We start from the raw sequence: 52468 nt of genomic DNA on the forward strand, positions 1-52468 counted from the left end.
AGAGAGAGGGTGGGAGAGGGGAGGGCAACTAAAATGATCAGGGATTTGGAACAGGTCCCATATGAAGAGAGGCTAAAGAGACTGGGACTTTTCAGCTTAGAAAATCCACGAGGTGGAACGAGGTGTACCGGTAGTTCAGAATAGGAAGCCTAGTCCGAGCTACCTAGTTCGAGTCGCGTGTAGCCGCGGGCACGGAGTCCGAACTAGCGGACATTTACAAATGGCGGCGCCCAGCAATATGCAAATGAATCCCGGGAAATTCAAATCCCGGGCTTCATTTGCAACTCCGGTGGCCTACATTAACCACCCTAGTTAGAACTAGGGTGGTAGTGTAGACATACCCTAATAGATTAGTAAGACAGGATTTCCCTTCACAGAAACCATGCTGACTTTTGTCCAACAAATTATGTTCTTCTACATGCCTCACAATTTTATTCTTTACTATTGTTTCGACTAATTTGCCTGGTACTGAAGTTAGACTTACCAGTCTGTAATTGCCAGTATCGCCTCTAGAGGCCTTTTTAAATATTGGTGTCACGTTAGCTACCTTCCAGTCATTAGGTACGGAAGCCGATTTAAGGAATAGGTTACAAACCACAGATAATAGTTCAGCAATTTCCCATTTGAGTTCTTTTAGAACCCTTGGATGAATACCATCTGGTCCTGGAGATTTGTTGACATTTAGTTTTTCTATTTCTTCCAAAACCTCCTCTAATGACACTTCAATCCAGGACAGTTGCTCAGGTTCATCACCCACAAAGGACGGTACAGATTTGGGAATCTCCCCAACGTCCTCAGCCGTGAAGACTGAAGCAAAGAAATCATTTAGTTTCTCCCATCGGGCTGCCCAGTTTATTAATAGGAAAGGCTACTTCTCGATGGTGCTGCAGGTCCTGGTCGACCACCGGGGACAATTTACAGACTTTTGTGTTGGGAGGTTGGGCCGCACACATGATGCCCACATATTTAAGAACTCTTGCTGCAGGCTGGAACATTCTTCTCACAGCGGGACTTTGCTCTTGAGGACCTGCAGATGCTGACTTGCATCATGGGCAACGCAGCCTACCCACTGATGCCATGACTCATGAAGCCCTACAATGGCCACCTGGACCCGAGCAAGGAACAATTTAATGCACACCTAAACTTCGGGCATCTGAAGGGGAGGTTCAGGTGCCTACTGACCCACCTCAACATGGGGGAGTGCAACATCCTCGCGGTGGTGGCATGCATGCTCCACAACTTGGTGGAGAGCAAAGAGGAGACCTTCCTCCCAGGGCGGGGGACAGAGGCTGGTGGCAAGGGGAGGCTGTTTGATCAGCCCTGAACAGCTGCCATCCGCCAGGCCCAACCAGTGGGGGTGCACATCCGGGAGGCCCTGAGGAAAAGGTTCTTTGAAGGAGCCCAGTAACTCTCCCAGGGCCTCCCCAATGGGGGCTTGTGTCTTGCCCCCCCAGTTCCCAACATAACCCTAACCCTAACCCTTTCTCCAGTCCCTGGAAAATCAAAACAGACACTGTTTTGGAGTTGAAAATAACTTTTCTTATAACTTGAAAATAACCGTTGTTGTAACTTTGTTTAAAATGTGTTTTAACTTTTTACAAAACTTATTACAAAACTGGGGTGGAGGGGGGGGTTCAAAACCTGGAGGGGGGAAGCAGGAGGGAAGGGAGGGGTCAGAACCTGGAGGGAGGCAGGGAACTAAGAGGGGAGCTCAAGACTGGGAGCGCCTGCACCTGCCGCCTCGGGTCCAGGGTCCTCTACATGCTTGAGGTTGGGTGGAGCCTGAGAGAACAGGGAGCTGTGCAGGAGGGGGGGGGCTGCAGTTGACTCAGGGATGACAGGGAGGACAGGGGAGGAAGGGGGAACAGGGGGAGCCCTGGGGGCAGGAGCAGCGGGAACTGTGGGGGCAGGAGCAGGATAGGCCATGACCTCCCGAATCAGGCACAGATGTTATCTCCCTGCTGTACTATCTCTCCCAGCATGCGCTCGCACCACTCCGCCTCCTCACAGAACTTCTGGGCAAGGGTTTGCTGCATATCCTGCATAACAGAGATGTGCTGGTGCATGAGTTCCTGGTGGGTCCGCCAGTGCCTGCGCTCCCTCAGCTTCAGCTGGCTGTCTGGGTTGGTGTGGCTCGCCCCTCATCAACGGCTGTTGCAGCTGTGGAGGACAAGAGGGAGAGGTGGTCAGTCCCCCTAAACACACTGCCTTGGTAGAGGGGACGCTGATGTCCCAAGACCCAGGCCCTGTGTGGCCTGCCCAGCAGCCTCAGACTCACAGGGGCTCTGAGGTGCCCAGGGGTCCATCCTGCATGCCTCCCCCCTGCCATGGACAAACAGGCCAGGGAAGTGTCTGTCCAGAGTGGGTTCCCAGGTGTGGGAGAGGGTCCTGGAGTGGCCTGGCCATCCCTGCCCCCCCCCACACACACACAAGCACAGTCCAGGACTGGCTCCTGAGACCACGTCGCTCACTGACGCTTCACATGCTTGAACATGCACGGCCAGCTGCACGCTGTCCAGGCCGAGCATTTCAAGTGATGATTGTGCCCCATCCCCTGTGAACCAGCCTCCCCCACCCTGTCCATGTGCCAACCTCACAGTGCTCACCTGATGTTCCATCCCCAGCGTCAGATGATGCCTGAGAGGTGTCCTGGCCCTGAGGAATCGGATCTAGGCTGAGGATGATGGTGTCTTTCTCCTCTTGGACTGGCTGGTTATCCTCATCCCCCTGGTGCCCTGGCTGGGTGACCATAGGCGTCTCCGTTCCTGACTCCATGAGGTTCCTCAGAGACTGGGCATCCCCACCTCCCATGATCTGGTGGAGCTCTCTGAAGTATGGGCTGGATGCTGGAGCTGCCCCGGAGCGAGAGCTGGCATCACGGGCCCAAGCATACCCTTGCCGCAGCTCTTTGATCTTTACCTGTACTTGGTCGAGGGTGGTGGCCTCTCTGTGCCAGTGCAGTGGCCATCCTGCCATATATGTCGGCGTTCCTTCACCGCGATTGAAGGACTGGAGTGTCTCCTCCTTAGTCCAGAGCTCCAGCAGGGGCTGGATCTCAGCCCCTGACCATGCAGGTGTCTGGCGTTTGTTCCCCCTGGGTGGATCCTGGGACCCCAGGGCAGCTCCTTGGAAGGGCCAGGGGGTCCACGGGAGCCTTTGGCTGTGCCATTTCTGCTACCTGTTGTGGCAGGGTGAGCTGTGCAGTCAGTGTGCGCTCCTGAAGCCAGCTTCCTGCCACAGTGGCTTTCCTGGGTGCCTGTGCCTTTAAGTCCTGGCTGGAGACAGGAATTATAGAGTTGTGATTAGTGTAGAAAAATTACCCACCACAGTTTTTCCTGGAGGCCTCTTTTTTCGATAAAACTGGCTCACCCATGTCCACACATGCCTTTTTATGAAAGAGATATTTCGAAAAAGGCATTATTCCTTGTAAAAAGAGGTTTACCACTGTCAAAAAACCTGCTGCGTTCTTTCGATTTAATTTAGAAAGAACACAACGGCAATCTAGATGCAGGTAAAAATTTTTGCAAAAAAAGGTCAGGTTTTTTTTCGAAAAAACCTATGTAGTCTAGCTATGCCCTCAGAGCTTGGAGACTGTGAATCAGTTTTTGCATCTTTGGCAAGTTGCTTCTCAAATTGCAACAATACAATTTTCTAAAAATACAACAGAAGCAGGAAACCGGTGAAACAGGCATATTACAAAGAGATGGTAAGATGAGGGGCAGTCCTTTTCCAAGAAGTAAATGAAGAACCCAATAGTGTATATGAACCAGACACTCTTTGCCCATGAGCAAGTATATTCAGTGATAGAAAAAGAGTGTTTGGCTGCTAAATGAGCAAAAGCGAGTCTGCAGTAACAGCTCCTAGGAAAAAGGTTTATGCTAGTTACTGATCGTGCACCTGAGCTGGCCAAATGGGATAAAAGAGACATACCCAAAGATCATGAGATGGTAGCTGTTGCCACAACTGTACGCCTTTCAGATACAACACTGGACAGAAATTTATATTGCATGTTTGCAGATTTTCTGTCCAGTGTATTGGCCAGCCAAGGCTGAGCCTTGCGGGGGAAGCTATGTAACCCCCATAATGAGCACAGACAGGAGGGGAAGGAGAGACGCTCCTGTTTACAAGCAAGCAGCTTGACCAGAGCTGTCAGTCATAAAGGCAGGCTCCCACAGGATCCTGGTGGTGTCCGTGGGCATATACAGAGTACGCAGCTGCATAGAACACCATTAAACATGGGACTGAGTATGCCTAGTGGTGGCCATGTGCGATGCTGACTCCAGCAGCTTCAATCCCCTCTACCACCTCCCCCACCCCCGCTCCACTTCCTGGCCCCAGTGGCCCAATCCTCCAACCCCCTGGTCCCTCCTTTGCCACCTAGGCACAGTTGGCCCAATCCCCTGACCCTCTGCCCCCTGCTCTGCCTCCCGACCCTGACAGTCAAATCCCGAGGGCCCCTAACCTCCTAGCTCCAGAAGCTTCAAGCCCTTGACTCCCAACCCCTGTTTTGCCTCCCAGCCCTGGCAGCCCCAATCCACCAGGCCCCCACCCTTTTCCCCCACACTCTTTACTTTGCATCCCAGCCCTGGCAGCCCCAATCTTCTAATTACCCACACCCTACTCTGCCCTCTAGCCTGCAGCTCTGGTGGGCTGCAACACTCCTCCTTCCACCTGCTCCCCTGCCAGCCTCCCTGTCCTTTTCCTGCGCACACCCCGCCCTCCACCAGCTCCTGCCCCTGCAGCCCTCAGCACAGTCTTCCCTAGGGTTGCCAGATGGTTTCAACAAAAATACCGGACACACTGGACATAATATCACAATCTACATGACATCTTATTTAGAAAATACCAAACATTTACATTTTCTCATTTATATTTTCTCAATTTGTTTCTGGAACAGAAAGCTCAAATACTGGACTGTTTGGTTCAGAACTGGACACCTGGCAACCCTAGTTCTTCCCCATGGAGCTTCCCGTCCCCCCTGCCCTTGTGGAGAATGTGGGGGCAGGTGCTCAGGCAGCATGGGTCACCAGAATTAGTAAGGATAGCCCTGCACAAGAACCAGTGACACCAACACAGAACAGTATGGTGATTCAAAACTAAGGCTGTCTTCATTTGAAAGAAGTGTTTTCAGTTATAATCACATCCTGTGTATGTGGGTAACCATTTGTCTGCTTCATAAAGCCACAGTGAGGTGCAGAGAACTATTCTCTGCCATTTCAAGTGGCCTGAGAAAAGAATAAACTGTAATTGGATGTTGGTTATGTTCTTAACAGGAAAAACTGCAAAAGTTGCATCAGAATGGCCTTGATAAACCTCACTGAAGTCAGCATTTATGGTATGGGAGGTTCTATTAGGGAATACATCATGTTGGAAAACACATCAGCTAATACTTTTCAAAGAAACTATTTTATTTTACATATACATTAACTTTCCATACCATTATTAAGAAATCTTATTTATAGCTTGTATGAATGTTACTCATTTGTGTTTAGTCAACCTCTTATCTGTGCATTTATTTTGTACAATTTCCAAAAATGATAAACATGTTTATAAAAATATACTTAATTCTGATGTCTCATTTTTAACACTGAAAGAATTTTCCATACTTAATTTCTCAGTGTCACTCGTGTTGGAGGATCTGTCACTTGAACACACTCACAAACAAAATGAGCTATTATACAACTGGCTGTGACTAGTAATTATCCAAGGGTCTTTCCCGTGGTTAATAACCACATTTGGATTGCAATCTACGATCAGTTCTGTGAATAACTGTGACGGGGGTCCCAGGGAGCCAACTGAGGTTGCTCAGTTAGGGCCGAACTGCAAAGAATGGGCAGGAACACACACACGCACACACCAACTGGTGGTTATTCCAATACTTAGATTTACAAAGCCAGCGCAAAACAGCTTCTAAGATACCTTACTGCTCATCCAGAAGCCAACAGCACAGTTCCTTAAAGCAGTGGTTCTTAAACTTTTTGGCCCACAACCCACACTGCTCAACGCAAACCTTTCCACGGGCCACCAGACAATCACACATGATAACACTATTGCCTTTGCTTATCTCTACATACCTTAAATACTAAATTATTCGTATTAGGCTGCTGGGACATAAAAACATGATTATGCAGCTATAACATAAGGGGGTGCATATAACCGATAAGAAAGGAAATATTATTAATCAAAATCATTTAAAAGACTAAGTGCTTTAACTTTATCATGTTAACTTTAGGGATGTAAAATCCTGGTTGATCAGTTAACTGGTTAACCGGCTAAAGTGGAATTTGGGCTGGCGACTGCTCCAACCCAACTGGAGCATCTCCTTGCACTGGGGTTAGAGCTGCTGCTGGCTCCCAGTTCCCAGCCCCCTTGTGAGCAGCCCCTCTCCATGGTGGGCACAGACTCCCCATGGACAGAAGCTGCCCTGCCTGCAAGGCATCCAGGCTCCCCATGGACAGAGGCTGCTCCAGACAAGAGCCGCTCCTGTCTGTGGCAGGCCCCCTGCAGGGCAGGAGCAGCCTCCTGCGCATGGATGGAGGTGAGCTGCTCCAGCCCCCAACCCATTACTGGTTAATCCTTCACATCCCTAGTTAGTTTACCACACTTCATTTTCAATAAAGTAAAATATTAATTTATGTCCAAAACAAAAGGTTTCAACATTGTTTTTACTTATGGCAGGGGTGGAGAACTTTTTTGGGGGTGGGTTTCACTAACCCAGAGAAAAATCAGTTGGGGGGCCACACAAAAGTCAGACACAAAAAAAACCCAACATAAAAACCCAACCTTCACTGGATGTGGCCCCCAACTAAGATACCTCACTTCCCTCATGCTCCAGCCCTTATGGAGGGGGGGAGGCAGGGAGGTGAGGGAAGGGAGGACAGAGATTGAGGGCTTCCCACAAGCCAGATTAGCTCAGGACTAATAGATTTTGTGGGGGCCCCATAGGTTCTGGGGTTGTGGGGTTCAGTGTGCAGGAGGGGCTGTCAGGGAGCAGGATAGGGATGGGGGTGTAGGGTCTGAGTAGGAGGTGGGGGAAGCATGCCGACCAGTAGGCAAGGATGGGGGGAAATGCATGGCGACTCCTCTTGAGCCCTGCAAGAGAGGGGTATCCACTGACCCCCTAGGAGGATTTTAGGACTGGAACTGGCCCTAAGGTAAATTGAATTTCAGACCCCTGTTCTAGCCTATCTAGTACTGAATGATCCTAACTGCTATTTACATACTTTCCTAACAGGTTGATTCAAGGTCATTGAGGGTATATCTACACAGCAACATTATTTCAAAATAACTAGCGTCTGTATTTACACACAGGCAGTTATTTCAAAATAATGTTGAAATACTGTCAAGCTGGAGGACAGCTTACTCTGATTCCTGTAACCCTCAGGCTATGTCTATACTGCAGGCTTTTTGCACAAGAACAGCTGTTCTTGTGCAAAAACTTGTAGAGCGTCTACACTGCTCGTGCATTCTTAGGTAAGTAAATTTACAGAAAAGCGTTGGAAAACAGGGCTTATTGCACAAGAGTTATTCTTCTCCCCATGAGGAATAAGCCCTCTTGCGCAAGAGCTCTTCCACAAGAAGGCAGTGTAGACAGGCAACAGGGGTTTCTTGCACAAGAAAGCCCTAGGGCTAAAATGGCTATCAGAGCTTTCTTGTGCAAGAGGCATCCACACTGCCATGGACGCTCTTGCACAAAAGCACATGGAAGTGTGGACACACTCTTGTGAAAGACCTTTTGCACAAGAACACTTATGTAAAACAGTTCTTGTGCAAGAAGCCTGCAGTGTATATGTGGCCCCATTGCATGAGAAGTAAGGGAAGTTGGAGGAAGAATGCTGTATTTCGAAACAAGTAGGCTACATCTACACTGGCCCCTTTTCCGAAAGGGGCATGCTAATTTTCAACTTCAGAATAGGGAAATCCGCGGGGGATTTAAATATCTCCCGTGGGATTTAAATAAAGATGTCCGCCGCTTTTTTCCGGCTTGGGGAAAAGCCGGAAAAAAGCGTCTAGACTGGCACGATCCTCCGGAGGATCTCTTATTCCTACCCGAGCTACCGGTACACCTCGTTCCAGTTCAGCCTGTATAAATAGTGTAGTGTAGTGTTTTAAATATACCAGTCTAGTTTAAGTAATACAAGTCCCTACTTCCCAGTGTTGACTCAGTTTTGTCAATATACAGGTGCTTAGTTATACAAGTACAGCTATAACCCTATGGAAAAGTATCTTTATATCAATATCATTGAATCCAAACTAGGGATTGTATAATCATTTTGGTTAAAATCATGCCCTAACCAACAGTTCCAACAGTTATACCAGTTTAAAAAACAAAAAAAACAAAAACCTCTGGGTGTAGACCAGGCCTTTTGGCTTAAGCTGAGACAAATCCCTGTTTTAAGCATGCATGCATTGAAAAGAGAAATGAAGAATCAAACAGAACAGTACTTCCTCATCATGAACAAAGAAATATGCAAGGGCACTAGCTGAGCAAGTTAGGTTGCATGCACTGAGCTTTACTTTTATACTAAATATGTACAGTACACTGTGATTCTGAAAAACACACTGGCTGTGTCTAGACTGGAAAGTTTTTCCGCAAAAGTGTTTTTGCGGAAAAGCGTCCGTGCCAATCTAGACGCTCTTTTCCGCAAATGCTTTTAACGGAAAACTTTTCCGTTAAAAATATTTGCAGAAAATCATGCCAGTCTAGACGTAGCCACTAAGTACTGTTAGAAGCTTCGGGGGGTATCCGAGTTAGTCTGTACAGAAAAAAACAACAAATGGTCTGGTAGCACTTTATAGACTAACAAAACATATAGATGGTATCATGAGCTTTCCTCAGCACAGCCCAAAAACTCCAGTCATCTGAAGAAGTGGGCGTCCCCACAAAAGCTCATGATACCATCAAGGCCAGACTGAGCTATTCCAGCGCCCCGGGCAGACAGTTTAATTGTGCCCCAGGTTGGGGGAGGGCGCATGCGCGGCCCCGCCCCTTGTGCAGGCGCGTGGGGGAGGGCGCGCAGAGTTGGCGGTGGCAGGATGCATGTGCCTGGCCCGGCCCAGCCCAGCTCCCGTCACTGGTGCGCAACTCAGGGCCACCCGGGGCGGGCCAAGCCTGGCCGTGCAGGGCCCCGCGGCCCTGTGGGGAAGGGCGCTGCTGGCCAGCATTGCGGGGGTTAACGCGGCCCCTGCCCCGGGTGATTGCTGGAGGGTGGCTGCTCAGAGCTGCTGCAGCCCGCGATCCGGGAGCTGGACGCATGGTGTCTGATGGCAGCTATAAGGGGCGCTGTGCACTCCCTACAGCTGCCATTAGGCGCCCCTCCCCCCCCCAAGGTCGGCGTCCCAGGCAGCTGCCTGACTAGCCCATACCTTAATCCAGCCCTGGATGCCATCTACATGTTTCGTTAGTCTATAAAGTGCTACCAGACCATTTGTTGTTTTTTGAAGTATTGTTAGTGCAGCTGAGTTGCCTGTCTGTGTAAAAGGGGAGCAGAGCAAAGAGCACAGTGCAGTAGGAGAGGGGATCTGAGACTGGGCTGTGTGTGAGGGGGTGCTGAGTGATGGGGAGTATAGTGAAGAGTGTGCATGGAGGGGCTGTGTGGTGGGTGTGCAGGGGCTGTGTGGCAAGGGTTGGAGGATGAGAGGTGCATGGGGGGCTGTATGTGTCGGTGCAGATGGTATTATTGAGCAGGTTATGGTGTGTGGTCTGGGGATTGCAGGGGTGCTGGAGTTAGTTCGTACTGGGGCTGTAGGGCTGCAGTGGGGTCATGGCGTGTGCTGGGGGTGCTACTGGGCTGGTCAGAGGGTCTCTAGAGGGCGGCTGGGGTAGTGGTGGGTTGCCGGGGGCTGGGCTTGCTGGAGGTTGTGAGGGGGGCTGTAGTATTCACAGGGCTCCCCCCGGCTCACAGCCCAGCCGCTGCTCTCGCTCGTAGGGCCCCGGCCAGCGGGGCAAAGGCGGCGCAGCCCGGAGAGACTCGCCCCTGGCTGCCTGGCTGCGCAGCGCCCCGGAGCCCCCGCCCCGCCAGGCAGTCCCCGCCCCGGCGCTTTCGCTTTCGTGTCGCCTGGAGAAGCCACCGACCCGGGGAGCCGCTAGCGGGGCCGCGTCGCTGCCAGGTACCGGGGCGGGGGAGCGGACTCCCCGGCGCTGCTTCGCTTCGCCCCCCGCCCCAGCGCGGCTGCGGGCTCCCCTCCCGCCGGGGCGAGTGTTGCCGTCAGCGGCGCCCCCGGGCCTCCCCCGGGCCGCTGGCTGCGGCGGCGTTTGCGGAGCGGGGCGGGGGCGGCGCTGGGAAAGGAGGCTGCTGCTGCCGCCACAACCGCGGGAAAGGGGCTGGCCCGGCTCCTCCGGCTCGCGGGCCTCGGCACCAGCCTGCCAAGGGCGCGGGGGATAATCAGGGGTTTGCCGCTGCTCTGCTGCAGACGGGTCCGTAGCGCTTCCGGGGGCAGCGCTGTGTCGAGCGGGGGGGACTGAAGAGAGGAGCCGAGCGGGTCGCTTTACCTGCGCTCCTCGCTGCGGCTCTCCTGGGGTCTCTTGCAGGAGAAGCCCCTGCGAACATGCGCTACCCCCCCCCTCTTCCCGCCCACCCCCATGTCCCCGCAGCTTGTCTGCCCTCCAGGCCTCACTGAGGGTGGGTTTTTCACATACCCCCCTGAGCAACTTAGCAGGATGGATGAGCTACATTTCTTGAGTAACCCAGCCCTTAGGCCAGGGATGGGCAATCATTTTTGATGGGGAGCCACTCCAAGAATTTGGAAAGTGGTCCAGGGTAAGGATGTTAAATTGCGGTTAATTGACTAGTGGAGTAGTGGATGGAATTCCCATCCGCAGCTCCAATAGTCATAGGCACTTGGCCAGTGGGAGCTACGTGTTTCAATCACAGGCAGCCAGGAAGCACAAGGGCCTCAGTTATTCACAGAGCATATGGCTACATTTCAAAGGAATGCAGAACTCCAACTGCAACCTGGGGCCAGCGGGAAGTCCCGCTGACTCCAGACTGCTGACTCCAGACTGCATGCTGGTGCCTGCTTTGAAATATACAAGAGTTCCCAGCAGGGGCTTTTATGTATTTCATAGCCACAGTGCCCTCATGCAGCCTGGGTTCAGCCGGGGACTCAGAGGTGGTGTTTTAAAGGATGTCAGGAGTCCGGGGCTAAAGGTTGGGGAAGGGAGGGACTGGGGTGCCAGAGGCAGGTTCTGGCCAGAAGACTTACCAGCCAGCAGCCCATTCCTGAATCAGCCTCCCTGCCCCCACACAGGCTGTAACCATATGCTCTGTGAATAACTATGAGCCCCTTGTACTTCGTGGCTGCCCGTTATTCAAATATACAGCTCCAATTGGCCAGTTTATGTCCAGAAGTCAGCCAATTGGATTGTGCTGGGGGTGCAAGCAGTTCCTAAAGTTTTCCCCCTTCCCTCCAGGCTCGATTTTTTAAAGTGAAACTGGCCCGCAACCATGTTTCTGAGCGTCATGCAGATGGGGCGGGGAAAGCAGGGATCCTGCCTGGGGCTCCCTGCAGCATCCACAGGCTGTATCCGGTGGCTTGGTGGGCTGGATCTGGCCTGCAAGCCATATTTTGCCCCAGCCCTAGGGTTGCCAGGTGTCCAGTATTGAACCAGACAGCTCGGTATTTTGGGCCTTCCATTTGGTAAAAAAAATTAAGAAAATTCCGGACAGGGGAAATGTCCTAGTGTTTTTCCTGGCTCGGGCATCTACCAGAACACACACAGCTCAGGCTGGTTGGGGCAGACTTCAAAATGGCTGCCTTAAAAGGGCAATGCCTGTTCTGCTCTTAAAAGGGCAAATTTGGGTGGGTTGTTGTTGTTTTTTGGGGGGGGAGGGTCAACAACTTTTTCCTGAAGTACCGGCATCCTTTTTACACTGGTCCCGGGAATTAAAGGGACCATGACTGTTTTTCTGTCCCGGTCAGTTTTTTTTTGTTTTTTTTTTTGTGCTCAACAAGTTTTGCTGCTTTGTTCCCCCCTCCCCTGTTTTTTTTGGGGGAGGGAGCCAATATTTTTTGTTAAACCATTTGGCAACCCTACCTGGCCCTCACTGAGGCCACCTGAAGTTGCCCATGGTCCTTAATAAATATGATTAATGTTTGACTGTTTGCCAGGAGGCTGATGAGTTTGTGGGTCACTACAAGTAGTGAACTGGTGTGGGCAGGAGTGGTCAAGCAACTTATGGCTCATGGGAGTAGAGGGAATGATGAGCCTCTTACGGGCCTGAGGTGGTCCAAGCCTCATAAGGCTCACACAGATAGCGAGGTTATCAGGGGACTGAAGGGCTTAGATGTCTCCATGTACTGTGTTGCTGCAGTGCATCTATACTCAACTGTAGCATGTCTGGTGAAGATGCACTGTGTGGACAGGAGAGAATTCCCCCTTTAGCATAATAAAATCATGTCTGCAAATGGCAGAAGTTGCCAGCAAGAGAAGCTCTCCCACCTACACCAGCACTTAAGTTGTGTAAGTTATGTCTCTTGGGGGTTCATGCCATGAGGGCAGGGGACTGGACTCGATGACCTCTCAAGGTCCCTTCCAGTCCTAGCATTCTAGTATTCTATGATTCACTTATTCACGCCCCTGAGTGACATACCTTATGCCAACATAGGTTGTGTCTACACTACAAACCTAAATTTCAAGGGAGTCAGAAGCAAGAGGCAAGGGAACATTTACTTGCTGGAACCGCTTTCATGGAGCAACACAAGTTAACCTAATGGAATATGACAAGGGTTCAAGATTCTTCTCTTGGGAGATAGGCAGCAGAGTGTGGACAGAGATTTTTGCCTTGATTCTGCTGATCCTCCAAGCCTCTTGCTAGGCAAATACCCAGCTAACTTTCCCCTTATGCAAGAGAGCCCTAGTCCTGTAAACATTAGAGCAGCGGTCTCCAACCTTTTTACACCGAAGATCACTTTTTAAATCTCAGAACCCGCAAAGATCTACCGCCCCGCCCCTTCCTTGAAGCCCCGCCCTCTCTATTCTCCTCCTGTCCATCACTTGCTATCCCCAGCCCTTACTTACACACTCTGATAAACAGTATATTTTTAAATTATGCGATATATAAAATTAAAATCACGTGTTTATAGTTGTCGAAGCAAAAACACGCTCCTCTGTGTTTAGGCAACTAACAAACAGCTTTATTAATTAATAAAGCACAGCATGAGCCAAACGTGGTCACAGCAGAGCCAGGCCCAGTAAGGCTGCTAATACAATCAATCCTAGTATCTTTATAGCCTTAGCCAAACAGTCTGACGTCAGGGCATCCAATTACAGAAATCCTCAATTAAATTTGGAAAAACAAAGCCTTATCAACAAGATGGCGGACAGGTACGAGGGAGTACATACATCTCCTGTCCCAACCAGCCCAATTAACACATACCAATAGCCCATCCTGTAGGCCTCTTCTCACGGGGTGACAGAAAGTTCACTCTGGTCTACGTGCTTGAGAGAAAAGCTGAAATGGTTTCTGATATACAAGATGGCTTCTAGCTAAACATAAAATAGCTTCTACATAGTTATGAAATAAATGGTCTGTTTTTTATTCATGCTATTTAAATCTACAATAAAGCGTTTATAATTATACATTTTGTGGGGTCAGAGTTCTGCGGCTGGGGGCAGGGGAGAGGGAACAGGGTGCTGGGAGGGCAGAGGACAGGGTTCTGCAGCAGGGCACAGGGTGCCAGTGGGGACAGAGTTCAGGGAATGCGGACGGGAATGGAAACAGAGTTCTGTGGCTCGGGACAGGGAGTAGGGTCTGAGGAGTGGGGACAGGGTGCCAGTGGCAGCAGAGAGTCCCCTGCATCTGCCTCCTCCCAGGATTCTACCCCCCCCCCCCCCGAGGGAAGCCAGCACATGCCTCCTCCGGGCCCGACTCCCCTTCCCCCCCCCCACGGGGCAGGGAACCCCCCCATATGCCTGCCCCGGGGCCAACCTCCCCCTCCCACGGCGGGGCCAAACCCCTGCAGGAGCCTGCCCCGGGAACAACCCCCCCTCCCGTGGCGGAGCCAAACCCCCCTTCCACAGGGTGGCCCAGCCCATCTCCTCTCCTCCCGCAACGCGGGCAACCCCCGCGGGCACCTGCCCCGGGGCCACACCCTCCTCCCACGGCGTGGCCCGGCCCGGCCCAGGCCAGCCAACCCCCACTGGCCAACCACCTCCCTCCCCTCACGCAGCATGGCCAGCCTCCATGGGCGCCTGCCCCGGGGCCAAACCCCCCTTCCACAGTGCGGCCCAGCCCAGCCAACCCCCCCTCGGCCAACCCCTGCCCTCCCCTCCCGCAGTGCGGCTAACCCCTACGGGCGCCTGCCCTGGGGCCAAACCCCCCTTCCACAGTGCGGCCCAGCCCAGCCAACCCCCCCTCGGCCAACCCCCGCCCTCCCCTCCCGCAGTGCGGCCAACCCCTGCGGGCGCCTGCCCTGGGGCCAAACCCCCCTCCCACGGCACGGCTCAGCTCAGCCAAACCCCGGGGCTGACCCCCGCTCCCACGACGTAGGGAAACCCCTGCGCTCAACTCACCCCTCCGGCGCTGGCAGCGCATGGAAGCCTCCGTACTCCTCCTCTGGGGCTGACGCCCCCTTCCCCCAGCACGCAACAGAGCTGTGGGAGGGGAGCAGCCCGCGCACTTCTGGAACTCCTGGAAGTGACGCAGGCTTCAGACAGGACTTCCGTCCACCCGCGGGAAGCCGGCAGTACACTAGAGGTAGGCAGTGGGGCTTCTCGGGGGTGGGGGGAAATGGGGGATGGGGTTGCCCGAACGCCTCGCGATCGACTGGTCGAGGCCTCGCGATCGACCAGTTGATCGCGATTGATGGGTTGGTGACCACGGCATTAGAACAATTGGAGCCCCTATCCTATCCAAGTACTGATCCTTAGGGCCTGAAGGGGTTTACAGGAATGGAACTTTTCAGGAGGTCTGCAACAGGCAAATCTCTGTGCCTTTGTGACATCTTTAAGTGAGAGCAGTTAATTAAAAGGGTGAGGATGGTACTTTTCACTTAACTTATGGTCCAGCTATCCAGCTTCTGTTTGTTTCTGTTTGGCCTGAAATAGTGTAGACACATATCAATGTTTTCAACATGTATTGCCGTTCAAGATTGTTAAAGTTAAAAACTGCTGCTATTAGAAACCCCAGAAATTCATAGTTGAGTTTGAATTCTGAAGTAGGGCGCTCAAACAGTAATTCCCTCCCCCCTCCCCTCTCCAGTTCTTTCCCAGTGGAGCCTAAGGTCTCATCTCACTAAAAAGTGAGGCTGACCCATCTACATCACTAGAAAGAGTGGGTGGTGGGAAGGGTCAAATGTGGGTAGTCTAGAGCAGTGTTTCTGAAAATCTTCCGCAAAACCACATTGGGAAACACATTAACTTGCTTCCTCAGTTTGTTTATTTATTGGCGCCGTGGCCACGGAGCCTCGCAGCTCCCATTAGCTCTGTTTCGCTCTTTGCAGCCAAACAGAGCAGCGGGAGGCAGTGGCCCAGCCCTCACTGCTTCCTGCAGCTCCCCTTGACTGCAAAGGACGAAATGGAGCCAATGGGAGCTGAGAGACTCCGTAGCCGCGGTGCCAATAAATAAACAAACTGGGACGGCCAGTTAATGTGTTTCCCAAAGTGGTTTTGTGGAGCACTTTCAGAAACACTGGTCTATAGCATTAACCTGTAAGCTTTTGCTTATCGGTTAGGCAGTTAATTGACCACACTATTACATCCCTAGTAAGCATGGCTTCAATCCCAGTATAGTGACTAGTTCCAGAACCTCATTACTGGCAACTTTTGGAATTAGTAGTCACTGGGCTTCTCGCCTCATGGTATAATCAGAAAACAGAGGATTGCAAGTAGATCATTTGCATTCCCCAGTTACAGTACTTCCTTGGATATCTAGTTTAAAGGTATTGTTCCAAAAAGTCTTTTGAAATTTGTGAAAGCTTCCAGAGATTGGTCAGTCTCCAAGAGAAGGTATGTAGATCCAGGTCCACAATAACACAGACACAGAGGTGAAAGTAGAGTTCAGAATTTATCACTGTGTCCTAAACTGGACCTATGCTCCTGGGAAGGTGGGAGAGCAATTCTGGGCTCCTGGAAGGGATGGGGCCTCAGGCAAACAAGGTGGAACTGGAAGCAGACCCCCCAGCAGCAAATCCTTCATGGCTGGAGTCCGGGAGATCCAGGGCTGCAGTTGGCAACTGTTGCAGTGGCCAGGAGCCCTGGGCCCTTTTAAATCACCAGGCTCTAGAATAGCTGCCCCTTTTGCAATCACCTTGTCAGTAGGGTCAGACAGCAATGCCATGGCAGTGCTTTAACATTACCGCTCCTTTTGACTGGGGCAAAAAGGGCAGCAAAGCAACACTGTGGCAAAAAACTGTGTGGGGGCCAGTACAGGGGCTGGTTTTTACTGGTGTGCCACACCATCCCACTTATATATCTGCACAGATATAATTGCATTTTAATAGAGTGGATCTTGAAGGTATAAAATTTAATTTGATAAAGTTCATTGATGTTATGCAGGATATTGTCAGTCTGTCACATCATTGCAATATAAACTCTAAACACACTTTTAAAAAGTTTGCCTATATTTATCTGAAACACTACAAACATTTTTCTAGTTTAATGCATTTTTTCTTTATTGCAGAAGTGTCTTTTAAATCCAAAAACTCATTTGATAATGACAAGCTACGATAACACTATGTATCTCATCATTAAATATACTATTTCTTTCTATTTCTCACATGGCATTAAAGGTGTAATATCAGTTCTTACTGTGGAAGACTTGTTGTGCCTTTATGTCAATCATCCAGTAATTTAATTTACTAAGGTTGATTTTACTTGGTATAATTACAGACCCAGAACTAAAATGATTACTTCACAATCAGGATGTTCTTCTAAATCATTATGGCAGTATTAATTGGACCACTGTGTTTTTGTCAGTTTGGTAAGTTGCTTAATTGTTTATACCCTGCAAAGAAATAGCAGTAATGATCATTCACTGAGTAACACTCTTCCTTTTGAGTAATTACTGAACTAATGCACTATCATGCTATTATCAGACCTATACTGTTAGAAGTGGTGTTTTTTGAATAAAGACACAAAAGCAAGAGCCAGACCTCTAGAGATTGAACTTCTCAGCACCAGGGACCTGACTGGTGCCGAACCAGAGAATTTGCTGAACGAAAGACAATATTGTCTAGAGCATTACCAACATTTCCACTGCTTAATGAGCTCTTAGGCCAGGTCCACACTAAGGGGGAAAGTCAGGCTAACATATGCAATTCCAGTTATGTAAAAAACGTAGCTGGAGTCGCCACACATTAAGCTGAGCTTCCCATTGAGTTCCCTTTCTCCTCGCAATAGTGAGGAGTACCAGCACTGTTGGGGACACCCTCAGCATTTAAGTTAGCAGGTCTATTCAAGATCCACTAAATTGAATGCTGGAAGATAGATCTCCAAAGCTTCAAACTTCTGATAAGTGAAGTCGTGGACTTGCGGGTAAATTAGAGCTAAATAACAACACAGAACTCTAAGAGCCAGGACTGGTGGCTGTAAACAAACTTTATGGTACAACGGGAAACTTGGCCGTACCCATGATAAGTGGATACTGGCTAACTGAAATCATTCCGGATGACAGAGTGCTGGACTAGAGAGATTCAACCTGTAGTGATCGTTAAAGATTCCATGGCATTTTGATAAGAATAGTAGAGTTCTGGAACAACTTGTTGTACCGTGTATCTCTAAATTCCCCCTGTGCTTTCAGATGGATAGAGGATTTTTCATTTCCTGTCCTAAATTTTGTATGCTATTGCTGTATGATTTTAAATAGTTGGAATTTAGCAGGGTTAATATACTAAAATACACAACTAAAAAAAAACTGGCTCGTCTTCAATTTTAACCGGAAAGTGCTAAAGTGCATTTAACTCTGTAGAAAAAGCAATAGCATAAGCAGTGAATTTATTCACTCTGAAGATTCCCCATTTATTTTGCAGATCATATCCCTTTGCATTTTCATTTCTCCTCCTCTAATCTATATTGAGATTTAGCTTCTTTGTGCTTGGAGCTGTTTTGATTATTTCACACAAACTCAACAGATGTTCTAAGCTTCTGAGTGATATCTGATGTCAGTGTGTGTTCTGCTTGTGTTGTTGTGTCTGGGGAGGTGTTGTTTGGGAATATGGGTGTGAATTTGTGCATGTGGTGAATGAGGAGTGCGTGCTGTAGTGAGGGGGGTCTGTGTGTTTGGCATTATTATGTATCCTTGTTGTATGAGTGAGTGTGTTGATTGGTGTGTGTGGGACTGTGCTGGGAGATTTGTATTGACGTCTGTGGGTGGCAGATGGTGCACAGGTATGACAGGTGGGTCAAATAATCCACAAATGATGCAGTCTCCCTCATAGAACTAATGAAATTGCTGCATGCAAATTAGCTGTAGAATACAGGTAACGGCACAAGTGTAATTTACTGTGTCTGCACACCACATAGGTATAATTTGTAAATTCAGAATAGCTTAGAATGTAATAATTGGATGGTAATAGACTGCAAAACCCAGTCAAGTTAAGCCTGGTGTTACTCTGAGCAAGAAAGAGTCCTCAACTATTTTTGTGGCTGCATTCATCACTTCACACAAGCTCAGCAGACATTTTAGATTTCATAATGACACACAGATTGACATTCTCAGAATCTTATATTGCTGACAGATATGATGCAATGTTAAGGACTGCCAAGTTTCTGTAGACATAAGGAAACTCAGTTGTTAAGGGAGGTCTGAATGCTCTGGAATAGGAATTTCATCCATTTTGCTTGCCAAAGTTTTAAAAAAAATATTAACTGTTGAGGACAGAGACTAAACCTTCTTACAAAATTGATACATTTTATAGTGTATTATTAGTTTCTAGTTTTAAAATTAAAGATACACAGTATTGTTGAATATAAGTTATCTTCTTACAGAGGTAGTAGAGCCTGATCCAACTCCCACTGTAGTCACTTGAAAACTTTCTATTTATTTCATTGGAAGCTGAATCAGTATCATAATCAAGGCACTTGTAATATTATCTTATTTGTGTAGTGGAAGCACTAAAAATGTACTGTCTGCTGTACACGTGTATTTGAAGATATAGTTCCAGCCCCAAAAATCTTAAATCATAATTAATATGTTACTCTCTATATTATAAAATTTATAGGAATTATTTATTTATAAAACAATGTTTTAGGGTTCATCCCACTTGACTAAACTTTTCTAAAATAGCTGATAATCTACTGTTGATTTTTACTCTTTTTCATCGCAATTCTACCATGACTGTATGTTGTGTACTCATAGGGCAAACAGGGGGTATGACAGGAACAATGTCTTGTAGTTAAGTCACAGACTGGAACTTAAGAGAAAAGGTTTTTGTTGGGCACCACCCAGGGTTGCCAACCGTCAGTAAATTTACGGACAGTCCATAAAAAATTAGCCGAAATTGGACATGTCCGTAAAAAAATGTAGGTGTCAGTAAATTTCGTAGCAGTGCAATAAAAATTTCAAAAAACAGCAATTATTCTATAGCAATTAAATTTCTTCTGTGCTGCTTCAGCCATTTTACTGTGGAGCAGTGGAAATTGGACATTTTAGTTGTTTATTTAGCTCAATGGTTGAGGTAATGTAACGTGAATCATGTGATCCACGTGATATTATTATCTACATTATCCCGCTGAGTTAGCATTAGCATATTGATGTATGAATGACGATTACTTTTCACTTTTGGCCATTTATGTCATCTTAATATAGTATAATAATTATGTCTGTAAAAAAATGTGTCTGTCCGTAAATTTTTCCCATTTTGTCCGTAAATGAAATTTCTGTGGGTTGGCAACCCTGGCACCACCATAGCTTTACTGTGTGATCTTGATCAAATTGTTTAATCTCTGTTTGCTTTAGTTCTCAAAAATACTGGGAGGATACATTTATTATCTGTGACAAATACTGTAGAATACACATGTACCATTTATCTAATGAATAAATATATGTACACGTGTTTTCATTTCCAGTGTACCTCAGCATTTTTACCACAACTTTGTACAGTTTGGCAGGTAAGAATTTTTATGGTATTTTAAGCAAAATCCCTGAAATAGCTCAAAAGATGTGTATACTTGCATCCAGCATAATTTTTGACTTCGCTGTGCATTTCCATTCAAGAATAAGGGCATGTCTACACTGGGAAATTATTTAGAAATAATAACTCCCAAAATAACTATTTTGAAATAAGCTTATTCCCCAAGTAAAGCAGGAGTTATTATTTAAAAATAACTAGCCCCTCATTTTGAAATAGTGGGTTGGGTAGTGTGGACACTCTGCTTGTTATTTCAAAATAAGGGGAGTTACTTCAAAATTATTCTCTAGTGTAGTCATGCTCTAAGAAAGCTATATTGATTATATTTGGCAGGACAGTCCCCATGCATTTGTGCCTCCAGTGCAATGAATATGCAACTTAGAATGACTTCATCTTCAATCGTGTACTTTTTTTAAAAATCTTTTTGACTGATATTTAACTGATTGTAGCCAGTATGTCTACTCAACTTCTACACTGCAGGCTTCTCTCACAAGAACGGTTTTGCGCAAGAGTATTTGCGCAAAAGGTCTTGCACAAGAGCGCATCCACACTGCCATGTGCTTTTGCACAACACATGTGCTTTTGCGCAAGAGTGTCCATGGAAGTGTGGACACTCTTTTGCCCAAGAAAGTGCTGATGGCCATTTTAGCCATAGGGGTTTCTTGCGCAAGAAAGCCCTTTTGCCCGTCCATACTGCCTTCTTGCTCAAGAGCTCTTGCACAAGAGCTTATTCCTCGGGAGAATAAGCCCTCTGTTCCCACGCTTTACTGTAAATTTATTTGTGCAAGAACACATGTGCAGTGTAGATGCTCTTCAAGTTTTTGCGCAAGAACAGCTGTTCTTGCTTAAGAAGCCTGCAGTGTAGACGTAGCCACTATGTATAACTGTGTTCCATTTGCTTTCCTTTTTGAGTGCTTCTTAATCTTAGCAACTTTTTCTTTTAATTTAGAAACATCTTTGATAAATTCCCCTCAGAAGTTAACAATGAACTCTCAGAACTTCCAGCACATTTTATCATGGGAAGCAGGAAATAATACAACTGTGCCAACATACTATCATGTGCAGTACATAGCTTTAAGGTTTGTTTCCTTTCATACTGTACATAAATTTGTACTTTTTCTTACTTACTAGTCAACATATTCTATTGATTGTTTTGTTTTCCAAATAGATTTTCTGAAATTTACCATTCATTAGATAAAAGGGAAAGAATTAGGTTTTAGGATATGAATAGTTATTAGAACAATTTTAAACAAGCACATTAATTCCTAGAGCAAAACTATACATTGAAGAAACCTGTATTTATCAAAAGAATGACAACTTCAACTTATGTTGATAATTTCTGTTACTTTCTGTTGCTCTTCTTTCATTGGGGCAAAGTACTGTACCGTAACTGAGAGATTTGGCCAGATTCCTCTGGGAGCGTGATGGACTGGCTGTCTGGTACTGGGCCATATTATATTTGGTATTTGCATGTATATATTTGCATGTATGCAGAGCACCCTGAGCTATAAAGCAAATATTTTGCAAACTAGTGATAACATATATACTGAGTGCCTCACATAATCTGGGACACCAGTCTTATAACAACACCAAACAAAGGGTACGTCTAGACTACATGCCTCTGTCGCCAGAGGTATGTAGATTAGGCTACCAGGCATAGGAAAATGAAGCGGGGATTTAAATAATCGCCGCTTCATTTAAATTTACATGGCTGCCGCGCTGAGCTGATCAGCTGTTTGTTGGCTCAGCGTGGTAGTCTGGACACATGGGTGTCGACATTGAAGGTATTTGTCGACCACCCAGGTAAACCTCATCCCAGGAGGCATACCTGGGTGGTCGACAAATGCCTTTGATGTCGACACCCGCGCGTCCAGACTACCGCGCTGAGACGACAAACAGCTGATCGGCTCAGCGCGGCAGCCATGTAAATTTTAATGAAGCGGCAATTATTTAAATCGCCACTTCATTTTCCTATGCCTGGTAGCCTAATCTACATGCCTCTGGCGACAGAGGCATGTAGTCTAGACATACCCAAAGGTATAAGTAGGGCCCTACCAAATTCACAGATCATTTTGGTGAATTTCACAGTCATAGGATTTTAACAATTGTAACTTTCATTATTTCAACTGTTTAAAACTGAAATGTCATGGTATTGTAATTGTAAGAGTCCTGAGTAAAAAAGGCATTGTGGTAGGTTTGCAAGGTTACTGTACAGAAGGGTTGGTATTGCTACCCTTACTTCTGCACTGTTACTGGCAGTGGTTCTGCCTGCAGAACTGGGCAGATGGAGAGCAGTGGAGCCAGGAGCCAGTAGACACTGGTATCCAGTTGCCCAGCTCTGAAAGCAGAGACTCTACCAGCAGCAAAGCAGAAGGATGGTATGATATTGCTACCCTTATTTCTGTGCTGCTGCCTGCAAAGCTGAGCCCTCAATCAGCAGCTGATACTCTCCAGGTGCTCAACTCTGAAGGCAGCAGCACAAAAGTAAGGATGACGTGGTACTACCATCCTTCTGTGCTGCTCCTGGGCAGGTGCTGCCTTCAGAAATGGGCACTTGGACAACAGTTGCTGCTCTCTGGCCACTAAGCTCTAGAAGCAGCACAGAAGTAAGGGTGCCAATACCACAATTTCCCCATGACCCAAAAAATAACATCATGACATTCCTTCTAACTCCCTTTTGGGTCAGGGATCCCCAATTTGAGAAATGCTGGTCTTCCCCCAATGAAATCTGTATAGTATAGGGTAAAAGCACACAAAAGACCAGATTTTATGGATGGAGAACAGATTTCATGGTCCACAATGCATTTTTCATGGCCATGAATTTGGTAGGGCCTTAGACATGGGAGGAGGAACCTGAACTGGATCCCATCTGGGTACTCAATGTTATATGCCAAATGCTATTGTGTCTCAGGCTGTCTCTAGATATGCAAACAATTTTCAGGGTAAAACTATATTTTAAATAATACTTGCAGGTCACCTTTAAGTAAAGAGAGGATTCTTCTCCATTCTCTTTATTATTTGTAATACAGTAGTATGTAAGCACCCATCTCAGATTGGAACTCTATTATGAAACACATAATAATAGAGTCATTGCCCCCAATGAGCTTACATTTTAAACAGAGAAAGTTTTTAGGAGAAATAGAGTATAACATATGAAAAGGGAGAACAATGTGAGGGGCTGCAAACATCAAGTTAATTTCAGGATTTTGTTGTGGTGGTGTTTTGATTTTGGTTTTGAGTAGGGTTTTGTTGAGAAGTTAGTGTGTGTATATATGTACAGAAAGTATATGGACCAGGAAAGGAGCAATAAATGAGATTAACCTTACTCGAGTGACTGGATCGGCATAGCCTTTTGAGAAGAAAAGCAAATAAAAGTTTATTTTATGTTGCTGAGGTTAGTGGGAATTCCAACGCAAACCTTATGACTGACACTTCTTGTATATAATTTTTGTTATAGCCCTTAGTCATTCTGATTTATTTGTGGTTTAAGATTATTTGGGGGGGTTTCAATTTTTTTTATCAAAAAGGTGCCTCTCCAGCATTCCTCATGCAGCTACACGATAAATAAACCATTTGAATTTTACTAGTCTTTGGGGGGGACGTTAAATCATTTTTGACACTGTTTAAGTTGAGAGCAGAGATCACTTCAGTGCATCTGTGAGCTTTCATGTTACAAACCAGAGATACTGTCACAAATCAGATGATCTTTTTGAACAACACTTAATTTTTCTTTCTTTTAACTTAAACTAGCTCAAAAAAGGAATGGAAAGATGCTGAAGAATGTTCAAACACCACACGCCTATTCTGTAACCTGACAAAGGAGTATGACGACTATGAAAATTCCTACATAGCACTTCTGAAGAGCTTCACAGAACATGGAGTATTTAATTTATCTAGCCCTGACTTCAGTCCATATAGGGCCAGTAAGTTCTCTTACTGATCTATTTTATCTTTGTTCATTTTATTGTATTTATTCTCAGCTATACATAACGGCTACGTCTAGACTGGCATGATTTTCCGCAAATGCTTTTAACGGAAAAGTTTTCTGTTAAAAGCATTTTCGGAACAGAGCATCTAGATTGGCACAGACACTTTTCTGCAAAAGCACTTTTTGCGGAAAAGCGTCCATGGCCAGTCTAGACGTGCTTTTGCGAAAATGGCGATCTGGGCTTTTTTGCGGAAAACAAATCTCAGTTGTCTACCCTGGCCCTTTTGCGCAGAAGTTTTGCGCAAAAGGGACTTTTGCCCAAATGGGAGCAGTATAGTATTTCTGCAAAAAGCACTGATTTCTTACAGTAGGAAGTCAGTGCTTTTGCGGAAATTCCAGCGGACAGTGTAGACAGCTGGCAAGTTTTTCCGGAAAAGCGGCTGATTTTCCGGAAAAACTGGCCAGTCTAGACACAGCCAACCAGTGTTTTACTAATGGTGCTGTAACTCCAAAGTAATGTAGTTGGTGATACACTAGTTTATGTAAGATGTTGTGAGCTAACTAACATATCATCTAGCATATATGTAATATTTTATAACCAGTAGAAAGATATCTGTACAAAATATATGGCTTGAATAGTTCTTATGAATAGAAACAAGCATCAGTTTTGAAGGAAAAAGCAAATGTTGAAATAGGTTTCCTTCACATATAAGAGTAAGTTTCTATTATGTGTATTTATTGCAGATTTTTAAAATGGTAGTAGGATCATTTTGGCATTGAGTTGCATTTTAAAAAATGTTTATAAATTGCATAATCTATATTTTTAGATTATAGTTCATTCATTAACTGTTCAACAGACACAAACAAAAGATGAGGGGTAGAGGAATATCTGCTTCCATTCTAGCCATCACCTAGATTTCTCTTCCACCTCTTTTGCTATGTCTCTCAAAAACACCAGATTCTCATTAGCAATGATGGTCTAATACTGCTAGAGGCTGCTTCTCCCTAGAGTCCTATTAATAACATCTCCATATTAATTTCATTTTTTCCTCTTCTGAAATAAGGATCATTATTACTGTACCTAATGTTTGGTTCAAAGTTACAGAAATAGTATCGGCTCAGTTCAAGCACTCTGACATAATGTAATTGTAATGCTAACAAGCAAGGGTAACTTTTTCATTAATGGAAAGTTACTCCATTAATTTTAAATATAGTGGTTGTGCTATTTTGCTTCTCAAATTTTCAGGCCTTCAGGAAATAGTGTAGCCCTTATTACAACTTGTATAGCTTCCCACATACATGTGCCCTTGTTCCTGCCCTCTTCTGTCCAAACATCAGCATCCATTTATTTGGGGAAACAGAGAACCCTGAACTTCAAAACAATGAAACACTTCTCCTAGGGTGCATCTACACAGTAGGGCTTAACTCGAAATAAGCTACGCAAATTGAGCTACATCAATTATGTAGCTTATTTCGAAATAGCTTATTTCTAAATTGGGAGCGTCTACACAGCACTTATTTTGAAATAGAGCACTCTTCCTCCAACCTCCCTTACTCCTTGTACAATGAGGGTTACAAGAGTCAGAGTAAGAAGTCCTCCAGCTTGACAGTATCTTGACATTATTTAAAAATAACTGCTTGCTGTGTATATGTGGCCTAAGTTATTTTGAAATAACACTAGTTATTTTGAAATAATGTTGCTGTGTAGACATAGCCCTAAGCTGACCCATCAGCATAAATGCCTTACAATGAAATTGTTTAAAAAAATTAGATATGGCAAATTGCACCTTATTATTCTACATTATTCCAAAAGCCTTTTTTATAGATACATATCAGAAAAATAAAAATATTTCTCTGTTGCAGTGTTCTCCAGCTGTTTCCTCATGTATGAATATGTTTGTAGGGATGAGGGTACATTAGTATTTTTCCCATGCTACTTCTGTGTTTGCTGTTTTGTAAAGTTGTAAGAAAGAATTATCAGTTTACTGAAATGTCAGGCTCAAGGGCAACTTATCTCTTTCTTTTCTTTTCCTTTCCTGGTACCAAGATGACCCTGAGTAGAAATGCAGGGCTTCTTTAGATCCATTACCCTAAACTATCTGATTGACTCACCTTTAAAATAGCAAGAGTTGGAGCCTCTGTATCCCTGCAGAGATGACTCTTGAAGTGAAAAACCCTGGGAAAAGTCAAGTTCAGGTGATAACTTAGGTTGAGGTTTGTTGTTATTCCATATAAAGTAAACAGGCAAACCACAAGAAGGGGTGATAAGTAACATTTGGATGGTATCATGTGTGCATGTTCCTGTCTAGAGCAAGATCAGGTGCTCCACCTCTTTAAAATGTTACATTAATTTACCTATGTGATTATAATATGATCAATACAAATAATTAGCACCTACAAACAGCATGTTTTAGATTTTTCAAAACACTACACAGACAGTTACTAATTAAATCAAAACACAGCATTTGCAGAATGATCAAAGTGAAGTGCAAAACTTTTGATCTCCAGGCTTTGGAGATTCTGCTGTATTGTGCAGCGAAGAAAATGTCTGCTAGTTTTAAAAATCAGGGAATTGGCTCTTCAAACTCATGGGCCTTCTGAGGATCTCCAGGCATTTTTTTGAAGACAAAAAGCATTCACACAGAAGCTCAGGCTGCTATTCCTCAGGCCCTACACTTCCCAGTCTCTTGCGAGAGTGCACCTCCCATTTGGAGTTCTGCTGCCAGTGGTTCCTGGCCAACAGCTTGTCCTTTTGTGGATGTTCCAGGGGATATTTGCATGTGGAAGGGGCACTCTCAGGGATTCATTCTTATGTTTTTTCACATGTTTAACTAAAAGATGCTGCCACAGAAAACAATGTTCTCTGCTTCCCCATCCTCCCGTACTCTCCTTCCACACAAAGAAAGGGGTCCCAGTTGCACAAAATCAGAGAGGAAAGTAAGCAGGTGCGCCCTAGTGCGCAGCACCAGCAAGAGCTGGCTGAGTTCCAGCAAAAGCCAGCAGGGAGCTATTTAAAGAGCTGGCAGGGACCTGGGTTGCAATAAGACAGTACCTGTAAGAAATCTTAAGTTACATTCACCACTGCACAGAATTCACAAAGAAGGACTAAGTTCTGAGGGGCTGGAGAAACAAGGGCTGCTGCTGTTTTGGCTCAACTCCCTTCTCTTCTCACCTCCTACCAAATCCCTTTTCTCCCTTTGTAGTTTTTGGCTTGGTTTAGGTTTTTCTCTAACTTTATTCCGTCTTCTAAAAATAGTGGAGGGATGGTTTTCCCCTGAATCTTTGATAATTTAACGGTATGATGAGCAACTAATTAGTCAATCATGTAGTCAACCTGTGGAACTCCTTGCCAGAGGAGGCTGTGAAGGCTAGGACTATAATAGAGTTTAAAGAGAAGCTAGATAATTTCATGGAGGTTAGGTCCATAAAAGGCTATTAGCCAGCGGATAAAATGGTGTCCTTGGCAGGAGACAAATCGCTTGATCATTGTCTTCGGTCCACCCTCTCTAGGGGCACCTGGTGATGGCCACTGTCGGCAGACAGGATACTGGGCTAGAAGGACCTTTGGTCTGACCCAGTACGGCTGTTCTTGTGTTCTTAATCATCTGAGATGGAGAATTGAGTTGCTTTTTATGATTTATCTAATTGATATTCAATGTAATTCTGTTTTGGGGTTTTGTTTTGTTTTTCTTTAAACAGCATATTTGGGTCCACCAATAGTTAATCTTACTGCTTGTCCAGGCTGCATAAATGTGACAGTAAAACTTCCGGCTGTGTATTTAAAGGAAAAATCTTTAATTGATATTTATAAAAAACTTGATTATTCGACAACAGTGGAATCATCTGATAGAAAGGAAAAGGTAAGTAACTTGTTTTAAGATTTAAAGAAAAATGTACAAATCATAAAATATAAATTGGCTTGAGCAGTAAGGAAGCTTGCTGAAGATGAGCTCTGTCGTATCTTATCCTAGATTTTTGTTTGAATAAGACTATCCATCAGCTGTTTATACTACCAAAGATAAATGTGGGCGGATCATTTGGGTACAGGAACACATTCTTCTGCCCTTCTGTCCACCACATAATGTTACAGTATTCATCAGTAGGTGCAGCATCGGGGATTCTCATCATTCCTCTCAAGCATCTGACATTGGGTACTGCTAGAGACAGAGTACCTGATTAGGTAGATCATTGGTTTGTTCTGGTATGACAGTTCTCGTGGTGTCACATAGTATTGGTAAGAAAAGTAGATTGCTAGAATATACCCAAAGTGCCTTTTTTTCCTTCTAGTAGCTTCTCTATCCCAATTTTAAAAGGGCCATTCTTTCAACTTGTTTGAAAAGTAAATAATACAGTTACATTGTCACCTGCATCTTGAAAGATCCCTGAGTGAACCGTATAAGGGGATCACTTCTACCACCTCTAAAATGATTCCTGACAATTTATAACAATCTAGGGTGTAATCCAGATGAGCATGGGGCTGTGTCACCCTTACCCTGCAACCCTGTGTGCCTCATAATGCATTGCTGCTGTATCTTCCACTTGGGTTGCCCACAAACAGCCTTCCAGCATGCTGAGTATCTGTGTATAGCTGTCATCTGCCAGCCACATATCAGTCACACTCTGGCTTCCACTAGCTTTGATTACCACTTGCAGGGTGACTTGAATATACTCTGTACTATCCTGCCCTCTCCTGGTCAGTCCAGATATATCAGGTCCATTGCCCCTGAAAGGGTACATCTAGATAGGGGTACTATTTTAGGATACTTCTGGTATCCCAAAATAGCGTTTTCCACGTCTTGACAGTGTGCCCGTTATTTCAAAATATAATGGGCTTGCTATTCCGACGTCCCTGTAAACTTCATGCCATTGTGTAGATAGCGCCAAATTTCAAAATAAGCTATTTCAAGATTATCTCAAAATAAGCTATGCAATTTGCTAAGGGTGCAGTATAGATGCACCCTGAAGGAATAAATATACAGCTATCTGCTATCCTAAATGGAGCTCCACACACAGTTCACAACTATGGATTGCTTTTTGATTAAAGAATAAAACAAATTTATTTAACTGCAAGGAAACAGGGTTTAAGTAAGTACAGATACGAGGCATTAAAGTCACAAATGGTTACAATAGAAATAAAGATAAAAAGATTCCTTGTACTAAAATGTAAACGAGACTTAGTTCAAGGTGAAGTCCCTTATCATACATTTCCAGTAACATTACCAAAATTCCCAGACCAGAATCTGCTTATTTTTCTTTTAGGGTATGTCTACATTGCATTCCTCCTTCGAGAGAGGAATTCAAATGCAGACAAACGAAATTGCAAATGAAGCACGGATTTGAATTTCCCACGCTTCATTTGCATAATGGCGACTGGCAGCTTTTCCAAAATAGCGTATTTTGAGAAAAAAACGGGGTTATTTCGAAAAGAAACCCATCCTTTGAAATAACCCTTACTCCCTAATAACTTCAGGGTTATTTAGAAGGATGGGTTTCTTTTCGAAATAACCCCTTTTTTTCTTGAAATATGCTATTTTTGGAAAAGCGGCCAGCCACTATTATGCAAATGAAGCGCGGGAAATTCAAATTTGCGCTTCATTTGCAATTTCATTTGTCTGCATTTGCATTCCCCTCTCGAAGGAGGAATGCAATGTAGACATACCCTTAGGGTGTGTCTAAACTACATGGCTCCGTCGATGGAGCCATGTAGATTAGACAGATCGGCAGAGAGAAATGAAGCCACGATTTAAATAATCGCTGCTTCATTTAAATTTAAATGGCTGCCGCACTCTGCCAACCAGCTGATGATCAGCTGTTTGTTGGCAGATCGGGGCAGTCTGGACGCTCCCGTGCCGACCTGAAAGCCTTTTGTCGACCTCCCCCTTATGCCTCGTGGGATGAGGTTTACCGGGGAGGTCGACAAAGGGTTTTAAGATCGACAGGGGAGCATCCAGACTGCCCCGATCTGCCGACAAACAGCTGATCGGCAGAGCGCGGCAGCCATTTACATTTAAATGAAGCCGTGATTATTTAAATTGCGGCTTCATTTCCCTTTGCCAAATAAACAAATCTACATGGCTCCATCAATGGAGCCATGTAGTCTAGACGTACCCTTATTGTCTGAAGTGAGAGAGAGAGATGGATAGGGAGAGATAACTTGGAAGCTTTTTCTACACAGAGTTTTTGTGGCAGAAAATATGCTAATGAGGGACTCATTAGCATAAGTCGTGATCTCATTTAGCATATTTTCTTTTTGCGTAAGGGGTTTTTGTGCAAAAAGAATCAGTGTAGCCAGAGAGGCATAAGGATCTTGTGTAAAACGTGGTTTTTGCACAAAACAGAAGCGACTACACCGCTTCTTTTGGCACAAAAACCCCTTGTGCAAAAGGAAACAGCAGAACATATATGCTAATGAGATCATGAATTATGCTAATGAGTCCCTCATTAGCTTATTTTCTGCCGCAAAAACTTGCAGTGTAGACGTAGCCTGAGTGTTTTAGCTTCTCGCTTTTATACTTAAGATACCATCTGAAGTACATTTTCCTGAGAGCTCCTCCTAGATAATATTAATTCCCACTGTAGGGCAGAGACAAGGAGTCTGTTAGTGAAGAGGGTCCGTGCTGCTGTTTGCTAAGATGCAGATGTTTGTTTATACCCACCTTCCTTGCCAAAAAAATGGCCAGTTGGTAGGAGATTGCCCGTCAATTTTGATGCCTCCTGGCTGGTGGCATTAGCTTGGTCTTTGTCTTTGAGACACTGGTTTACCCAGACTTTTCTAGTAAACACATTTCAGATCTAATTTCAATTTATGTTTATAACTTTACATATAATATGACTACTCACATTTCACCTTGATTTTATCGACCAGTTATTAGTTTTTACATGATACTTTACAAGGAATATTATATACAGGATATTACAATGGTGGATAGGTTGTGAAAATAGGGGTGCATTTAGTAACACGTTTATTAATATTACATGACATGTTGGAACAGACATTGAATAAGAATTGTCTCCAGATTAAAATGCAGGCTGGGTTCATTACTGACTCAGAGAGAAGTGCAAGATTGCCTACAGGAAGCATTTCCACGGTGCCACTACGAACAGTTAACTTCAGCTGTAGCAGCCACCCGCCATGTCGCAGCCGCTGGAGCTGAAGCTGGCTGCTATGTGGCAGCTCAGGGGGTCGGTGCTGGGATACACCCCAGCCCTCTGAGCCTCCGCACAGCTGCTGGCTTCAGCCCCAAGCTGCTGCGAACAGCCAGCTTCAGCTCCAGCAGCTACCAGCCATGGTATACCTCAGCCCCATGGGCGTGGCCTGGCAGTGTGGCACGGCCTGGCAGCCAGTGTTTCACAGACCGGCACTGGTCTGTGGATCAGCAGTTGGGAACCACTGAATCACACTGCTTTCTGCAATATCTATGCCCTCCACCTACAAAATGATCCAACCAAGTTCAGCGAAGCTTGTGACATCAGATGTAATTAACAATAATATACAAAAGCAGTGAAGGGGACTCTTCTAAATGTCTTCAGTAATCCACTGTGAAGACAGATACATTTGAGGAAAGAGAAGAAGCATGTAGACATAAGACTGTCTACTGAATAGCAAAAGTGCCATTTTATGGTCCATCAACTTCTTGTTAGAGTAGAACTTGTAAGAGTGAGTGATCTGTAATAATTCCCTTTTAATAATGTGAATCCAGTGGACAGAAGTGTAGGGTCAGTCCTTGAGCTCTAGTCATTGCTTTCCTTCTTTTGAAAACTGAAAAAGTGCTATGCTTCCTTCCTATTCCATCCCTACCTTAACCACCCAGTTTTATTTGCCACTGTACAGCTTCATAATGGGATCATAAAATAGCTATTAAATGCAAGGATTTTTAAAGCAATGTTTAACAACTTCTTTTTAACAGATTTTAATATCATTTTTTCATGGCAGATTCCTTTTAGGAATGAAACCTCAGAAGAATGCTTTAGCTATGTGATAAGAAGCTTGCGTTTAAATACAAATTATTGTGTGTCTGTTGCTGTGACAGCATCATTAAACAGTCACTCCATCCCTTCGGCCTTGAAATGTATTATCACCAAGTCCACCACTCGAAAAGGTATCACACATTTTAAAGCTTGTTGTGGAACGGGATCAGGTTGTCAGTATGGTTGTTTTCTAGTTGTTACTACAGATTGAACATCTCTATTACGGCACCTTCTGGTCTGGCAGCATCCATTGTCTGGCATGATTTTAGTTCACCAACCAGTGTGGCCAAGTTTCCCACATTCCCATAAAGTTTGTTTACAGCCACCAGTCCTGGCTGTCAGTGTTATATAGCTCTAATTCACACCTACATGTCTTCTAAGAGCCCAGCAAGCAGTGGAACTGTTGGTAATGCTGCTAGACAATACTGACCTCCTGTGGCAAATCCTCTGCTTCAGCAGCAGTTAGGTTCTGAGAGTGCCGGACTAGAGAGGTTCAACCTGTAGTATTTTCAGAAAAGAGTAACTGGCAAATATCCCAGTAAGGCTGTGTCTAGACTGCAGGTTTTTTTTGAAAAAGTAGCCTTTTTTCGAAAAAACTTCACCTGCGTCTAGACTACAGCTGCGTTCTTTCAAAATTAAATCGAAAGAACGCGGCTTTTCTTTCGACGGCGGTACTCCTCATTTCACGAGGAATAACGCCTTTTTTTGAAAGTGCTCTTTCGAAAAAAGGCGCTATGTAATGCAAACTGTGCTTTTTCGAAAGAGAGCATCCAGACTGCCTAGGTGCTCTCTTTCGAAAAAGCGGCTTGCTTTTTCGAAAGTACTGGTTGCAGTCCAGACGCTCTTTTTCGAAAGAGGCTTTTAGACATAGCCTAAGAGAGAAAGCATCTTTTGATATACATTTGGTTGGACCTATACATAATATAGGAGGTACCTTTGGCTAATCCTGCTAGCTGTACAAATAGCTCTTCAGTTTTTTCAGTGATCCAGAATTGTCCTTTTCAATCTCAAGTGTGTAATGTAAAATAAAATAACTTGGAAATAATTCCTGCATCTGTTGTGTTTTACAGTGTATGTTTCTTTCCCATTTGTAGGTGATGGTACAATTCCAATTCTAAGTGGTGGACTTGTTTCATTTGTATTAGGTGTTCTCCTAATAGGACTGTATAAAGGAGGTTTCATTTGCTTAAAGAGTGGACCATGGCCAAAAGTCTTGGTATGTCTTTCTCATATTTAATTTATCTGGTGGGGGAGATATTCATCACATTTATACAGCAAGTAGCAAGATATATTGTTCATGAGATAAAAGTTAAGTAACAAATATTTACATTGAAGATTTCCCTTAAAAACTAGAAAAGCTATCCACTTTATATATAGGCTGCTAGTGCCCGTAAGGTGTGTGTGTGGGGGGGAGTGGTGAAGGTCTGTAAATGATCTAAAAATTCATTTTTGTACCTTTTCATTTTCCCTTTTCTACTTCTATGATTCCTAAATGTAGTTCCCAATTAAATGTCATCTGTCTGTTCACCATACCGGGGAGTCTTTAAACAAAATGTTATAAATGCCATGGAACTTCACTGAGGAAAAGGAAAGGAGGATATGTCAGGGAAAATAAAATATTTTTTTTAATTTTTGGAGAATGTTTTCTTAAATATTTTCCATCCTATGGAATTTTTACTTCAAAAAAACCCCCACAAAAAAAGACTTTTTTGCTATCTGCCCTCCTTAAAGGCAAGCTCTGTTCTCTAGAACATTTTCAAAAGGTATTGTTCTGTCATCTCAGCATAGTGAACACTAGAGCAGCACAAGAAATCTGGACACTGAGGGGCAGAAAGTGAGAATTTAACTAATACATAATGGCTGCGTCGAGACTGGCAAGTTTTTCCGCAAAAGCAGTGCTTTTGCGGAAAAACTTGCCAGCTGTCTACACTGGCCACTTGAATTTCCGCAGGAACACTGACGATCTAATGTAAGATTGTCAGTGTTCTTGCGCAAATACTATGCTGCTCCCATTCGGGAAAAAGCCCTCTTGCGCAAATGTATTTGCGCAAGAGGGCCAGTGTAGACAGCTGAAAACTGTTTTGCGCAAAAAAGCCCCGATGGCAAAAATGGCGATCGGGGCTTTCTTGCGCAAAACCACTTCTAGATTGGCATGGATGCTTTTCTGCAAAAAGTGCTTATGCGCAAAAGTGTCCGTGCCAATCTATACGCTCTTTTCCACAAATGCTTTTAACGGAAAAGTTAAAAGCATTTACGGAAAATCATGCCAGTCTAGACGTAGCCAATATGTCACCTGCCAATTTCAGCCTGGGAAGTTTAGGACATATTGCTAATACCGAAAGAAAGTTCATTATTCAGTTTGCAGTTTTACATTGGGTAGAAAATACCCACAATTATTATCTGTAGGTTACTAAATGTTGTAGCTTAAATGTTTATCAAAAAGGTTCTTACTAGTGCTGCTAAAACATAGGTCAGGACTTGGGGTAGTCAGTAGATGGACCATGGGCCAAATCCAGACTGACAGACTTTTTTTAAGAGACCCCAAAATCTCTTTCTTTACTTACTCTCATTTTTGGGTTTTATTACTATTTTCTCTTGACTCAGAAATTTTGACTTTAATAAAAAAAAATTGACTACTTCTGAGGTGATTTGAAACTCTCGGGTTTTTTTATAAAGTTATGGATTAAAAGTTAAAATCTAGGTCTTCTCACTTCTGTCCTGTTGCAGGGCAAAAGATCACTTGTAACTTTATGCTATGATTACTAGCTATTCCTGGTGCCTTAGCCAACATTGGTTTAAATGTCCAAAGCTACCTGTAAGCTATTGCTGCATATATAATTACTGCCATGTTTGCTTATAGCATCAGGGCTATTCCAATCAATTGTTGGTTTACACATAATTTTGGAGTATCTAGAATATGAAATACAGGTTTGGAAACATAAGCATAATGTATATGTTTTTATCTAGTGGTGATCTGTGATGGTTCCATAGAACAACTATAGAAGTTCTGAAGAGTGATGGTTGAAAACTTTCCATCAAAACAGTTTTTTTATAGAAAACTTAGATTTCAATTAAGCAAATTTTTTAGCAAATAACTCTGCTTTCCAAAGAAAAACTTCTATTTGTTTTCAACAAAAATCAATATCCCAAACTAAAAAACTGAAATAGGTTTATACAACTACCCTGTCATGATGCTGCATGGAAACTTTAGTTTGTTTTCCTCATGTCCAGCCAGTAGAAGAGAATGGAGATGTGAGAGAGCCAGAACTTTTCTCATCAGCCACTGTTGTAGTAATTCCTAATTAAAATGCTTTGGGTTTGGGACGAAAAGAGATAAAGAAAAAGCCCATGTTTTTATTCGTCCATGTGTTAGAAACTTCAATCTCTCTTTGCAGCATGTGAGTGTAGCTTCCAATATTTGGGATGCTTTGATCTACCTTAGCTTGATGTTTTTGTCCCTGCCTACTTAAGTCTTTTACCATCACAGTTTGCCTAAAGGCCTGATCCATTTCCCATTACATTCAGTGAGACTTTCCATTGGCTGCCCTGGGAGTTGGCTCAGGCCTTTAAGCTCTGAGGATGGCTCAGGATTCAAGGGCACCACTAAAGTAGATATACAGGCTTTCAGCATGCCTATAATGGTAAACTAACAAATAAGAATGTCATAGCTTTTTGTTCTTAGTTATAAAAACAGGGAAATTTAAATGACAGCTATTTAATGTTCGAGCTATATATATCCATTCTTTGACAAATCTTCAGCAGTCTTCACCACGTTTGCCTTCCTCTCTAGGTAGAGGGGGGCAGGTCTAATGCTTTAAAGGAGATATAAAGACACTTGTATCTCTGAGGCTGTCTTCCAGCCAGCTGTTGAAAGAGACCTTGGTCTTCATTACACCAAGCTCTTTGAATCTTATTCTTCTAGGAAATGGGCTCAGAATTCAACTAGTGCCATTCCTTTGCCTCTTTATGCTGTAGCCAGCCTTCAGTGAGAAAATCTGTGGGATAAGCCACCAGAAGCATCACTTTTAACGCTAGTTCATAAAATTGACCCTCTTCCATCCCAGTTACTTTTTATGTCCTTCTCCAAGGAAAAGCACAATGAGCAGTGCTTTGGCTCACTTTAAGGCTCTACTTCCTTGTGAATCAGACCATTAACATCTCTTGCCCACTTCTGAAATGGGTATATAATCTCTCATGGAAAGGAGGGGTTTTTTTCCCCCCTTCTCTTCCTCTACAGAGGATTCTCCAAAATAATCTCTCCCAAAGTTCTTTCCCCAGACTTAGACTGTCAGCCTGTAGATCAGGGGTGAGCAATAATTTTTGATGAGGGGGCCACTCCCAAGAATTTGGAAGGTGGTCAAAGGCCACAATCTTCCATGATATTAATGGAAGAGGTGCAGAGTCTGGGTTGGAGGTTGGGTGCATAAGGGAGCTTGCGGTAGTGGATTGGGGTGCAGGAGAGGGTGTCGGGTCTGGGAGGGAGTTTGGGTGAAGGAGTTGTGACATGGGGCAAGGGTTGTCACCTAGGATCGGAGAGGGATGTGACCCAGGATTGAGGTGCAGGAGGCGAGCAAAGGATTTGGGTTATATGTGGGGTGGGGGGAAAAGGAATGGAGGACCCAGAAGTTGTGACATTGGATAGGAGTGAGGAGGAGGTGCAGGGCTTTGGCTTGTGACCTTGGACAGCAGGGGGTTGTGACCTGAGGCAGGGGACTAGAGTGAAAGGGTTTGGGCTGTGACTTAGGGCAGGAGAGGGTTATGACCTGGGGCAGAGGATGTGGGTGCAGGGGTTTGGATTATGACCCGGGGCAGGGGTTTGGGGTACAGGATCTAGGAGGGGATATGGATGCAGAAGGGGGGCAGAGGGTTTAGGTTATGTGTGCAGTTGGGGGGCAGAAGGGTAGGGGGCCAGAAGCAGGCTCTGTCCAGGAGACTTACCGTCTCCAGCAGAGACCCTGCCTGTGCCCCTCACCCCCACTGGTCTGTGAATAGCTGCGAGCCTAAGAGGAGGGTGTTTCACAAGCTGCCTGTTGAGAACAGGCAGCTCCCATTGGCCATAAACCCACCAATAGGATTGTGCCAAGGATGGTGGAATTGCTTGAAGCCTTTCACCTCTCCCCTGGGGCTCTCAGTTGTTCAAACAGAGCCCTGCAGCACTCACTTTTCTCAGTGGCATATGGGGGCAGCCTGAGGCTCCCCGCTGCGTCCATGGGCCAAATCCAGTGGCTTTGTAGGCCAGATGTGGCCTGTGGGCAGTATTTTTCCCAGGCCTGCTCTAGATGCAAGGTAGAAGTTTAGGAGTGTACTTGGGAGATCCTTGCTAAAAAAAAGCACAGAAGATGAAGGTGGAGATGGGTGAACAAAATCTAGGGAGCCCAAAAAGCAGCCTAAAAAGCATTGGGGTTCTCTGTCTGAGTACTCAAGTTCTTATACAGAGAACAGTTTGGAACAACCTGACTGTGGAAACAAGTAACTTTTACTCAAGAGAAGAGTTTGAAATCACAAGAAGAAAAATGAGAAAATGCCATTTACAAACAGCAAACTATACCTGTTTCCGAGAAGATGAAACAAAAATGTCTTTGGAAATTACCTGTCCTGTAAAGTCAAATTAGACTCACATTTTCACTTTTACTTCCTTCAAGGATGTGATAAGATTTCAATGGGCATTGTCAGACAAAGGCAAGCAACAAAGGTTCTTAAAATGGAAGCTAAGGTGGCTCCATTGCCAAAGAATATAGATATGGTCTCAGGTGAAGGGGCTGAGAGAGAGAGAAAGTAAGAGTGAAAACTCTGCTAACAGAAGCAGAGAGCTTCATGAGAAAAGAGTTTGAAACATCAGCTGCCCTGAAAATCTCTGTTTTCTACTGGTTTTGCTAGAGCCATTATATGTAATGTTACAATTTAAAATCTGTGGACACCTTGAAAAGCTTTCCTTCTAAACATACAGGATGTGTCTACATTGGTGCGATCTTGCGCAAGTAAACTGACATTCTAATGTATGAAATCAGGGCTTCTTGCGCAAGAATTCTGATGCTCCCGCTCAGAAGTAAGCCCTTTTGTGCATCTGTTCTTGCGCAAGAGGCCAGTGTAGACAGGCAATATGAATTTCTTGCGCAAGAAAGCCCTATGGTTAAAATGGCCATCAGAGCTTTCTTGCACAAGAGAGCATCTACACTGGCATGGATGCTCTTGCGCAAAAGCACATCTCTTGCGTAAACGCACATGCCAGTGTAGACGCTCTCTTCTGGAAAAGTTTTTGCACAAGAACTCTTTCGCAAGAGTTCTTGTGCAACATCATGCCAGTGTTGACATAACCGCAAGGTATAGAGGAAAAAATAGACACAAAGAAGGGAAGTAAAAAAATAGAACAGTTTTTCTGATGCCCTACTCATTAGAGAATGGTGCTTCTTTAATACAGTATGAATGTGCACTAGAATTGGCATACCAAACTATAATGTCCTGACACATTATCACAGCTCAGAAGTCAGAAAAGACACGTGTTAATTATGCAGGAAATCTCCTTCCCTTGTCATTCTGGAAGGTCATAGAGCCAATAACAACACCAGAAAACTTCCAAGAGCCATACTTCATATTTTGTATTGTCCACAAGAGGATAGGAGACCACCTTCATAAGAAAAACTATTGATGAAATGTGGAAAAGCGATCTTAGAATTGATCCTTCACACACTGAATAAGAGTCCTATATCTTATTTGTGGAATTACACCCAATGCGTGAAGGAGACAAGTCATGAAGGCCTTGTGTGGCAAGATAGATAAGATGTTTTGAGGAAGCATACAAATCTTCAGGATATGCCATCCTGAGGAAACCTGAGCTTGCTTTACAATGTCAACAGCAGCCTCATAAGCAAAGAACATCTTTGTTGAAATACAGTATACACAGAAGTCTGGTCTTCAGTTTCCTTGTATACCAGATGTTATAATTGATCTGCAATCATTCACAGAAGCCTCCTTTGCCAGGAGAGGGCTCTAACTAGTTATTCCAAAACAAAGATGCCACAAGATTCAGTATTTCTCTCTTATCCCTTCAGTCTTTCTTTCATCATTAATTAGTGCATTCTTATATCAAGGAGGATTAGGGGAGAGTTTGTGCTAGAGAATGAAATGGAAATTTTACTAAAAGAAAGGAAATTAGCATAAGAGTACTTTAGAATTGCTATGTTTACATAGCCAACTATAAGTGTTTGACGAAGCTGTCTTTAACTACCAAGTGTCAAAGCTGGAGAACACTTTTGTAGTTACAGGTTTAGAAGAAGTATTCTGGTGATTGTCAACAGCACAGCCCTCATGACCTCAGCTTGCCCTGGGGAGCATCTGCCTAGCCCTCCTCTCCCCGGTCTCCCCGGGGAGAAGCCAACGGCTGGGATGCATGGCCCTCACCCCCCGGCAAGCCTCCAGGAGAAGCAGCCCCATCCTCTCTCCAGAGCCCCCCTCCTCCCAATACCCTGCCCTGACTCCTGCACCCTCACCCCCCGCCCTGAGTCCCTCCACGCATCCCAGCCTGACTCCCATAACCCTCATATCTCTAGACTCCTGCCTTGAGCTCCTCACATCCCCAAACCCCTGTTATGACTCCTGCACCCCCACACCACCAGCCCCTGCCCTGAAAGACCTGAGCAATGCCCGGTAAGTCTCTTAGGGTATGTCTACACTACAAAGTTAGTTCGAACTAACGGACGTTAGTTCGAACTAACTTTAATAGGTGCTACACTAGCGCTCCGCTAGTTCGAATTTGAATCGAACTAGCGGAGCGCTTAGTTCGAACTAGGTAAACCTCATTTTACGAGGACTAACGCCTAGTTCGAACTAGCTAGTTCGAACTAAGGGCTGTGTAGCCCTTTAGTTCGAACTAGTGGGAGGCTAGCCCTCCCCAGGTTTCCCTGGTGGCCACTCTGGCCAACACCAGGAAAACTCTATGCCCCCCTCCCTGCCCCGGACCCCTTAAAGGGGCACGGGCTGGCTACGGTGCCCGTGCCAGGTGCAAGCCTGCCAGCACCCAGCTAGCAGACCCTGCACCTGGCACGGCACAGAGCCACCCACCCGATGCCCCCCAGCCCACCCCCTCTTGCCGGGACCAGGTTGGCGGCTCCCGGGAGCTTGCCCTGGACCGCAAGAGGCGGGCACCTTCCTGGGCTAGTGCGGACATCGTGGACCTCGTCCACGATCTCTGCACTAGGCACAGGAAAGTGGCCGTCTAGGGCAGGAGAGCTGCCAGCCTGGCCACCCAGGACCAGGTGTGCATGAAAATCAAGGGGGTCCACTGAGACCCCCGACACTGAGCCCTGAGCTTACAATGGCCGTCCTGGGTCAGACCAAAGGTCCATCTAGCCCAGTAGCCTGTCTGCCAACAGCGGCCAACCCTAGGGACCCTGGAGGGGATGGACCGAAGACAATGACCAAGCCATTTGTCTCGTGCCATCCCTCTCCAGCCTTCCACAAACTTTGGGCAGGGACACCACTCCTACCCTCTGGCTAATAGGACTCCATGGACCCAACCTCCATCACTTTATCTCACTTCCCTTTAAACTCTGTTCTAGTTCTAGCCTTCACAGCCTCCTGCAGCAAGGAGTTCCGCAGGTTAACTATTTGCTTTGTCAAGAAGAACAACTTTCTCTTACTAGTTTCAAGCCTGCTACCCATTCCTTTCCTTTGGTGTCCTCTAGTCCTTCTTTATGGGAACTCAGGAAGAACTTTTCTGAATGCACCCTCTCCACCCAACCCCTGCTTTTAGAGACCTCTATCCTGTCCCCCCTCCGTCTCCTCTTTTCTAAGCTGAACAGTCCCAGTCTCTGTAGCCTCTCTTCATCTGGGACCTGTTCCCAACCCCTGATCATGTTAGTTGCCCTCCCCTCTCCCAGCCTTTCTCTTCCCCTCTCCCACCTCCTTTTCCCAGTCTCCCCCAGTTTTTTTCAATAAAGACAGAGTCAATGTTGGAAGAAACGTTATCTTTATTTTGTACATCAATAAGAAGGGGGGCTAGGGAAGGGTAAGTGGAAGGAGGTGAGGGAGGAATGGGGTACGAGCCCCCGATGGGGAGGACTGGGCTGGCTCTGCGGGCTTCTGGGGGTGGAAGCTCTCCTGCAGCCCCCCAATTACTCCCTCTCCCCAGATGGCAGCCTGCGGCAAGTGCAGCCGGGCTGATGGCCGAGTGGTGTGATGTGCCCAGTGTGGGCACTCAGGGCACTCCAAGCCAGAACTTCTTTGCAAGCGGGGCACCCCTTAGAACTGTGTGTCCGGGGTGGGGGTCGGGACCCTTTAAGCGCAGCCCTCGGCTAGCCTGAGACAGTATCTCCATGCTCTAAGTCCTCCTTTTATGCCCTGCCGGCACTGCTTCCGGCCATCCTTAAGCCCTGTTCAGAGTCCACTCAATGTGGACTTACTAGTTCGAACTAGCAAAACGCTAGTTCGAACTAGTTTTTAGTTCTAGATGCGTTAGTTCGAACTAGCTTAGTTCGAATTAACTAATTCGAACTAAGTTAGTTCGAACTAGCGCTGTAGTGTAGACATACCCTCAGTGTATACAGGCAGTCCCCGACTTACGCGGATCCGACTTATGTCGGATCTGCACTTACAAACGGGGCTTTTCTCGCCCCGCAGCTCACGGACGGCGGGTCGCCGCCCGTGTCCTCCGGGGCGAGAAAAGCTTCTCCCAGTCTCCCTGGTCTGCTGGGGGGGTCCAGAAAAGCAGCTGGACCCCCCCCCCAGCAGACCAGGGACACCCGAGCAAAGCTGCCGCCTGGGCAGCTTTGCTCGTTTGCCCGGGAGCAAAGCTGCCCAGGCAGCGGGACTCCCGCCACCTGGGCAGCTTTGCTCCTGTCCCCCTGGTCTGCTGGGGGGGGTCCAGCAAAGCCGCTGGACCCCCCCAGCAGACCGGGGACACCCGAGCAAAGCTGCCGCCTGGGCAGCTTTGCTCGTTTGCCCGGGAGCAAAGCCGCCCAGGCAGCGGGACCCCCGCCGCCTGTGCGGCTTTGCTCCGGTCTCCCTGGGGTGCTGGGGGGCACTCCCCCCATCACCCCAGGGAGACCGGAGCAAAGCCGCACGGGCAGCGGGGTCCCTCCGCCTGTGCTGCTTTGCTCGGGTCTCCCTGGTCTGCTGGGGGGGGAGGGGGCGCAGCTAGTGCGCCCCCCCCCCCCAGCAGACCAGGCTTTTGTTGCAGGACGCCTCGGGTAGAGCAGCTGGGGTGCTGCCGGGTTGGTCCTGTGGGAACCTACCGGGCAGCACCCCAGCTGTTCTGTCCCAGGCTCCAGATTCAGCAGCTGTTGAAACTGATCAGGCTGATTCCAGAAGCTAGGGGCAGAGCAACTCTGCCTCCGGCTTCCTGCAGTCAGCCCCTGGTCAGTTTCAGTGGCAGCAGCTGAATCTGGACGCCAGTTCCGACTTACATACAAATTCAACTTAAGAACAAACCTATAGTCCCTATCTTGTACGTAACCCGGGGACTGCCTGTATATACAGGATTGTGTACAGTTGGCAAATATTAGGGTGTTAAAATTGATCCTTAACTTCCAGGAAGCACGTGGAAAGTGTTACCCTCTGAACCCATGTTCTTTTCACAGGTGAACGTTCAGTCCTAGAAATTTATCTCTGCAAAGAGAGCTGGAAACTTTCTCTTACCCCTCTCCTGTTTTCCTTACTCTGCAAAACCTTGCAACAAAATGTACTTGACCCTTTTCAACAGAAAAAAACTCCACACAAAATACATTTGAAAACACAGTGCCTTCCATTTAGGGTTTTCTTTGGTGAAAAGCATAAGTTCATTTCTGTTCTTATTTGGAACCAATATGCAATGAGTATTCGGTTCTCTGTGTTTGTGTTTTGGAGCATGATGTCATCCTTTTTTGAGTGCAGGAGAGGGAAGACGTCTCGTTTCTCAGAGCTTTGAAGATAAGGCTAAAACATTATTTTGGGGTGTGTATTAATATAAGCGCAAAGTAATGAAGCAGCTGTTAAAGTAAGTAGGAGGATTACTTTCTTATACTCTTATCTGTGTGTAATTTTTGTGTGTGTGTTTTTTTGTTTTGTTTTCTTAGGAAACCACAAATACATTACACTGCTCGGTGCATGTCCCTGATCCTGAAATAGTGTGCTCTGTACAAATCATCCATAAGGAGATTATAAAAAAGGAGTGGGAATACTGTGATGATGATGATGATGATAGTGGAAGTGATAGCGAAAATTCTGATGAATACACCAAACGTGGCATCTTGGGCAGAATTGTAAATTCCCATGCCAAATCGAATACTTTTGTGCAGCAGTCTATAGACTGTGCATCTGCAGAGAGTAGCAGTCAAGCAATTAAATTGCTGGATTCTGATGCAGAAAATTCTGAAGAGGATCAATCAGTCATTAAAGAAAATGAAAGCACAAGTAAAGTGTTGTTTCATCCTTCATCTGAAGTAAACCATTCCTCAACTTCTGACTTAAGGAACAGTGCTTGCTTTAACATAAACTTAAGCACTGTGATGCTGAGAGACCCTGAGAAGACCTGGGATGAATCTACAACATTAGTCACTCACCAAGAGGATGAAGTTGACTTGCAAGATTATTGCGCTTTTGAGGAATTTGAATCAAAACCTTTTACTAACATAGACTATAGTAAGAGGCCAGATTGTCATAACAGCTCACATGAATGGCAAAAGCCTAGTGTGTCAGATGAAAGTGATACATCAGATTCAGAATACATAAGGAGATGAACTGGTACAAGGAAGAACCACTTTATAAAATATGAACATACAATTGATCATGTTTCAGAGTACCTATTTCTGGTTTGATCATACAGGTCAGTTTCTGATGACTTTGAATTTTTTAAAAATTCTAAATATATGTCTGTACATTATAAAAGCATGCAGGACTCATGTTAATGAACAGTATTTTGGTAGCCTAGGGATTCTCTGCACAAGGGAGTTAGTGCAGATTGAAAATACCTGTGTACACATGAGACAATCCTTTACTTAGTCCTCTTTACTTAGTGCACATTCTGAAGTCTTCCTCCTAAGTGTACTATGTTAAATGAAAACTAGTTAGTGCAGACTATTGCTCATGTGTGCACAATGTTGCTGCATGATAATTTGGCACTCCTCCAACATTTAACTTACACTGCTGTGCGGGGTCAAATGATGGGCATATGGGTCCCATCAGATGCCTCAGTACAATTCAGGAAACCCAGGCGTGCAAAACCATTAATAATCTCCAGAGCATTACCAGAATTTATAACGTGGTGCAATAGAGCCTTCTGCATGGCAGCACACACGTGTGTGAGAATTTCTCCAATAGTCGATCACCCTGCATCAAACTGGACCAGTAACAGTTAAGGTGGCCAGCCTCAGATGACTATGGACACCCACTTCTCAGTGTGTTATGGGACATTACACGTTGGTATGGTGCCACTGCAGCTAGTTCAGTACAGATCTCAGAAAAGGCTGCTTTCCCTGTCTTGAAATTCTGTTGCTACTGCTGGTCATCCTAGGTCTGCAGAACAATCCCACTGTATCGGTATGCAGATTCCCCCATGGTGCCTCCTACTGGTCACGCTGGGAATTAGCTCAGTTGTCCAACTGCGCCTTTCTATAGGGTTGTCTTGCCATCGTCACTCCTGTGTTGGCTGTCTCAACCCTCTGGACCCATGTCACTCACTGGACGGCAGCGCCCTCTTTGGGGCACAGCCCTCCAGTGGTGTCCCAGCTCCGATTTCCCCCCATTCCATGGGAACCCACAGTCCTAAATCTGTCCCCGTGCCACAGTGGCAAACTGCAGCGGATTGTTAGCCCCTCCCTCGGAGCAAACTGCTGTCCTTCAAAGTGTAGCCACTTCCTTCAGTGACCAGTGGCTCAAACACGGGAGGGAACTCAGACCCGCTCATTGCTCTGAGACCTGGCCCAGAGTGGCAGCTACCTGCTGCCCTCCTCCACTCTTCTCTACTGCCTGCCTTCCCTGGGTCACTTTGCCCATAGCTCTTGGACCCTCTCAGCCCTTTTATTAGAGGCCTAGTCTGGCTGTTATCAGGCTGGCGCAGCCTCTGACTCCCCTGAATTTGCCCAGCATTGTTCTGTCCTTGGTGCTCCTTCAGGCAGCCAATCCTCCTCCCTTGTCCTTCAGAGAGAGACATATTTGTGCTCAGCTGAGCAACCCCTCATATCTGGGCTGCTCCTGCAAGCCTCCTTCTCATTGGCTGGGGTCTACGCAGGCTCCCTCCAGCCTGCTTTAACCCCTTTCCCTGCCAGACGGGGGCAACTGCCACACTGTACCCACCAATCAGTGCTGGTTCCCTAAGCACAGCACCAAGTGAAGTTGCTCCAAGAGTACATTAGTGGTTGCTTGATATTCTGCTCATTCCTCAGGGTAGCCAGAGCAGCGCCTTGGTGATGTGGCAGTTGGAGGCCAAAGCCACCCATAACTGAGAGCTCAAATAAAGCCCAGATAGCCTCTCTGTATTCACAATTACCAGACTCATGGGCTACGTCTACATTGGCATGAATTTCCGAAAATGCTTTTAACGGAAAACTTTTCAGTTAAAAACATTTTCGGAAAAGAGTGTCTAGATTGGCAGGATGCTTTTCCGCAAAAGCACTTTTTGCGGAAAAGCGTCCGTGGCCAATCTAGACGCGGTTTTCCGCAAAAAAGCCCCGATCACCATTTTCGCGATCGGGGCTTTTTTGCGGAAAACACTACTGTGCTTTTTACACTGGCCCTTTTGGGCAAAAGTCTTTCGGAAAAAGACTTTTGCCCAAACGGGAGCAGCATAGTATTTCCAGAAAAGCACTGACGATCTTACATGAGATCGTCAGTGCTTTTCCGCAAATTCAAGTGGCCAGTGTAGACAGCTGGCAAGTTTTTCCGCAAAATCAGATGATTTTGCGGAAAAACTTGCCAGTCTAGACACAGCCATGGTGTGGCGCATTGTTGCCTCCATGCTGGCCAGCAGCAGTTTGAAAGGTGCTAGCTTTCCTCGACAGGAATCAAATCAGGTAGAGAGAGCAAAATCATGGAATTTTTGAAATTTTACTTTGTCTTGGAATTCCACTGGTTTCTGCAACGCATTTCACAGTGCGCAAGGAAACAAATCCTAGAGTGCACACAGCTCTCCAGCAAAGGAGCATGGTATACTTACCCAAAATGGTATATGTGTTGTATGCACAAAGCCTCCGCCATATACATGCAATGATGCAAACTGAAAAAAGGCACACCTGTCCCATATGCATGCTGTTAGAGCAACTTACGTATTGTGCACCAAATGGTACACATCAGCTCAGAGCAAACAACCTGTTGTGCAGATAAGCTATTAGTGTACAATACTAGCTATATTTCACACACAAAGAAGTGAAGTACAAATCTGAAAGTAATTGTGTATAGTAACAATATATGCCAGTTATTAAACTTTGTAAATTCTTGCACATGGTCTACAGACAAGTCTACTTTAAGTGTTAATAAATAGTAAATCTTTAACAAAAATTCACCACCAGAAACAAAAATAATGATATCATACGGGGGGAATATCTTCCCACAAAATAATCTCTATGACCAGTCTCTGTTTGGGGAGTTACATTGAAAAATGTTGAAACCATTGCAAAGAGTAGAGTAATGCTGCATTCCTGTAAATCAGTGGTTCCTGCCTGTGGTCTGTGGACCCCTGGTAGTCCACAATGGTACTGCAGGGGCTCTGTGGAAAGTTTAAAAATGAGGATTGGGCCCTTTACTTCCTTTTCCATTTCCTTTTTTTTCTCCCCCAAGAAAGAGGGAAGTGACATTTTTATATGCTTGTAAAGGTTGGAAACCACTGCTGTAAATGAATTAATCCTACACAGAAACTGTTTGTGGCGAGAAAACTAATCAAGTGAAAACCACAGGAAAAGAAAGAAAACTCACATTAATTCGAATTGTTTCTCCTGTATTCGTATAGTTTAAACAGATCTCAGCATTTTACTGTATCTGTAGTGAAACAGGAACCCAATCAGTTGATGGCCATAGCACATTTGGTGGAAGAGCACTCTTAAAATTCTGGAGTATAAAATATTATTTTTCCACAAAACATGTTTCATTGCACAACATTAAAGATGAAATTTTAGTCCAATTTAAAATAATACTAATAAATGGAGATATACCATCTTATAGAGTGGAAAGGGACCTTGAGAGGTCATTGAGTCTACTCCCCTGCCCTCACAGCAGGACCAAGTACTATCTCTGACAGATTTGTCCCAGACCTCTAAAGGATTAAACTCACAATCCTGGGTTTAGCAAGCCAATGCTCAAACCACTGAGCTATCCCTCCCCCTGAGTTTAAGGTTTGGTCTACACTACAGAATTATGTTGATGCAATGTAGTATATGTCAATCTAGTTAAAGAAGTATCTATAGTTAATTTCTCTCCCACCTGGATGCCTTGCTATGCCAACTTAATAATTTCACCTTCACAAGTGGCATAGAGTGAAGATTGATGTAGTTAGGTTAGCACAGCATCTGTAGACACCACATTGCTTATTTTGACTGTTACTGGCTTTCAGGAGCCATTCTAAAATGCCCCACACTGACAGTACAATCGATACAAGTATTACTGGTGAGGATGCACGCCACCAACACAAACAGCGAAGTGTGGACACGCACAAGCAATGTAATTATTGCAATGGCTGTATACTGATTTATGTTAGGACAACTTATTTTGTAGTGTACATATGGCCTTAGTAAATGGGAATTTTGCCATATGTTTCATTGAGGCCAAGATTTCACTTAATGAGTCTGCAAATACTGTGCCAATATAAGAACGCTTGTAAAATCTGGGAGAGACAATAGGGGGTAACTGCACAGTATATAAAACAGTTCAAAAGAGTAATAAGGTATTAAATATTACATAACATATTTAGACTTATACCATAAGTAAAAAATCTCAATCAGAAGTTTAAGTGTGAAATTCTAATGCAATGTATGATGCTACATGGAATATTCATTTTTGTGGTGAAATAACTAGGAACTATATATGAGCCAGAAAGTTTGAAAACAATATTCTATGAGAACAGTTCAAGCTGCTAAAATAATGCATCTGGTCATTCCTAACTAATAATGGAAGTAGATGTCTTTGTTTTTTTATTTTAATTACTTTATTACCTTTTGTAATTTTTTATATTTTTGTAATATTATTAGCTACCCATTATATTTCGGAGGTGTAGTAAATGCTTTTAAATTTAAATAAAGTTTTTGAAAACATATAACTATTGCTCTGGAATAATGATACCACATATATGCTCCATCTAATCTTGTGGATAGGGTTAAGAATGAAGGTAAACTGTGTGGCATTCTGGCCCCTTTTGTGCCACTGGAAAGCTATCAGCTCTTATCATCGGAGAATTTCATCGGCATAGGGAAGTTTTTGACGGATACAGAGCTGACGCACCCAATTCTTGTTCCAGTCTGCCATGACCCTGTGCATCGTGGCCCAGCTGTGACTATGGTCCCTTGGCAGCCATTGCCAGCCAGTCATGGGATAAGAAAGAAGGTCTTCTCATAGATCGCTAACTGGCTAAAAGATAGAAAATAAAGGGTAGGAATAAATGGTCCATTTTCATAATGAAAAGATGTAAATAGTGGCATCCTCCCTAGGAAATGTGCTGGGACCAGGGCTGTCCAACATGATCATTAATAATCTGGAAAAAGAAGCAGGCAGTGAAGTGGCAACATTTGCAGAGGATACAAAATTATTCAAGAGAAGTCCAGAGCTGACTGTGAAGAATTATAGACACCCAGTGTTGCACTGGCAAAACTTCAGTAATGAATTTGTATTACATACAGATACACTGGAATGGGCCTTTCTCAAGAAGTAAATGGAGAACTCAATAGTGTATACCATGTGGTATCCCGTTTTCTTGACCATTACTTCCAGTTGCCACAGTTTGCCATTCCCAGCCAATGGGAACAGGTAGATCCTTAGCTTGACTGCACCCTTGTTTGTTAACCCTTTTATCTTTGCTCAAGAAGTCTGTCTCCTGAATTTCCATCTCAACCTCAGTCCACATGAATACATCTCTATAAATATTTTAGAGTCCATCTGTCTGTCTGCAAGTCTGTTTGTTCAAGAACTCCTCCTAAATTGTAAGAGTTAGAGTCACCAAATTTGATGTGCAGCTTTCTTTTACCTTAACTTAAAGCAAGGTCAGGATTTGGTTGTGTCAGGAAAACAGGAAGTGACGGGAATGGGACTGTTTTCCAGAACATGGAAAGGGAGGGGGCTACTGTTCAATAAGACACAATACTGCAGAGAGTCCACTGGTCCACTTGGGGGCAGCTGCCACAAGACTGGATAAGTAGCTCGTCTTTCCCAACCCTCTCCCCACCTGGCCCTTGGTCGCAGGAGGGAGGAGGAAGAAAGCCCTGCCAGACCCTGGGGAAAGTCCTTGCTGGATTGGGTGGGGGAAGGCCCCTGCTGGATACAGGGTCTGGGCAGCAGGGCCGGCCCACAACATCTTGGCACCTGAGGTGGGGAGCTCAAATGATGCCCCCATGTCCCCTCGCTTGGGCCAAAACTTTGAAAGGTCTCAATTCTGCCTTCTTCCTGTTCTATTCCTCTCATGGGACAGCTCTGCTACCTACATATGCACCAGCAGCAGACACAATTTTCTACACTCTGGGTCCTAGTGGCGCCCCCCTCATGGTAAGGCCAGCCCTGCTGGGCAGGAGAGGGCAAAAAGACCTCCATAGGCCAGATGCAGCCCGCCAAGCGGGTTGATGCGGCCTACATAGACCGTGCCATTCCCCCGCCCCTAGGCCAATTAGGGTGTGGGGAAGTGCACAAAGTTTCCTCCACCCTACCAGGAGCACAGGGCGCTTAGAAGCATCACGTGCTCCTGGTAGGGTGAGAGGTGACTTCACACACTCCCCCGCACTCATGCCCTGATTCTCCTGGAGGTTGGGGGAGTGCATGAAGTTTTCTCCACACTTCCCCCACCCTGCAAGGAGTGCGTGGTGCTTAGAAGTGCCATGAGCTCCTGGCAGGGTGGTAGGAGGCTTTGCGCACTCCCCCACCCCCAGGCCAATCAGGGCCTGGGGGCGGGGGGAAGCATGCAAAGTTTTCTCTGCCCTGACCCTGCCCTGTGAGGCATGAACAGCTCTTAGAAGGGCCACAACCTCCTGACAGGGCAGGAGGAGACTTCGTATGCTCTCTCTCCCCCAAACCCTGATTGGCCTGGGGGCAGAACGGGGAGCATGTGAAGTCTCCTCCCACCGCCAGGGGCATGGACACCTAGGGGGAACCTCTGGGGAGGAGGGGCCAAAGACTTCACATGCTCCTCCACCCCCAGACCAATCATGGTCTGTGGGTGGGGAAGCAGGGAAGTATCTTGGTCCTGGCCCTTCCACTTGAGGCCCCACCCCTTCCAATTCTGCCCGGGGCCACTTCAGAAATTTCTGAAGTGGCTCCCGACAAAAAATTATTGCCCACACCTGGGCTGGGGGGAGAGAAAAGACCTCTGCCAGCAGAAGGGGGGCAGGGAGAGAGAGAATGCCTCTACTGGCTGGGGAGAATGGAGAAGGTCTTTGACAGCTGGGGGAGACTTGAGGGATTAAAAGGCCTCTACTTGCTGGGGTGGAGAGAAAGCCCGGCTGTATGGAACCCCACCCTGAGCCCCCCTGACCTCAACACCCTCAGCTTCCTGCCCTGCCCTCCGACACATTCCCAAGATCCTGTCCTGACTCCTGCCAGCTCCATGCACTGAAGGATCCAGGCAGCACCAGATAAATCTTCTATTTTTTAATATATAAGGCAACACCTCCATTCCTTTTTTCCCTGCCTGTCCTTCCTGAGCAGGCTGTACCCTTCTATACCACTATTCCAGTCGTGCATATTATCCCACCTAGTCTCTGTGAAGCCACCTATATCACAGCTGTGTTTATTTATAGCATTTCATGTTCTGCCTGCTTATTCCACATACTTCTTGCAGTAGTATACAGGTATCTAAGATACTGATTTGATTCCCTTCCTCGCCCAGTTTTGTCTTGTCCCTCCTTTATCCCTGCAGTAACAGCCCATGCTCCCCACATATTCCGACTCTTCTCCATGTTTTTAACTAGCCTGTGGGCTTTGGTCACCTGCCCCCTGTCAAGCCCAGTTTAAAGTCTTCTTCACTAGGTTATCTTGCCTGTATCCAAATAAGCTCTTCCCCTTCCTTGATAGGTGGACCCCATCTCAGCTTAGCAGTCCTTACTGGAATAGCATCTATGTGATGAAGTTAGTTTATGTTTAGCTAGAAGCCATCTTGTATAACAGAAACCATTTCAGCTTTTTGTCTTTGCACGTAGGCCAGAGTGAACTTTCTATCACCTCATGCGCCAGGCCAAGACAGATGTGCTATTGGAATGTGTTAATTGGGCTGGTTCAGAGAGAAGAGGTACTCCCTCGTACCTGTCCGCCATCATGTTGATAAGGCTTTGTTTTTCCTAGTCTAATTGATTATTTCTGTAATTGGATGCCCTGACGTCAGACTGTTTAGTTAAGGGTATAAAGATACTAGGATTGATTGTATTAGGTAGCCTTACTGGGCCCGGCTTTGCTGTGACCACGTTTAGCTCACTTTGCTTTTATTGGCCAATAAAACTGTCTGTTTAGCCGCGTAAACTGAGTGAGGCGTTTGCTTCGACATATGTGATAGAACTAAAAGGCATTAATACGTTAACTGACAGGATAAGCACACAACAAGAGGGTGAGGAAGTTAGATTTGGAGATGGATGGCCAGGCATCTGAATGAATATTCATGATTGTGCTCTGGCCCTGAGCCATAATCTAAAGAAGCTGGCTTTCCATCATTGACCTGTCAGCTCTTCATTATTATCTACAACTGACCATTTAATTTAAACTGAATCATTTGCTGATGGCTCAAGGTTATTTCCTATGACCAGCTCTAGGAGATCCTCACTGCTAACAGAAGCCAAGTCTAAAACTGCATCACTTTGTTTGTTTAGGAACAATTTGGGGAAGAAAACTGTCATCTCTCACATGCAGGAATAAGGGGGGGGGGGAGGAGAGGCTGCCAGTATTAGTAGCATTTATTCTGCAATCAATATCCAGGAAGCTAATGTCTCCTATTATGACATAATTCCTGGTAATTTTTATTTGTATAATACTAAATAGATTACTATCAATATTTGTGGGTCTACAGAAGAACCCTAATATTATCCCAACAGAATCTCTTTTAAAATCCTTTCACAAAGTTACTGTGGCTCAGATTCACTCCTGTCCATACTATCACATTTCCATTAGGGATGTTAGATTGCATGTAATCCAATAACCCTGTAGCCAACAAATATTTTGTTGGTTACAGTTGCCTGATAAGCAGCTCTGCATTGAAAATAACCAAGGAGCCGGCGGGCAGGAAGGCTGGCTCATGCCAAGTCCTGGCAGCTACTCACACTGCAGCTATGCCTTAAAAGTACTTAAGGAGTCAGCAGGCAGGTACAGTATTTAAGTACTTTTAATGCAGAGCCGCAGCACGGGTAGCTGCTGAGACCT

At 45.5% G+C, this 52468-nt stretch overlaps 1 protein-coding gene across 1 annotated transcript; it reads left to right on the forward strand.

Moving 5' to 3' along the window:
• Nucleotides 1-9852: 9852 nt before the first annotated feature.
• IFNAR2 (interferon alpha and beta receptor subunit 2) lies at nt 9853-48179 on the forward strand. The gene is made up of 9 exons (XM_075910968.2): nt 9853-10110; nt 16832-16922; nt 20009-20050; nt 21020-21149; nt 23821-23993; nt 27698-27858; nt 31932-32097; nt 33061-33182; nt 43015-48179. The coding sequence occupies exons 2-9, from the start codon at nt 16883-16885 to the stop codon at nt 43675-43677; spliced, it is 1497 nt and encodes a 498-aa protein (XP_075767083.1). The 5' UTR covers nt 9853-10110; nt 16832-16882; the 3' UTR covers nt 43678-48179.
• Nucleotides 48180-52468: the final 4289 nt, after the last annotated feature.

This window comes from Pelodiscus sinensis, chromosome 1, assembly GCF_052426305.1.
Source record: "Pelodiscus sinensis isolate ZL-2025 chromosome 1, ASM5242630v1, whole genome shotgun sequence".
NCBI classification, from domain to species: Eukaryota; Metazoa; Chordata; order Testudines; family Trionychidae; genus Pelodiscus; species Pelodiscus sinensis.

Excerpts from the sequence above, each read along its gene's own strand:
- IFNAR2 (XM_075910968.2), top strand. The coding sequence starts at position 16,883 with ATGGCAGTATTAATTGGACCACTGTGTTTTTGTCAGTTTG. Across the intron at positions 20,051-21,019 it reads AACTTTGTACAGTTTGGCAG|AAACATCTTTGATAAATTCC; the intron begins GTAAGAATTTTT and ends CTTTTAATTTAG. Across the intron at positions 23,994-27,697 it reads CTTCAGTCCATATAGGGCCA|CATATTTGGGTCCACCAATA; the intron begins GTAAGTTCTCTT and ends TTCTTTAAACAG.